We start from the raw sequence: 72089 nt of genomic DNA on the forward strand, positions 1-72089 counted from the left end.
ATTTGTTACAAGAAATTAAAACATTCCTTTCAGAATAAGTGATTCCACATTTGTCTTTAAGAATGATACAATCGTCTTGTGACATTACAAGTTCACGCTCCAATGATTCTATTTTAAGTTTCCTATCCTCGAAACGTAACTTAAGATGACTCAATTCACTTTCCATCTTCTCACTCGCTTCTATGCAGACTCATTGGATTTATAGACGATGTTCATACCTGATTGGATCTGGATTAGATATGGTTCACAAAGAGGTAAATCAAAATTATTATCAATAATCATACATTTTACCTATTGAACGATGCTTCGACCTGGTGGGTCATTTTTTATCATGTAGCAGAAATTTGGCGCAACATCTTCATCATCTCCTTCTGAACCAGCTGCCCAGTACCCTTCATCGCCTTTGATTTTTTGTCTAGCCATAAGACACATGTTTCTTCCATATTCATCTCCAGATGACTAATATCCTTCCACATCTATTGACACAGTGATGACAAATGTTTTTTTTCACTTGTAGTCATTTCTTGGGCTCGGCAGGTATAGTAAGTAGAGTCCTTGATCTTTGGTTTACGTATGGCTTTAGCCATATAATTTTTGTTAAAGTGATTTCCTTGACCACACTTGCAATAAACAACCTTTGGCTTGTATGACTTCGGAATCTCATGAGATTCCAAGGAGTGACTTAGTGGTGAGATGTTTGGTTTGTAGGCAGGTGGATATTCTGAGGGTTTGAAAAATAGTTGGGGATTACTTTGATGAGGAGCTTGGAAATGGTTTTGGTATGGTTTGTGAGTAGGGTTCCATGGTCGCTTGTATTTCATGGATATTAAGGCAAACTCTTGTTGAAAGTGAAGTTTCGAGTCCATTGTTTCAGGATCGAGATCTCCATCAATCTAATAGTTGGAGTTAGCAAGAACATGTAAAGTTGGTGGAGAGGGTTGAATTGATGGAATAAGTGGGATAATAGTTTTGAAAGGGTCTGAAATAGAGGCGTTCGATACTTCAGGATCAAAGGAACTAACAAGAGCTAATGGACCTCCTGACAGTTCTCTCAATGTTTGAGCAACATTTGATTCATATCCTTGAAGCTCATCAGACATTTGGTAAAGCTTCGGCTTCTTCAGAGATCCATTACTCTGAAGACAAGATTTCATGTTTCCCCATCCTTTACCACGACTATTGCTAAACTTGAGATTGTATTCAAGCGGAGTTCGAACAATCCCATGAGTTGTCATGTTGTTGACGATGATTCAGTATCTGTTGGAAGCCGATGCAACTGATTCACCAAGAGTTGTGGTGAAGGTATCGAACTCGTTGACAACCGAGGTTAGACGCTTATCCTTCATGTTTTCTGATCCCTCGAAGAGGTCTTGGAGAGTGTCCCAAATCTCTTTAGCAGATTTGCACAACTTAATGTGCTCAAAGAGAGAAGGAGAAACATTGAACACCATCTCGGAAAATGCAACTTGATCTGCATGCAGTTTCTCTATGTCGGCAATAGTGATAGGTGCTTGACACTGTTCATCTTGGCCGAAGAGAATTGTAGTAACATCTCTTATGGTTTGTCTAACCAGAACATGTGGACCATCTTTCACAGATCTCCATATTTCTTCACCTTTTTCCTTACCAAGTAATAACATTTCCATTATGAATTTCCAGTGATCATACACTTCAACAACTAAAAGTGGGGCACGAGAAGGACAACCCACACTATTTTCTATTTGCATTGAATACATTTGTTGAGAATTAGGCCATTGAAGTTAATACATGAGAGCAGAAGTGGTATATAGAAGAACTTTTATCCTGAACACAAAAATCACTGAAATACCAAAGTAACTTCAAATCAACTATAATTTGTTCTTAGTGATTCAAATGAAAACCACTCAAGCTCTGATACCAATTTTGAGAACTAATAATCAATGTGCAAGTACAAGGTTTGAAAACTCAAACCTTGAGTTGATCTTTAAGATCAACGTCTGCTCTTAACGAAGGTTCCAGTCGAATCTGGTAATACGAGTTAGGACTTGAAGAAGATATTCAACAAAGTATTCAAGATAATAAATGAAGAAAACATAGAGTATAATCAATGAAAAGGTATTTAAAGAAGAATAAGAGTGTTGTGAAAGAACTTTGAATTGAAGGAAAAGTGAAAATGATGTGAAGAGAATATTTACTATTCTTAGTGTAAAACTTGAATTGTTTACCTCCACATTAATGCTGAAAACTTTCACCCCTTAAATAGTGAAGGAGGAACATAATACAAACCAAGAAACATTCCTAGAACTGAATATTACTCAGTGTTTGACAAACTGATATCCATAAGATACATAAAGAAATGTCCTATGAACTGTTACATCTCTAATAAAGACAAAATACATTAAAAGCTAGAACAGATAACAAATCTCGGAATTGCCCTTCATCTTGGAATGATTTTCATCATGGAACATCTGCTCATCTCGGACTTAGCTGACTTCGGAACTTGAGTGATTGCTAGAGCTTAACTTTTCATGATTCAACATTAACCTAATACAAACTAAATGTGTAATGCGAATACATGCTATGAATCTTCAAATCTCTAATCTCTAATCATCTTCTCCTTCCAAGGGTTGTTTTTCACACTTCTCTGGCTGTAAAATCAACTTAGAACTCTAGAATATTGTTCCAATCCCCCTCTTGTCGATCTAGTAAACGATATAAATATTTTCCCTAAAAACACACCTCACGTTGTGAGCTATAGGGTTCACGATGTGAGATCGATAGATATTCTTCCTCAACAAGGAAACTTGCTCTTTGTGTAGTAATCCCATGCGCCATGTCGTGGGAAGTGTATTTTCATGATTTTTGTTCTTTTTAAGCTTTATTAAGATCCCAGCTTCAGCTTCATTCCTTCTAGGTTCCAGCTTTTGTCATTTTTGGTCATTTTTCTTCACGAGTGTCCATTTTGGCTACAAAATTTAATTTAACTTAATAAGTATAAAATATATATGCATTTAAACAAAATATACCTTAAAATGTACTAAAATAATGCCTAAATATTTTTATAAATATGGAAATATCAAAGTACCCCACACTTGTCTTTAGCTTTCCCTCAATCAACACTTATCTTTTAATACATCACATAACACCTTTCCCACCAATCTCATACAAAACAATCTGATTTGAACCCACAAATTACACCTTACCTCAATGCATGTATTTGTGTCTAGATCCTAATTACCTCCCAGCCTAAATACTTACGATCCTCATAAACTCTTCCCCTTACTTTGGACAACATTCATTTTATGCATCGCTCCGAATCCATCCCCATAAATCTTTCTTAATCTCAAGGTATTTTTGGTTAATCTCCCAAGCATACATATGGAAAAATAACCAAGAAAGAAAAATTACAATAATAATAACTTTAACTTTTGGCAATTTTGCTTTATTCTTGAACTTTCTTTAACTTGAGTCTTCAATAATTTTGAACTTTTTGAACTTTTTCTTCATAATATTTCTTGATCTTCATAGCTTTGTAGAGTCTTATACTTAAATTTTGCAACTTTTTTTCTTTTCTATTTTTTTTCACAACTTGCTTTTTTCACTCAAAACTAAAAATACTAAAAAGAAAAACACATGCTTAAGCAAGGCAACTTAATGTCAACCCTTATTGGTTAAAGGTATTAGTCTAAAGTGCAATGACTGCATAAGCTCTCCTGGATACATTTCTGGTACAAGATGTTAAACATATTATGTCCATCAAACTAAACAGGGTTGTGTTTTTGTCCTCTAATTTCACTAAGACTGGGAAGCCACAAATACATTATAACATATTGGCTTAACTAAATTGACTATATCTTTTAAACTATTTTACAAGCCTAATAATTTTTTAAATTTCTATCATTTTTTTACTTTTATGCTTGATTATCCTTTTTCGACCCTCTACCCTACACTTATTTCATACAATGCCCTCATTGTATGCTTAAAAATATTAATGCAATAAAAAGCACTAAAAGGGAGAAAAAAGAACCAGAGTCCCCTAGGGTAGTAATGGTGAGATCGAAATCTGATTTGTTATTGGGAAAGCTTGAACGTCTTGAATATGTAGTTGGAACTGGAAATTTTATTGCTACTTGTGAATGTGTCAAATAAAATGTGAATCGGAAACTTGCATCTTCAAAAAGTATGGTGCAAGCGACTTCAAATTAGGACTTTGTGCTTCAGTTATAACGTGTGAAAGCATACACCTTGCTGTCAAGTCGAAATAAAGACTGAATATGCTATTGTATGGATCCTCACTACGTGAGAATAGATAGATCACATCGTGAATATAGATAAATTGAATTTCAATTCGTGATGAAATACCCCTCACAACATGAATGGTAATAGCTTATGTTGTGAGAACGGGGCGATGACATGTTGCAATTGGTCAATCATTCTTCTATGCTTATGAACTTCAATTGGCCTCTTAACTAATTAAGATTTATTTTAAGACCTTTATTTTTCTCCAACTCTCTTTTCTCTAATCTCTCTTCCTTTGCATATGAATTTTTTTCTGCAACTCTTTCTTTTCTCTAGTCTCTCTTCCTTTGCACACGAATGTCACCCCACACTTATCAAAAAGTATGGTCTTTGATTCTTAACTCTTACACTCACGACTTTCTTTCTCCATTATTTCAACAATTTTGCGAACAAAACAAACCCTTGGTTGCAACAAGAAAACTAACATACTAACATCCGATTATATATTTTAAACAATCCAAACAAATAAAAACACAAATTAAACACACCAAAATAACCAAATGAAAATAAAAAGGATAAGTGATCATTCATCATTCTCATCTACTATTGCTCCATTCAATCCAGCCCCAAAGTTGTGTGATGTCCATATCTTTTCCCAAGTTGGAATGTAGGGAGCTCGTGTTGGCATGCTGGGTTGGCGATCAATATGAAAATGCAAATAAATTCCGTCAATGGCTTGGTTTTGGTAATGTACGACACCTTGAATGTTTTCTAAATAATACCCAACCCGACTTTGGAATGGGTCGGTTGGTACTCCTCCAATTGGCATGTCCTGGTGTTGTGGCTATCCTCTTTGACCTCTTTCACTCACATTCCTGCCTCCCCTTTGTTTCAGTGGCTCCTCCACATTTTCTAGTGATCTCACCCCATCATCGGCTGGTATCCACCAATATCCTCCCATGTTTACTATAACATTCATGGACTCCATGAAACTCAAAGATAGATCATTCCCCTCGAATCAAGTCAAAGTATGAGTCAACCTTGGAATAAACACACCATAAGATTTTTCCAATCGGGTATAAAATTATCCACTTGCGATTGGACTCCCCGTTCTTCAACTAACTGCCTTACCCCTAAATATTGAGCAAGGAAATAAGAGATGTTGTAGCAAACTTTTGGTGCTATAATATTCCATATGAGAAAAATTGAGACTCGTTACTTTGTCCCCATGTTTCTTATGATTGATTGAGAATGTAACTAGGCAATGAAGGAGGCGGTGGATCGGAGATCGGATATGACTTTATTGAGACATTCCTGAATTAAATGCTCCTTTTGATATCGTTTTCCAAAACCTATATCCATTTACCCCCGGTGAGTTATCTTGTGCATCCAACCTCAAACCTACGTCAAAAGGAGGAAGCATCCCTTCCTTTTCCTCGTATAATCCCATCCTCCATGCTAACTCGGCTAGACTACACTCTCAATATTGGCCACCAAGACGGAATACAAGTGCTCCCGAGAAATGTGCGTCCACCATATTTGATTCAAATGACACAGTTGAGAAAAATCCAACACATAATTCCTTGTATACGTGCTCCTTAATTGAGAAAAAATTCCTCCAACCGTCCCATGTTATCGAAACACCATTTTCTTCAAATGTTTTTGTAAGATATGGGCTCAACCTTTCCAAGATTCCAATTTCATTTAATTTGGCCCAGTTAATAGTCAGTGAGACTACAACTTCATGGTTATGAAGCCACCCCAATTTGTTTGTGTGATTCTTCAAAATCTCTTGTGGAAGGTCGTTCGAGAACTCATAAAATGGGTGAAGGTTTGACACATCACCTTGGGACTATGTAGTAGCCTTTCTAGGACCCATTATACCTGCAAAATAATCAACAAACAAAACCAAAATAGAAACCACATCAATCTACTCTAATAAAAGAAGGTCTTTTCTGTCACATGTCACACTCTCATTCAATTTGTCAAATGTCATTTTGTGATTATTTTGAATTAATTTTTTTCCACATGTCATTTTATGGGTTTTTCTATTTTAATAAATTCCACATAATACTCTAATGTAATAATTACAATAAATGTAGTAATAAATGAATATCAATTTCATTAATGGACTTACCTTCTTATTTCAAAATTTCCAAATTAAAGCTCATTAGTTTATTTTGTTTATTTATTTAAATTTAAATGATAAAAAAAATCAATTTTAACAATTTATTATTTTTCTTATGTTCTTATAAATCTAATGTTCTTAAATATTTAGACTTTTATATTTAAATTTTTTAATTAACCCATGTAATATATATGTCTTACACCTAGTTAATATTTAATAGAAAATGATATTGCCTCTCGTCGTGAGAGAGGAATCTCACGTCGTGGGTTTGGTTCGGTGGAAGTCATGAAAATCGGTCACTAAACAGGTGAAATTGGTCCAAATAAATGGAAAGGATTTACCCTAGCATTGATTCTAAGGCTTTTAATCATACATGCAACATCAATTTCATAGTAAATCGCTTCAATTTTGACATAAGAAAGCTAAAACAGAACCCTAACTTCTAAATGCAAAAAATCAGTAAATTAAAGGGTTTAAACAGGTAAATCTTACCTTTTGATTACTGAAGAACACGAAATCGAGAAGCAGAGGGAAAAGTACAACCAAAAGTTTCAAGTATGGGACCAAGGTATGCTTTTCATTCGAACTCACGTCGTAAGTGGGTTTCGAAATATTATTCAAAATGGTGTTATTTGGGAATAAAAAGAATCTGGTCCTCGTCGAAACTCATGTCATGATTTATACTGCTCACTTCGTGAGCATTAAACAGTTGATATAGTCGTGATGCTTTTGATGCCCCACACTGTAAGCTTTTATGCCCACGTCATGGGCTTTGGATTTTGACAAAACCCCATATTTTTTTCTTTTAAAACTTTAAACCACTCATAACTTAAATCCCACACTTGGTTTTGAGAAAAGAAGATAAATAAATGACTTATCCTAAAAATCTACTAATGTAAAACTAACTACACTAAAAAGAAAGGGAAAAAATGCAAACCGAGCTCAGGTTGCCTCCCGACAAACGCTACTTTTTATGAAGTCCTGAGCAGGACTCCTTTTCGCTCTACGTTGTTGTGGGTAAGAGCATAATCTCACTTTTCTCCTTCTGCTCCTTCCACATTCTTTTTTAAGCCAGAATTCACTTTATGTAGTATTTCTTTGAATTTTCTTTCTTCGTTTGGTTGTCGCAAGCATCGTGTTTTCTTTTAACTACTTGGGATTTTTAATCATTCAAGCTCTTCTCTTTATCTTCAGCGGCTTCTTTTTTATTTACAACTCCATATCAACGAGTTTGGTTTCTTTACTTACCTCATCCTCATCTTTATCACCTGAACTTCAATCTTCTACTTCGTTTTTCTTCATCACTTGGTAAGCTTGACTTCTTCTTTTACCTTGAACTTTTCCCTTGTTTGTACTTCTTCTACAATTAACTTTTCCTACTCTTCTAGCTCATTATCCTCATCCATGAATAATACTTAATCTTGTGACTTAGAATTATTGAATCCTTCATCAACCCCGGATGTCATTTCTTCTTTTCCCACGCGTAAAGCGAGCTTATATTCTTGAATATTAGCCAAGGCTCTTGCATTACTTATTAGTGGGCGTCCAAGAATAATGTGTACATCTTCATCCTCTTTCATATCTATGACCACGAAATCAATTGGAAAAACAACTTTTCCAATTTTAACCAATAATTCTTCTACTATGCCTTGAGGATAAGTTACTGAACTATTTTCCATATGGATTGACATCCTTGTGGTATTCAACTATGTAAGTTCAAGCTTTTGATAAAAATAAATAAAGCATTAAATTAATGCTAGCTCTAGAATCAGCTAAAGCGAATGTTTTTGTGGCGTTTCCAAATTTGCATGGCAATGTACGGCGTCCTTAATCTCCTATATTTGGTGGTATCCCTTCCATTATAACCATTGAAAATTGTTCACTAAGAACAACCTGGGATGTCTTGTCTAGTTGTTGGTGTGTTTCAAGAAGATTTTGAAGGAATTTCGTGTATTCGGGAATTTTAGCTAATGATTCAACAAATGGGGTATTAATTGGAATACCCTTGACTTGATTGATGAACCTTTTATGCTCTTGTTACAATGGATCTAACCTTGATCTAGAAGGAAAAGGTAACAGAGGATGATAAGGTTTAATAAAAGAAGCATTTTTTGAATCAAACTGACCCCACGACATGAGAGGTAGTAGCTCAGATCATGAATACTAGGCACCAGATTGCTCTTTTTCTTCGATTTTCATCTTCTTTAGTTGTGACTCGGGCTACTTAGAGGATTCATTATGGATCACTAGAGCCTTTGAATGAGGGTTTTCTTCATTGTTTATTGCCATGACGTGAGGTTGTGGTTTTGGATCAGGAATTTTAGGTAGTAACCTTTCGTTAACGAGTTAGTCAATTGTCTGAGCTGAGTCTCAATGTTCTTAATGGAAGCTTGTTGGTTTCTAATGCTAACATCAGTAGCATCATTTTGTTTTTTCATAGGCTTCCATAAACCTATTGAACATTGACTCAAATTCGGGTTTCTTCTCCAGTGGTGGTTGTTCCTTCTGGTAGAAGTCTCTTAAGGTTTGTATCAATTGGATACACTTCAAGTATAATAAACACGAACACACTAACTAAGCAAATAAAGAACAAAAAAAAGAACATGAAGCATTCACCAAATTGTCTTTCACCAAGAAAATGGGTTCTCACAAAGATAGTCACCAAGACGTACACATTAAAGATTCACCCTATTGTTGAATATATACTAAACTATACAATTATATCCCTTAACTGAAGGGATTGTATCTAATCTATACTAAGAACTGATCCTTATCACAAAGATATCAGATCTACTATCTATTCCATACATATCTGTATATTTGCCTAATATACAAAGATTACATAACATAACTATCTACACGCGGACGCTGATAAGGCTTGAGGCGTTGACATTGATGTTGACGTTAGCATTGGTGTTGGAAATCAGTGTATAAAGTGTTTGATTCATCGGATCATAAGGTGTGACCTTACAATCTCCTCTTATCTAATGATGTCAAAACTAATCTTCTTCTTCAGAGGAGTCATCAAAAGAACCATTGTATAACTTGTCAGCTTCTTTCAATATTTCAGGCTTTACCCATCTGAATTCATTAACTTTAAGGTCTTCCAAAATTTTACTAAGCACCATAGAGATCAACACACGATATCCTCTTTCCAGTTCTATATGACTAAGTCCTACCGTGTGAAGATGAAATAAATGCATAGTAGCTGTAGTGGGAAGATCATTAGTACTTTGAAGAACATGTGATTTTGACTATCAAGATAGAAAATTCCATGCTCGGGTTCTCGAATGAACATGTATTGAACTAGTTCAACACCCACTGACAATTTGTTTTTGATGTAGCAGGCTCCATATGGAAGGAGAAACTTAGTATTCTTGGACATTTTGGGAGCACCTATTCTTCCTGGGGTGGATGGTCTAGAAGGACCAGCTTATGGCACAAGATTCAGCTTCTTTACTTTGTTAAGCAGCTACTATATTGCTAATTTCACCTCTTGAGCATTAATACCTTTATTTTTGTCACTAAATTCTTGAATTTGTATCCACTCATTGTAGCCAAATTTTACTAGCTTATGAGAAAATACAACCTCAATGTATTCATACTCAATCTTCTTCCTGACCAAGTGAAGCTTTAGTCACTCGTTCCTTGGTTTAGTGCACCTTAGCCTGATAATGGAATCGGGCTTTGTTCTATGAGTTAGAACATCTTCAAACTTCTTTTTGTTGATCCTGTCATTCATTTTCAAGACCCTTTGTTATTTTTCCACACTATTATTGAATAGCTAAATTTTCTTGATTTTATCATTAGTGCTTTGAACATTAGCACTTTCATCAGCGAAAGCAAGAGCTTGAGCAAGTTTAAACGACAGATATTCTCCTTTTCTATCTTCGTTTCTTTCTCTAATAGCGGAATTATTCTCTATCATGATTTCTCTTACTTCCTCAACGGTTATATCCCATTTTTCAGCCAAGGCATTCAGATCAACAATAAGCTTACATTTCTTCGAAGGAGGAGGTGTTGAAGGATCACCAACAGCAAAAGAGCTTCCAGCTTCAGCGTCATGGGCTCCCCTTAAGAAGGAAGCCTTCCTCTTTTGAGGATTGAGTTGATCATCATCAAATTCTATGTTGTTGTTAGTTCCTTGAGGAATCTCCCCCACAAAGTGTGGATAGGTGTATATGAAACACAAAGGAACAACGGGAACAACAGCTTGTGGCATGAATCCTAGATCAAGAAAACCTTTATAGTTATCTGTCTCTGATTGATCACCAACATCTAGAATGGGATGATGATTTGATGTTGCATTAGTGTCTGGAATGTTTCTCTCTTGTCCAGCAATAACAATTTGAGTAAATTACATGAATGGTCCCTATGGTTTTGGCTAATTTGCACGTTTGGTCCCTAACTTAGTTTTTTAAGTTGGAAGATTCGTACTATTTGTTTTGGGTATGCACTTGGTCCCTTTCTTACCTAAAAAGACTATTTTTCCCTTCATTTTTTAATTTATTTAAATAAACACACCCCAAACCCCACTTCCACCTCACCTTAATTTACCTTAGCTACCCCACCTTATATAAATAAATTAAAAAATCAAGGGAAAATAGCCTTTTTTTGGTAAGATAGGGACCAAGCGCGTAACAAAAACAAGATTTAGGGACCTTCCGAGTTAAAAAAATAAGTTAGGGATCAAACATGCAAATTACCCAAAACAATAGGGACCATTCATGTAATTTACTCTAACAATTTCCTTTTAACAGTCAGCTTCAACCCTTCCAGCTTCAGACATCTCAGGCTGAGATGGAGTGGATGCAATCACCACCATTTGAATTTGTTGATCTGGACGCTTTTGACTATTCTACCCCTTTTTGGAAGCATCAAATTAGGGGGAGAGCCAGGAGGTGGTAAAAGAAGTACAAGGAGGAGGATGAGATGGCAGAGGAGGATTTCATGATGGAGGTGGAGGTGGATGAGGATTATCACCTTGAGAGTTTGGTGCGGTGTCATCAATAATCATGACATCATCACCCAAGGTCATAATGCGTTTCATATCAACCACATCCTTTTCCACTCTAGTCAGCCTTTCTCCCAAGGACTGAGTTATCTACACCAATAGAGAAAGTTGAGAAACATAGTTATTTCAAAATTAGACTTGGATTCCCCTTGATAAAAAGCAAAAGTATGAATAGGTGTTGGAATAGGAGGAACAATCTCATCTTAAGGAGAAGGAGACGATGATCTTGGATAAATCACATCTTGGATCAGTAGCTCAGTAGTTTTCACTAGAGGTGGGTTTGATCCACGTTGTATTTGTGTGGATCACGAGAGGTTCCCTAAAGAGAAAAGTTATACCCTAATCCTTCAAGAACGAACTAGCATTTTTCTTCCGAACGAGTTTTAAAATAATTTTCTAATCGAGGAAGACGAATAGCAGTTCGAAAAGATTCCACATGAATAGTAACCGTTTATTGACCATCTTCAAGGGTTCTAGTAATGGTTTGAGCATCAGAATCAACAGAGAAGGAATAGTAGAACTCAGGGTAGGATGGCTTTGGGAAGTTTCAGAAGGCATATCAAAGAGGGAAGTTTTTGACATAGTCCACGAAGTCTTCGATTCCTGAGTTCACGAACTGTTTTGAGATGTCATGAGAGAACATCACATTGTTTTCTTGAATGATGATCGGAGAATCACGGGCATGAGGACCTTTGAATACATTAGCATTAAGGGAAAAATCGTATAGAGGTTGTAACATGATGAGAGCTTGAGGAAGATAATGGTTGAGAGAGCCTTTTTCGAGAGAGAACCAATTGCTTGAATGACTTATGAGAATGGCCTAGGAGAGAATTTTCCTAATTTATCTGTAAATGTTCTTCCCTTTTATGTAACCACTGATTGAAGAGATCAGCACCGTAAAAATCTCAGATCCAAAGATATCGATAGATCTTTTAATTGTTATCCAAAAGTTACCATTGAGATAAGGAAGGTACATTAGTGAGATATAGCATCAGCAGAAATGGTCAGCAGCGAAAGCAATCAGAGTATCAGAGTTGCAGCTTGTAATAAGTTTGTGATATCTCATGATAGTATAGGTTTGAACTACCATTTACTGACATAATATTTCGATATTTCGTCAGCATGCGGTTTCATATGCTGACACATAAATCAATTGTATTAGAAGAAAAGGGCAAGAGTGATATGATGCGTGTAATACATTTTGGTATGAAATGTACCGATCGACAAATATTTTTCAAATTCTCATCAATGTTTGGCTTCATATGTTGAATCATAAAATTATAAAGAAGAATATATTGAGAGAATGGATTGATGTGTGGGATAAGCTATGGTGTTTTAGCTTAACCATCGGCATAGATTTTTCAAGCTCTCATCAGCATATGGTACATTATGCTGAATCATAAAGCTTTAAAGAAGAAAATATGGAGAGAATGGATTGTTTCAGTTACGCTGATGTGGAATCAGCATGAATCATTAACAATGATAACCCATCAGCAAAAAGTGGTATAACCCTTGCATCATAGAGTTAGTTGTAGTCTAGAATCATAAAATCTTCCATCAATTCGAAGTGGCACCATGTCATACCTCAGACTAGGAGGTCAAGGACGTGAATAACCATTTGTCATTGAAGGACCAGACAAGTAACTTTTACGTTTATGACTATGAAATTAGGGTAAGCCATTAGGTTATGTTCAATGTTTCAACAGAACATGAGACTTTATCCATACCACAAGCACACTTCCAGGGACAGGGTTAGGCAAGATAGTTAACTAAGAATAAACACCCAACCCTTTCTATAAATTTTTATTTGGACCATGCAATCTCACTAAGAAAGTTTAGACAATTCTAGATCATTGGCATGATGGAGTGACTCAATATCATATCAGGAGATGGTGTCACTGATAGAGATGCACAAACCCAGGATCCGATCCGATCCGATCCGGTCAACAATCCGATCCGGTCGAATCCGATCCGGTCAATAATCCGATCCGGTAAAATCCGATCCGAATCCGGTCAAAATCCGATCCGAATCTGGTCAACAATCCGAATCCGATTTGAAACCGGTTTGATCCGGATTTTTTAAGCTTTTACCAGATTTTTCGACGGTTTAAGAACCGGTTTTTGTAGAATTCGATTTGTGATCCGGGGGTAAATCCGATTTTGAGTCCGTAAAGTCAAACCGGTTTGAATCCGGTCACCAGTTTAATCCGATACGGTTTGGTCAAAATCGGTTTTGACCGAAACCGGTTTTCGGATCGGATCGGTTTCATTTCGTGGATCCGGTTTTTGTGTGCACCTCTAGTCACTAATGAGATACTTAGGGAGATTTAGGCATACACAACAGCATACTTCTAAGGACGATTATTTGTCAAAAGTTACATACATGGCTTATGTAATACCACCATCAAATCTTTTAAAATGGTACAAGGACAAAATAATGAATAATATACAAACAGAAGAGTTAGTTAAACAAGGAAATATTCTAAATGCGATATTTGTGCAAATTTCTTAGAATCATGATAAAGACTCGATCCATCAAATGTTTTGAACTGAAGGGCAATAAATGTACTTACATTTTCCGAGATATCTACCCCTCAACATATTCTATAAAATAGTAAACAATCAAGATCAAATATATCAAACACAAAAAAAATTCATAGAAATCAAGGAGAGAGAATGCCTTTAATCGTTGTGGTTTTGTGGATTGATTCCAAGCTTCATGTTCACCATGAAAAAGAGAAGAACATGAACTAGTCCTTGTAATCAACGAGTTAAGAGGATCCAATATTTGTAACCTTCTAGTTATGTGAATCACCAAGAAAAAATTTGAAGGTTCCACTCATTGTGATTCGTAAAAGAAGAGGAGGTGGGACCAATGTCTTGTTGAAAACGCCTTTGGATTTCTGAAGGGAGGTGGTGTTGTAGTGATAGCATTAATGGAAATTAGACGTCCTATGTTACCTAAATTCACTTCATCCCATTGCAATAGAAATAGGTTGTTCAAGATGGAAGAGATACGTGCCTAAAAGAACACATTTTGGCACAATTATCTCCAATGTGGTATCATCAACAAGATGCAACATGAGAATCAGTGTGAGCATTAGCATCTTGGAGAGAGCAACTGGTGTTACAAAAAAGATGTAGAGTCAGCTTCAACTAGCACTACTTAGAAGATGTTGCACCAAAGTAATGATACACTAATCTTTTCCAAAGGAACAAATCAGATAAGGTCATTATCGATAGAGAAGAACATGCATAAACAAATGATAGTAAAATAATGTATAGTTTATACTTCTTCGGTAAAATAAAAGTTAAAAAGATTTTTTGACGCAAAATGTCATAGTAAACTAAAATTCTAGCAACTTATGTTCAGAAGTTTTAAGGTAGTGAAGCATAAAGTCAAAAATATAAAGTAGCATTGTCTAAACAAATAAAATCAAAGCATGTAAATGTTGTTGTCCCTGAGTGCAGTGAGCATAATTTTGTTCTTAGAGTCAAAAAAACTTTCCTTCATGTCAATCAAAGAGAATCGTATAACCAGCATCACAAAGTTGATTGATGGTGATAAGATTTCTCTTTAGACCCTTTACATAGAACACATCCTTCAATTTGAATGCCCTGCACTCAAATCTTCCAACTCCCATGAAAGCTTCTTCATTGTTGTCGCCAAAAACAACAATAGGACCATCTTTCTCCATAAAGTTTGTTAAGTGGGGCTTGAGACCGCTCATGTTTCTAGAGCACCCACTATCAAGGAACCAAGTATGTTCCAGATTTTGACACGATCCTTAGACAACTTGAGAGGTATCAGCGTCACACATTTTGATATTATCATCAGGGAAATCATTGATAAGAGCCATTAGACCCTTAACATTTAGTCCCTCATCTATAGATTTCTCATCTTCTTCTACCCATTCTTCATGATCCTATTGTTTTGTAATGAAAGCTTTTGGTAGAGATATGTTCTCCTTCTTCAAGTGGGCTAACAGCTTCTTGTACAAGACTTCATAATTTTCTAGACCTTAAGCTTCTTTCTTTTCTTTACATTCCATGGAAAATGGTCAGTGCTTCCATAATTAAAACAATTACCTAATTCTTTCTTCTCTAGGGTGGATCTCCTTGCTGAACTGCCTCCCTTATATAGATCTCTTCGAGCCCATTTGATCTGCTTTCTTCATAATGTTTGACATTAATTGCAGCACTGGCAATAAGTTCATTAGTGATATCTTCACCACTCTCTTCACCCTGATCTAATTCATCCGAGTCACGGATGTGCTTCATTGCTTCCTTTCGAGAAACCAAGGCTATATAATTTTACTTGCTTGAGTCCTTCATGATGTCTCTACGAAGAGCTTTCTTCTCTTTGTAATTTTGTAGATTTCTAAACAAGGATTTCAGATCCATGGCATTGATCATTCACTATTCTTAAGGACATTAGTGTGATGCTCCTAGCATTTCCCGAGAGAGTCAAGGAAATTTAGAACCAACTGAGAAGAATGATTGACGATTCCCACCCTGCACATATCATTAACCAAAAATTTATACCTATTAAAGGTTTGTGTCAGATATTCACCTTGTTGAGAAAATAAATGCTCATATCTCCGATAGAGGTTGTTAATGGTTGTCTCGTCAATGTCCATAATGCCTTCATAAGCCACCGTCAGCATATCCGTCAACTCTTGAGCTGATTCACAATTATTTACAAGATGATACACGTGATAAAAAATAGATATTCCTATCACTGATCTAGCTTTCACTTCAAGACTAATCAGCTTCTTGTCATCGTCGTAATAACTAGTCTTTTGTTTTTGCTTGAAGGGACCAATAGGATCATTTTTGAACATAGGTTGATACATAGGAATGTGAGGACCTTTTTCAATAATTTTAAGCTTCTCACAGTCCATGGTTTCAAGAACAACCATGGCGTTAGTTTTCCATATGGTGAAATTGTGCTCATCGAAAGGAGGAATTTTGTTAAGACCAAAAGATTTAGGATTATACGAAGTCGACATGATTACTTGAGTGTATCAAAAACCTACTTTGATACCAATTGAAGGTTTTTATCGATTGGATACACTTCAAGTATAATAAACAAGAACAAACTAAACTAAACAAATAAAGAACAGAAATGGTTTGTTTTCACCAAGAAAGGGTTTGTTTTCACCAAGAAAACAAGTTTTCACCAAGAAAGGGTTTGTTTTCACCAAGAAAGGGTTTTTATCGATTGGATACACTTCAAAAAGAAAGGTTTTGTTTTCACCAAGAAAACAGGTTGTCACAAAGATGGCCACATTCACCCCATCATAGAATATGGAAACTTCTTATTGCACGTTTAAATCATGTTGAGGACAATTTCTTAAAATACCTTTATATCTTTCCCAAGCCACATATAAGGACTAGCCATCGTCTTGTTGAAAATTAGCAATCTCTTTCTTGAGTTTTGCTATCTTTGAAGGAGGACTAAATTGCTCGATGAATGTTTCACGAAGGTTTTGCCAAGTTCTTATAGTCCTAGGTGCTAATGACTTCAACCATATTTTTGCATCTCCAGTAAGTGTCACAAGAATCATCCTTAGTAAAACTGCATCTCTAAAAACATTTGGAACATTGAAATAGTTTGCAATGTTAAATACTTCATTAATGTTCTTGAAATCATCTTCATAATCTTTCCTGGAAAATAGTATGTCTTTTAGCATTGCAAGAATGTAGCCCTTAAGCTCAATGTTCGTGGCAGTTGGTATTGCAGGTGGCACAAGACCTGAACCGTTATCATTTCGTACTCTCCTTTTCTATTATTCTATCATCATGGTGGTAATTTACCCCATATCTTCGGCCTTGCTTTTGACCTCTTCTTCTGGTTCACTTTATGTTCCTGGCTCGTATCTGGTTCCTTTCTTGTTTGGAGTTCTTTCAAAGCTTTAAAACTTGTTGGATTGGAAGGTACTACTCGATTCGTCAACCTTTTTATCCTTCTTCTTATGGAATGCGGATTTTGGATCTTCAAGTGGTGGTATAATGGGAAGTTGTCATCCCCTAGTCATAAATCACTAAAACAAAATAAACAAAAAGAACTAAAAAGCAAAATAAATAAAAAAATGAAAAAGCAGAAATCACATCGTGAGAGGTAAAGCTCACATCATGAGAACTGGAAAAACAGAAAAAAAAAATAGAAAATTAACTTTTTTTGTTTCTAACACAGCAAAAATGATCGATTAACCAAAATAATTAAATGAACAACTGAAATTCTTGTTCCTTGGCAACGGCGCCAAAAGCTTGATGTGTGCATAAATATACCAATCAACTTTTCAATTTATAAACCTAACTAACATCTCTACAAATGCACTTATGGGCATTGTACCTAGTAAGTTTATAGTATAGTAAAGTAAGTTAGGTATCGAACACAGGGAACGAAATTTGGCTTATAAAATAACTACTAAAAATTAATCTAAAACCAATAACTAAAAGGGGCTTTATCAGATTTTGCAAGTTCAAATTAAATTCAATTAACTAAAAACTAAGCAAACACTTAACTAAGAACGATTGTTATCAAGATTATGGAGAGATTTCCATTTAGCTTTGAATCCCCCTTTTTCTTATGGTTAGTATCTAAATATGGATTAATTCAGTTGGTTACCAATATAAATACAATTAGCATTCTTGATCCGATCTTCTAATATTTTCACAAATTCATGAACTACTATGTAATGATCATACACAAGTAAACACAAAATTGATAGTTTAAGATAATTGTTCTATTGTGAAATATCTAAGATTATTATATATGATCAAGACAAATAACCAAACACAATTATGATCAAATTATGTTCTTAACACAAATAAAGTGATTAACTTTATTACCTAATCTAAGATTTCGCAAATTCTAGCTCTATCAATTTAATGATGATAAACTACCAAGTAATCAAGTTTATGCAATCAAAATGGTCATTCAACTACACATAACTTCAATCAAAGCAATAAAGATTAGAACTTTAACATGCTAGGTGTGATAAATCAAACACAAGCTAAGACAACTACATAAAATCCACGAATAGCAAGAAACTAACACATATTATTAGGGTTTATCTACACTAAATGAAAACCTTACGATTTAGCTACTCATGGTAGAAAATAAACACACAAACACATAATAATTTAAGCTAGACATGTTCAATGTAATGCAAACCGAATGTGTAATGCAAATTCTTGCTACGAATCTTCAAATCTCTAATCTCTAATTCTTGCTACGAATGTGCAATGCAAATTCTTGCTACAAATCTTCAAATCTCTAATCTCTAATTAACTTCTCCTTCCAACGGTTGTTTTTCGCACTTCTCTAGCTCTAAAATCGACTTAGAACTCCAAAATATTTTTCCAATCCCCCTATTTTCGATCTAATAAACAATATAAATAGCTTCCCTAAAAACATTCCTCACATCGTGAGTTATAGGGTCTCACGACCTGAGATCAGTAGATATCCTTCTTCAACAAGGAAACTTGCTCTTTGCATAGTCATATTCTGGAACAATCATTCTCATGACGTGAATGGTCATGGCTCACGTCATGAGCTTCTAATTTATGTTCATAGTCGGTATTTTTCCAAGCATCACGCCATGGTACTCTAAAGCCATATCGCAGAAAGTATATTTTTCATGATTTTTCTTCCTTTTAAGCTCCATTAAGCTCCCAGCTTCAGGTCAAGTCCTTCCATGTTCCAGATTTTGTCGTTTTGGGTCCTTTTTCTTCAAGGGTGTCCTTTTCGGTAGTAAAATGTAATTTAGCTTACTAAGTATCAAATATATATGCATTTAATCAAAATGTTGTTGAATTAGGTGTCTAAGCCCATAACAATTTTGGTATGTACTTTACCCGATTGTGAGCATGGTCCTTTTGGGTTGCCTTCATCATAGCAACTGATAGGATGAACTAAGGAGAAATATGATTAATTATGATTTATTAATATATTATATGAATAACATATTATAAGAGAAATCATATTGTTTAATTAATATTAGTCAAGAATTAATAAGAATTAATTGTGTGGCTAAAAGAGATTAATTAAGTAAAGGGGACTAATTGTGTAATTATAAGATAGTTGCATAAATGGGCTAATGGACTCCATAGAAGTTGGAGTAGACGAAATCTATGGGGAAACCCATAAGAATTCGTCCAAGGCCTCTAAGAAGGGAGACTTTGGGCTGCTTAGGACCTAAGCAGTCAAATTAGGGTTTCCTAGTTGAAAACGCTAATAGCCTACCTATATAAGGAACCCCTAAGCCTCAAAAACGTGGTGAAGTAATCCCTAAGGGTTCTTGGACGTTTTTGGTGCTCCTCCTCCTTCTCCTAAGTCATCTTGTTGCTCATGGTGTTTGTGACTCCATTAAAGGTGCAACATTTGAGGCACTAAGCTTTCAAAGTTCAAGATCAAAAGGAATTGAGATTGTGACTGCTACAATCAAGGTAAGATCTAAACCCTAATTCATATGTTAATTCGATTATTGTATGCTAGATCTAGGGTTTATGAGCTTTAGATGATTATTGCATGTTCATTAGACAAACTAGATCCAACGCTTTAGGGTTTGCATGTACACCATAGGACTGATGTAGTGCTCAAAACCCATCAGTGGTATCAGAGACTAGGCTGTTTGTTTGATGTATTTGATGTTTTACATGATCATTTATTGCTGAAAGTCGAAAATTTTGCCTTCTGGAGCCTAGACTCTCCGAGCCCATAGGTGCACTCGTCGAGTCCACTGGGAACTCAATGAGTTAGATGGTCAGAAGGAAGAATTTTCGAGATTTTGCCATATTTTGTTGTGGGATAATTACCAAAAACGTTTTTAATTGATAAAATCTGATTTTTATTGATTTGGATAGATTATCCTAACCCAAAATAGAAGATAATTGTCAAATTTATTAGATAATCATGCATTATGTGATAAACTTGATTTATTTGAATTATTTGATGAATTATCTTGCAAGTAATTGAATTATGTCAAATTTGGATAATCACTAATTATTTGATTAATTAAAATTATTTGTAATTTGATCTAGGAAGTTTTGAAAAGCTTCAAAACTTTCCCTCAAGTTTTGGAATTTATATTTTTTAATTAAAAGTTATAAAAGAGTCGGTCTTACCGATAGTAGGCCTCATTCACGAAGCTGGTCTATAAGGGTGTTTAAGGAAATTGCCTACAAAATGGCGATTGAATGGGTATCCACTCTTACCCACCGCACTCTTGACTAGTGGAGGGTCGTTAGCCGAACGGGTAAGATAGGACACAACCTTCCATTATAAGTATAATGAAGTACAAAGTAACTAAACACCTTTTATTAATTCCCAAATCTTACTTGCTTTAGGAAAAATGTGGAGTTGGTGCTATTCCATGAAATTACACTTTGTACCCTTGATAAGACGTTAGTGGAGCATGTGTGGTTTACCGTCACACTAATTGGGCTCTAAGCAAGGGTGGTAAAGGGTGACTCGAAGTTTGTCATAGATCGATGGAGCGTGTGTGGTTAACCGGCATGTCGATTAGGTGACTGTAACATTGGGGGCACCATGTATATTTGCATGGTTATCCACAACTTGTTTATGATCCTCGGCATCCCAATCACAAACGAAGGGCACACTCGAGATTTAAACATGCCGTTGAAAAGTTCACTGAGTCTCAAAAGATCTAGGAGTTTCAATTCATTTAAAACTTAATTTTCAATTTTCGTTTTTCATGGTGGAAATTGGTAAATCGTCATTTACCTACCTTCAAATATTCTGCAATTTGGATTATGGCATCCCTCTTCCATATTGTAGGATATTATGTTGGATCCTAGCCTTGATATTTCATTTGGGTGTTATTTCAAGGATTCCAATCAACTAACTTGAATTTCTCCTGTTTTGTAGATGTCAAAGTCTGACAACTATGGTCTTCCTGAATTCGTTGGAAAAAGTTTTCCACATGAAGATGATATTCCACGATTGGATTGTGGAAATGGAAATCATGCTTCACTTCCTCCACCTCCCCCATTAATTCTCCCTGGCCCATGTGTTCGAACACTTGAAAAGTTTAAAGTCACTCGAGCCCTATTGGCAAAAAGATATAAAGATGGAAAGTCTATATGTGCTCACGTCTTGGATATGAAGTTGCATATTGATAAATTGGGAATGTTGGGTGTCGATGTCTCAAGGAAGTTGGTTCTTGACTTGGTTCTTCAGTCACTTCCCGAATCATATAGTGAGTTCATTAGAGAATACTATATGATAGACCACGAAATAACCCTCATTGATTTGACTTATTTGCTTATTGTTGCTGAATCAGCGATGATTTGGCGCACTGGTCAAGCAAATTTGTCTCGTAAATCAATGTCCCGTCCTTTTATGGGAAATGGCAACATTTGAAGTCTAGAAAAGTTTTCTCTACGCAAAAGAAAGGTCGAGTCTGAGATAGTCTCATGTACCATTCCAGAAGAATCCATATGTTTCTATTGCCAAAAGAGGGGGCATTGGTTACGAAGCTGCCCTAACTACCTGAGAGATCTAATAGATGGGAGAGTCAAGATGTATGACTCTGCTTCAGGTCAAATCCACTATCTAACTCTATTTTAGATTCTTAATACATGATATGATAAGATTGCATTTTGATGTGTTGTAAGATCAAAGAAAAGAGAGGAAGCTTAAAGGAAGAAGTGAGCTGAGTCTGACCGCGAAGAAATGGATTCCGATCGCATGATTTGAAGATTGGATTTGTAGCCGCTACTTAGAGAGTTATGATAGATTGCTTAGAAATATGTAATATCATAGTTTTCATTTGATTTTGCATTGTAAGGACAAGTTTTTCTGCCTTTTTATAAATAAAATAAAATAAATTTTGAGTTTTGTCTTACTTATATATCCTTGCAATGTTATTTATGAAAAATTGATGCCTGCGTGTTTCTATTGTAAGCAATATTAAGTGGATGTGATTATTAGTTATGTTATTTATGGTAGTGTCATAATTTTTCTAAGTAAGGAAATATTTCCATCTCCCAAGTATCAATTGGACTGAAGCTTGGAATCATATGATTTGAATCATGTGATGTATGGAAATCTTGGTACTTAGGATATTAAGACTAATTCCTTGATCACACAAGTATGTGAGTCAAGTGAAGGACTAAAGGACTAGAACACAATGTTGTGCACTGGTCAAGTGCACCACAAATAACACTAAGACTATTCATCATGATTTACTAAAAGTCTAGTAAATATGGTTATGCTTACAAGATTAAGCATAATTCTAAATTACTGAAAAGTTTCAATAATAGCATACCGAATAAGAAGAATCAATTAGGCAGAAAGATAAAAGTTTCTCCAATCTGAAAAGATGGGAGAGTACTTTAGTATCATGTTTTATGATCGTCTTATTGACTGTGAAACCATATCACATTTGATCCTCTAGGTAAACCTTAGTACATTGGTATGGCTAAGAAGAGGAATCAAAAATTGTTGAAATGGTTAAATCAATAAGTGAATCATACTTCGTTCCAAAATCAAGTCTTAGAGTCATACTCCAAGATTGTGACTTGAGTGACACATCTTAAGAAGTTTTAACACACTCATCAAATGTAGAGTAGAAAATTGTTTTTCTTACTCTTGTACATTTAAAATTGGTAAGTTTTGATGTCTTGGATAAGACAAAGACTGACTAAGACCAATTGTGTGTAGTAGTTTGTCTTGATAAGAATCCGCACTAACTCTTGAATATTTGTTTGTCATGAAATGTTTCTTGACAAAAGAATCTTAGATGTCAAGAGGACAGTGGTAATCTAAATGATCTTGAAAAGGTTCAAGAACTAATCACGAGTAAATCTATTATTAAACATTAGCACACGACTTAAGGTTTGCAACCTATCTTGTTGACAAATTTTATTTCTATGTCATTCCAGTAAAGTTACTTATGCATATGCGTTCTACGAGTTCTCAAATTGACTGCATAAGGGCAAGCACCCTGTTCAATTAAAGTACGTTGACTAGTATAGGTGAGCTGCTAAATAACTTGGAAGCAATGGTGGGACCCTTGATGGAAAGAAATTAAGAATAAACAAGTTCTGTCCATAAGAGTTTGGATTTGTCACAAACATTATCTTATGATTATGGTCATGACAAGTTCACATGGATAGAAACAAGTACACCATAAAATCTAAGTGTCATAAGCTTTCTCTCCTTCATGAAAATGATTGTGAGGAAACGCTTTCACTAAGAGAGATTTTAAGGAGATAGTGATTGTGTAAATTACATTCTCAAATTTGATTATGATTACAACATCCCTCTTCATAGTTTGAATTGTGAGATTTGGCAATTAGTTTAAACATTTAACACTTATTGCTATAAGTGCTTAAATTGTTTATACACACATATGAGCTTCCTAAGGAAAGGTGTATGAGGTTGAGAAGCTTAGATAAAGGCTTTTTGAAGCATGTCATATTAGAAATATGAACTTTGGAAGTCAATAAGTATTGATTTCTAGAAGTCCAAATGTTTTCTGAATACGTGTCAAAGCTAGTGGGGGCATAAATGTTATGTTGGTATGGATATAATTATCATGTTAGTCGGAGCATGATTATTATTTTAAGTGTTGCAAGTTAGCAGTATTAATTAAAGAAAACAAAGTTTCAATTTGCAAAGTTACAAAGGTTGAATAGTTGTTTTGCTATAATTAAGGGAGAGAATATTATACTTCATCTCAAATCTAAAAGGCTTAGATGGAGAAATTTTAATTGGATTTAGTCAAAAAAACATATATGAATGTTATGTTGAAAAGGTTTAACATAGGGGCATTCTATATATGGCATTATTATAGCAAGAAACTGGTAAAGTATCACATTTTTCATTGTGAATCGTGTCCCGTACGCTTTAGGTACATGATCGATTGCATATGCTATAATATTCGACTGTTCTAAAAATTTTCCAAATGCCTAGGGCAGTAAAAGGGAAAAGGGACTAGAACCAGATTTGACTAAAATAATTAAACAACTGTCAAGTACAATCTAAGGTTCGCCAAGGATTGGTCACTTATGGGCAGTTGAAAGTATTGTAACGAATGGACCATAATTATTATGATTAGATATGATTCTATTAATAATGAGTTGTCGTATGGAAAATATGGAAATGTTTCCATATTTGGGAGTTGGATATCGAGAATCTATGTCTAGATTAGAAACTTTTATGCAAGAAGGATGTTCAAAGGATTGTGCTTTGAATGTAAGACTTCACATCTATGGAATTGTCTTGTAACAATCGCCAATAGAGTACTTTGTAATTTCTTTGGAAAAGTCGTGGTGACTTTTGTGCAATAATATTACAAAAGGATCATTGCATAAAAATGTTAGAATCTAACATGTTCTAGTAGTGGCGAGAATTATGTGTTCTTACACTAACGATAAGGATTAGGGATTGTGAAATGAGCATCATTGGAAATGTTTTCAATTGATCTATTTCATAAAGTATGGACCATAGGTAAACAGAGTGTGCATGCTTAGTGCATGGGACAACTGTTGTTATGATTCAAGTAATAAGTTGATTATCCGAACATTATACAATGAATAATGTGTAATCAATATGGTGACTAAATAAAAGGAGTTTTATTTATAATCAAAAGTTTGGGTCCATATTGGATTCGATTATTCTTGTGTTTCACTTTGCATGTTTTCACTTCCCGAATAATAAGATTATAAACCATCAACAGTCGATCATACTTTGGAAGTAGGTATCAAAGAAGACTGTCATGAATCTGATTGTAGATTGTCTAAAGTGTTTTAGACATAGAAAAAGTTTGTTGCAGGGTTCATGAGTGCTCCTATAAGATTAGAGTATTGGATTAAACTCACGCTCACTTGGATCGCTTCATGGATTTTATCACGAGTGATTGGTGAGATGATAATATCTTATATTCTTGAAACCAAGACGTGTGAGTTGTATTCTGCAAGTTGGTTGCACATTGATAATATGTAAACGCACCAGTAACTTTGTGTTATAAAACATATTGTTGTGTGTGATTTGATGAGTAGGTACAAGTGATCATTGAGTCAAACTTTATCCGTTCCTTTTACCCAAAGTGGATTAAAAGCGATATATGTGGGCCCCTTGATGATTTATTAATGACACCCTAAGTGCTTGGCCAAGCCGAGACTAAGTTGATGTGTTCAATTGTAGTCTGTTGTCAGTCGTCATAAATCGGAAATCGTAAAAGAACACATAGACTGAGAGAATGATTATAATCCATGTCTCATGTCTATACGATATCTAGAATGGAGGAATATATGATCCTTTATCTAAAGGACATGTTTCTGATATATAATCAGAGTTCGACAGCGACTTTTGAAAGCTAAGATTGTTGATCAGGTTCCAAAGTCATATGCAATATAGTTATTAGACTTATCCAAGTGGGAGACAGTTGGATTAGGTGTCTAAGCCCATAACTATTTTGGTATGTACTTGACCCGATTGTGAGCATGGTCCTTTTGCGTTGCCTTCACCATAGCAACTGATAGGATGAACTAAGGAGAAAGGGATTAATTATGATTTATTAATATATTATACGAATAATATATTAAAAAAGAAATCGTATTGTTTAATTAATATTAGTCAAGAATTAATTTTGTGGCTAAAAGAGATTAATTAAAAAAAGGGGACTGATTGTGTAATTATAAGAAAGTTGCATAAATGGTCTAATGGACTCCATAGAAGTTGGAGTGGACGAAATCTATGGGAAACCCGTAAGAATTCGTCCAAGGCCTCTAAGGAGGGAGTCTATGGGTTGCTTAGGGCCTAAGCAGTCAAATTAGGGTTACCTAGTTGAAAACCCTAATACCCTACGTATATAAGGAACCCCTAAGCCCCCAAAAACGTGGTGAAGTAATCCCAAAGGGTTCTTGGACGTTTTTGGTGCTCCTCCTCTTTCTCCTAAGTCATCTTGTTGATCATGGTGTTTGTGACTCCATTAGAGGTGCAACATTTGAGGCACTAAGCTTTCAAAGGTCAATATCAAAAGGAATTGAGATTGTCATTGCTACAATCAAGGTAAGATCTAAACCCTAATTCATATGGTAATTTGATTATTGTATGCTAGATCTAGGGTTTATGAGCTTTGGATGATTATTGCATGTTCATTAGACAAACTAGATCCAAAGCTTTAGGGTTTGCATGTACACCATAGGATTGATGTAGTGCTCAAAACCCATCAAATATAGCTTAAAATGTATTAAAATAATGCCTAAATATATTTATAAATATGGCAATATCAATAGTATATGTAGTATTGATTACCACTAAGGAGAGATAAATTGGAATTAATAGTTGCTTGCTTCGCTATAAGTCTATTATGAATAATAGATGGCAAACTTGGTGTCCGTGATGTCATACTTATGTATTGAATGATTGGAAGCTAGATTAGGATTATATGGTTGAGAATAATAGGATATATTTATTTGTGTAACTAATTTATATCTTTTTGATATGGTTACTCATTAACCTCGTTGTAGCTTACATTTTTGTTGTGTGTGTCTTCCAGTTCAAGTAAATTTAGTAGCATGAAGTGGAGTTAGTAGCACCTGGATTGGATTCTTACATAAGGTTATTGTAAGATCCTCTTGATAACTACTTGTACTGATTTGCGATACATATGTACACTAAAATTATTATGATTCATGTAATACAAATGAAAATTTTTGGTTGTACTTTGTATTAAACAATCAGGTGTTACAAGATCAAATAGACATCGACGATCGCTGACCTCTATGCCGTTAAACGCCTCTCCACCCTCCATTAGTGTACCTCCAACATTCCTAATTTAAGCTTCTAAGGTTTCAAAATTTATTAATTTTAGTTTCTTAGTTTTAATTTTTTCATGATTTCATGTTTCCCGATATCAGCCTCTAAGATTCCATATATGATTGTAAATTCCTTGTTTCCATGTTTTTTAATTTCATTGATTGTAACTTTCATGTTTCCTATAACATATAATTTCATGTTTCCATTTTTCTTGATATCCGGTGAATCTATGGTTCCTAATTTCATTATAAATTCCGTGTTTCCTTCTATCCTTGTAAATACTCAGGTTCCTGAGTTTATGTTTCTTACTTTCCCATTTTTCTAAATTGGGTTTTATAATTAAAGGTAATGAATAGTTTTATTTTTATAGTGATAGATGAAATATGTAATGTCATATCATACATGATTCAAAATGAGGATTTCTACAAAATCACTCAAGTTGTTGTTGTGAGGAGTACAATAATGAATGACAATGAAGTTGATGTAAATGATTTGTCAAAAGAAGATGGAATTGGAGAAGAAGATGAAGAAGAATCGTTTGAGAACTTTCAAGTACATTCAACTTATATTTGTATGGAGGAAACAAATATGACTAGTGACAACAGTTGGATTGTGTTACAGTTAGTGAGCAAGAAATGATTTTACACGAGAGCTGGGAAAAGACTCTTTCAAGGATAAAGAAGAATTTATTAGAGATATCAAGCTACATAACATTAGGATACATAAACAAGTTAGTTCGTCGAGACACGTCCAACTCTATGGACCTCCAAATATTTCTGAAAACCAATCAAACCTTGATGCAAGTTAGATCACTCGGAAACTAGAAACCTTATAAAAGAGTAACCTTCAATTACCATTCCTACTTTGATAGTTGAGGTAGTTGATAAATTAGGCTATATTCCTTCATAGAAAATGTTTGTGAACATGTGTTTGACAATTGAGAAGAATCTTATGTTGCTTTACCAAAATTTCTAGGCACGCTTCAAAAGTTCAATCTGAGCACTATAGTTGAGTGGTGTATTTCAAGATCAACCAATACGGAACATATAGAACTTATATGTGTTTTTTTGGCTTTTGCTTATTCTATCAAGGGGTTTGTGCATTGTCTACCGGTGATTACCATTGATGGCACAAATTTGTAGGGTAAGTACAAAGGACGATGATGATTGTTATGGTAGTCAACGAGCATGGATCTCCATGGTTAAGGCCATGAAGTTTCATAAGTATTGCTACAACTCACATTGTGAAATTTTATACAATTTTTACGTAGTTATTATTTGCAATTCACATTATTTTGTTTATTTTATAGATATTGTTTATGACATTTCTACCATCAACTTTTATAACAAGGTTAGTAATTTAGAATTAAAAGTTTAGCTTATCGTATCGTGAGCCAAAACAACGGTCGAAAATTCAACTCCAACGTGGAAGATTCATATAATTGTTTGATGGTTTTTGTAAGAAACGACTGATGGTTTAGATTCAAAAAGTTATTGGTTATAATGAAATGAGATAATAAAAAGGTAAAAATGATTTGTAAAAGAATTTGGTAAATATTAATAGAAAAAAAGGTTTTAAAAAAATGTAAAAATTAGGTTAAAAACTTTAAAAATCGTTTAAGAAAAACTAAAACTTTTAGAAAAATATAAAAAATTTAGACTATATATATTTAGTAAATATTACATGCGTCAAAATCTCTATGACTGGGTTGGAAGGAAACTTAAGGGGACAAAAATAACAATATATTAGTCAAACTTTATTAATGTTTGCATGTTATTAGCAGCTAAAACTTTCCCTGTATTAAAAAATAACAATTTTGACCAATCACGCCGAAATAAATTGTTTTTCTATTATCAAATCAGTATTGTAAGGTCCCATTCATAAAAGTGGCTATTCATCATAAAATTAAGTTGTATTGTACTTGACAATTATTTTTGTCACTTACTAATCTTAACTCTTAAGGCTTAACTAAAGTAAGGTAGCTTTAAGTGTTGTATTGTTTTTTCGAAGCGAAAATGTCTTAAGTTTGCGGACCACCTCTGCAATCCTCTGTAGCAGAAGACGTGGAACAAAAGGCTGTAGCATTTAATAAAAAGTTTGTTTTTTAACGTCTGCAGACTGCTGCAGTAAGTTAAAGTAAGGCACGAAGAGGTTTGAAACAATTGCTTTAGTGCTGCGCCACGCAGCACATGCGTAGCAGTTTTTAAGTCAGAAGTCTTCAGGAAAATAAACAGTTGCGAAAAGCCAAGTGTTGCGCGTGTGCTGCGCGGCGCAGCAATAAATGGTCTGAAGTGGTTTTTTTAAAAAAAAAACAAACAGCACCTTATTTAAGTTATAGTAAGTTGACTTTTAATTTGTTGAAGGGAAAGAAATTACGTAAGGACGTGTCACTACAAGAAAATTTCAATTTAGCTACCGAAGAATTTCATAGCAAAAACATGAAATTCCGTAGCTAAAGCCAAATAACTATGGAATTTGCTACGTAAAATTTCAATTAGACTCTGTAACTTTATTTGTTGTAGCAAACTGTTTAGCTACAAAATTATAATTCGGTAGCAATTTCGCTATGATAGTTTCTACAACATCAATTCATTGCAATTTGAGTTCCATAGCATTTTCGTAGCAAATTGTGTAGCAATTTTTTCGTAACCAATTTTGTAGCAATGTTTCCGTAGATTATTCCATAGCAAATTTTCCGTAGCTACCACCGTAGCGATTTTTCCATAGCCAATGCCGTAACAACTTTTCCGTAGCAATTTCCATAGTAATTTTTCCGTAGCAATTTTTTCGTAGCTAATTCTTTAGCAATTGTTCTGTAGCTAATTCTGTAGAAATTTGTTCTGTAGCCAATTCCGTAGCAATTGTTTTGTACCATTATTTGATAAAAGTCGGTTATTTAATTCGACTATTTAAATCAATTTATAAAAATATGATTAATATAAAACCAAAAATAGTATTTCTATAGAAACTAAAATAAATATACAATACATCAAAAGGATACAAATTAAACATAAAATATTCTCTAATACATAATATTCTATCATTCATTAAAAAAGTTTCGAACTGTCAAAAAACTTAGGTATCACAAGCTAATGTCGTCTAAAAGCTTGTTCCCGTAGACATCCTTGTTGTTGGTGGCTCTTAAGCTCTCAGCCACAAATTCTTGTCCTGCAACCAGTTTTCTTTTATTCTTTTCACTATATATTCAAAAAAGACCACCATGCCCTTCAAGATAGAAAAGTGACCTAGCCATTTAGGGATCAAACAATAATCAACATCTGCGGCTTGCAAGAGTCGCATACATTGAAACAAAAATAAACCTTGTATAAATATTTTCAAATGTAAACCACAAACACTAACTTTTATTTAATTTTGTTTTACAAAACTTATCACTATTACGTCCCATTAACTTAACAAGTCCTATACAATTCTCGTTGCTCTCTTCCTCAATATGTGTTGCGTTAATCGCGCGTTGAGCATCTTCAATAGCAATATCAAATCCAAATGATTTATCAATAATCTAGAAATACAAGATCATAGTAATGAATTTTATTTTAATCATAGGATACGAAGAACTAAAACCGACAACGCTTCAATATAAAGTACTGGAATGTCATAATCGATAGTTTTTTCTATCCTGATAACCGTAACTTTAAGACCCCGACTTCTAACTTCCTATATAAATACAAAAAGTTTACACTTTTCTTCATTAAAAGTAACTAATTTTGTTTCAATCTTGAATATCATAAGAAAATTAGAAAACAAACCTCATAGATAGTACCTCTTTTTTGTTCATCTCCACCTATTATATAAACGTAAATATAAACATGTGTTTGACGGCTTTAAGATTATTTAACTGCTTACTAGGTAAGAGTACAATTAGTTAATTAACCTAACGAGGTTAGATTTTATTTAAATAATTGTTGTAATTTTATGGAACACAAATGTTCACGGTTTCCAGTGAACAAGTGCAACACAGTTGAACACACAACTAAACGAAAAAAAAATACGAAACCGAATCGATCGAATTCATCAATTAAAAATTTAAAATGATTGATAAAATCAACCACACAAAAGCAAAAGGATTCAAAGTGATCCCACTATTGGTGGAATAGTGTAAAAATTAAAAAATTGAAGAGGATGAGGAGATTGTATTGATTGAAGAACCGAAAACCCATAACAATGATGTGCTACCGCAAAAAGAATAAAAAAAGCACAGCCTAGTACCTAATTGATCGCTGAAAGTAACTTGAATAAAAAAAGCACAGCCTAGTACCTAATTGATCGCTGAAAGTAACTTGAAGATCTCTTTAGTTGCTCTATATATTTTTCATCGAAATCCTCAAGGTAGTATAGGATAATTGTAGAAAATCATAAGAAAAAACTAACCATATGAAAACAAGCCCGACATGTAGAGATGCAAATCTCACCCACGGATTTGGGTACCCACAGGTATCCGACCCTAACGGGGTAGGACAGATATTCTCCGTCTTAACGGGTAAAGGGACGGGGATGGGGGCTTAGATTTTATACCCGAAATGGAGACGAGACTATGATAGGTATGACACTATATGTCTCGTTAAATACCCGATATATATATATATATATATATATATATATATATATATATATATATATATATATATATATATATATATATATATATATATATATATATATATACTAGGTTATAACTTATGGTAAGAAATTTATGAATAATTTTAATTAAGTTATAACTTAATTATTGAGCAATCATAATAAAAATTTAATAATAATAAATATATATGTCTCGTTAGTAATTTCATGTTAGTAATTTCATGTTGATATAATGATTGGTTTATATTATGAAAGCATATTTGTTTGGATAATCCAATCGGCAATTTGTATTTGTAGATATGTTAGAAAGTTATCGTTTTGTATATTGCATTATAAATTTAAATAAAACAAAAACAAAAATTGATATAAATAATAATATTGTATAGAGTTTTATAAATTTCTAAAAACTTCTTTATATATAGCATTGGATGTTTTATCTGTTAGTCTATCATTCTTATCTAAAATGAACAATTTTAATCATTATCTACTTTGAACTCTCGATAAAACAACATATAATTGTTCATGTGTAAAAACAGGATCTTTGAGAAACAAACCAACATTCGATAAAAGACCGTCTTTCACTCTTATTATTTATCATTGTAAAACATACATCCAATGCAAAATTAAAATTTATTTGGATGAAGTGTTATAATTTGTTTTTTAATAGGAAGAAATAAAAAAATGTTGATATAAGATACAAATCAACAAAAGTACGTTGTCATTTTCTTGTCAATTATATAATATCCTAACGAGGAAAATAATAATAATAGAATGCTGTAACTAGGTAATTTTTTTTTCAAAATAATATGCTTCAATAATAAACTAAAAATAAAATAACTTAATAGAAAGAAACAAAATCATCATGCTATAAAAAAAACACCAAAAACATGTAATGTTCGTGCTAAGCATTACTCATGGTTGACATAACATTTTACTTATTGAAAGTAAATTGCTACTATAGGTATTTCATTATATTGAAATATAAACTCATGCAAGCATTCCAGCAACGTAAAATAACATAAAAAGTAATCTATAAGTTTACAAAGCAAAAAAAAATTAACAAATCAGGAAAAATAATTTGATCATTTAAGCATTGAAATTCAAAACCGTTAATAATCATTTTATATGAACTTTTATACTATATTGAAATTATTGTACTATAAAGAAATGTAAAATACCTCTTTTGAGTATCTTTCTCCTATCTTCCTATATTTCCTTTCTTATTTGAGAGTCAGATGCTTTGAAAATATTATAATTTTTTCTTGTAATTATTTTTTTTATTTTGAAATACGATGTTACAATAAGTATATAAAATAATAAAATCATATCAATTACTTATCAGATGAATATATGCATACAAAAACTTGTGTTCGTTGTACCAATTTAACGTTACCAAATACACCAAGAGTTTTAACACAGATTGTGATATATATATATATATATATATATATATATATATATATATATATATATATATATATATATATATATATGCTACATAAAGTAAATATGTTGATGTTATGTATCATTGAGAAAATACGAAAAATAGTGAAAATACTAATAAATACAAAGCTTATATAGTGCTAAATTTTAGGCTGGTTTATGTCACCAATTACCTTCATTAGAGTTTTCGCAATTCCCTGCAAAAGAACAAATATGTTAAATCGTGAGCAGCAGTAAACCGCTCAACCCCGAAGCTAGACAGTTTGTTAGCATATGTTCTATAAATGTGAGTATGAGGTAGACCATGACGCAAAAACATCAACTTCATACAATAGAACTTTGAAAACCAAGAAGACATGTTTATATAAACTAATATGTTTATATATGTTAAAACCATGACGTAATAAACTTTCCAAGTCAACAAAAGTCAACTGTTATAACAACAATAAAAAAGTTAAGATTTAATAATAAATTATACCCCACTTTTGTGTTTTCGGTTTTTGGAATCAAAAACCACTTAGGCCGAAATCATTTTTGTAGAACACTTAGGACCGAAAACTCATCTTGACCGAGATCACTTTGCGAGAACGAGAACTCCCACTAAGAACCCCCACCAAAAACCCTCTTAGACCGAGATCTCTTTGATGGGTTTTAGCCATAAGAACATCCTATGTGCTCATGTAAATCCTAATGCTTCGATCTAGGTTTCTCTATTGTACATGCAATTCATCCAAGACTTTAAACCCTAGATCTAGCATACTATTAATCATATTAACATAAGAATGGGGTTTAGATCTTACCTTGATTGTTATGTAGCAATAATAATCTCAAATCCTCCTTGTAATGGCTTTAGAAAGCTTAGAGTCACAAGTGTCACTCCTCTAATGGCTCACAAACACCAAGAGCAAGAGGATGAAGAATGAGAAGAGAGGAGGCACCTAAAAACATGTGGAAACCCTAAGGAATTAGTTGGCCTCGTTTTTGATGCCCTAGGGGTCCTTAAATAGTGAGGCTATTAGGGTTCTCTAACAAGGAAACCCTAATTTGACTGCTTAGGCCTTAAGCAACCCATAGACTCCCTCCTTAGAGGCCTTGGACGATTTCTAATGGGTTTCCCCATAGAATTCGTCCACTCCATCCTCTATGGAGTCCATTAGCCTAGTATTCAACTGTCACACAATTGACAGTTCTAGTCCCCTTTATTTAATTAATGTCTTTTAGCCACCAAGTTAATTCTTATTAATTCTTGACTAATATTAATTAAACAATATGATTTCTCTTTTAATATATTATTCTCATAATATATTAATAAATCATAATTAATCCTCTCTCTCTCTCCATAATTCATCCTATCAAGTTTCTTTGGTGAAGGCAACCCAAAAGGACGATGCACCATCGGGTCAAGTACATACCAAAATAGTTATGGACTTAGACACTAATCCAACAGCCTCCCACTTGGATAAGTCTAATAACTATTCTGCGTATGACTTTAGATCCCGATCTGTAATAGTAGCTTTCAAAAGCTGCTGTTAACTCTGATTCTATCAGAAGCATGTCCTTTAGATAAGGGATCATATATTACTCCATTCTAGATATCGTATAGATTGAGACATGGATTTAAATCATTCTCTCTATACTCTTTCCCGAATTCCGATTTATGACGACTGACAACAGACTACAATTGAACACATCAACTTAGTCTCGGCTTGGCCAAGCGCTTAGGTGTCATCACTAAATCATCGAGGGCCCAAAGATATCGCTTTTATCCTACTTTGGATAAAAGGAACGGATAAACTTTGATTCAATGCTTTCTTGCACTCACTCACCGAATCACACACAACAATATGTTTTATAACACCAAGTTACTGGTGCGTTTACATATTATCAATGTGTAACCGACTCGCAAGATACAACTCACACATCTCGGTTTCAAGAATATAAGATATTATCGTCTCACCAATCACTCATGATAAAATCCATGAAGTGATTCAAGTGAGCGTGGGTTTAATCCAATGCTCAAATCATATTCATAAGCACTCATGAACGCTGCAACAAACATTTGCTTATGTCTAATACACTTTAGACAATCTACACATCAATTCACGACAGTCTTCATTCATACCTACTTCCAACATATGAACGACTGTGGTTCGTTCGAATAATTTGATTGTTCTGAACCAATTTAATTATTCAGGAAGTCAAAACATGCAAAGTGAAACACAAGAATAATACTAATCCCATATGGCCCCAAACTCTAGGTATAAATAAAACATTTTATTTAATCACCATATTGATTACTCATTATTTGTTGTTTCGGGTAATCAACTTCTTACTTGAATTATAACTACACTTGTCCCATGCTCTCAGCATGCACACAATGTTTATCTACGGTCCTTACTTTGTGAAATAGATCAAATGAACACATTTCCAATCATACTCATTTCACAACTCCTAATCCTTATCATAAGTATAAGAATATCAAATTCTTGTTACTTATGCTAGATTCTAACACTTTATGCAATGATTCTTTCGTAAAGTCATAGCTCAAAATCATTAACACTTGGTCAATCTCTATCAGAAACAATTCTATAGATATGATGTCTCTCACTCAAATTACATTCCTTTGAACATCCTTCTTGCATAAAAGTTTCTAATCTAGACATAGATTCTCAATATCCAACTCCCAATACGGAAACATTTCCATATTTTTCCATTCGACAACGTATTCTTAATAGAATCTTATCTATTCATAATAATGTCGATATGGTCCATCCAATACCATACTTCCAACTACTCACAAGCGACCAATCCTCAACGAGCTTTGGATCGTCCTTTGATAGTTGTTTAATTATTTTAGTCAAAACCGATTCTAGTCCTTTTTCCCTCTAAATGCTCTAGACATTTGGAAAATTTTTGAATGGTCAAATATTATAGCATTTGCAATCGATCCTATACCAGAAGTGTATGGAACGCAATGCATAATGTATTACATAAAGATCTGATACTTTATCATTCTTCTGCCATAATATTTTATGTGCCATGTTCTCACAATTCGAGCTATGAAGAGGGATGCCATAATCATAATCGAAATTTGAGAACACACTATGTATCCTTGACTAAATTTATTAACATTCCACAACCCAAGCCTTTAGCTTTGAAATGAAGCATAATATTCTCTCCCTTAATTATAGCAAAACAATTATTCAACCCTTACGACTTTGCAAAGTATAACTCTTGTTTTCTATAATTAATATTGCTAACTTGCAATACTTGTCTTAATAATCATACAAGCACAACTTTTATGCTCCCACTATCATGATGATTATTATCCTATAAGCATAACACTTATGCTCCCACTAGCTTTGACATGTACTCAGAAAACAACTAAACTTCTAGAAAACAATACCTATTGAATATCTTAAGTTCATATTTCTAATACCTAATGCTTGGATAATCTTTTATCTAAGCTTCTTAATCTTATACACTTTTGCCTTAGATAGCTCATATGTGTGTCTAAACAATTCAGACTAATTGCCAAATCTCACAATTCGGATTATGGAAAGGGATACCATAAGCATAATTGAATTTGAGAATACAATTTCACAATCACTATCTTCTTAAAATCTCTCTTAGTGAAAGCATTTCCTCATAATCATCTTCATGAAGGAGGGAATCTTATGACACTTAGATTTTAATGGTGTATGTGTTCCTATCCATGCGAATTTGTCAAAACCAAAGTTTACGACAAATCCAAACTCATATGGACCGAACCTTCTCAATCTTGATCTCTTGCCTTATGGTAACACGGCTGCCCACCATGTCTTCCAAGTAGTTAAGTAGCTCACCCTTTCCTATTAATGTACTTTTGATTGATCAAAGTTCTTGCCTTTTATGCGTTCAAATGAGAACTCATAGAACTCACATGCATAATTAACTCAATTGGAACCGCACAAAAACAAGATAGTGTCAACACGATAGGTTGTAAACCTGAAGTCGTGTGCTAGTGATGATCGATAACGTTTATTCTTGATTAGTTCTTGAAACTTTTCAAGACCATTAAGACTCCCATTGGCTCCTTGACATATAAGATTCTTTTTTCAATAAACATTTATCGACAAACAAATATTCAAGAGTTAGTGTAGCTTTTATCAAGACAAAACACTTCACAAAATTCGTCCTAGTTGGTCTTTGTCTTATCCTAGACATCACAACTTTCCAATTTCAAATGTGCAAGAATAAGAAAACCTTTTCAAATTCTACATTTGATGAATGTTATAAACTTTCTTAAGACTTGTCACTCAATGTTACAATCTTAACTCTAAGACTTGTTTTTGGAACGAAGAATGATTGCCTTCTTGATTTAACTATTTCTTCAATTCTCGATTCCTCTTCTTAGACATACAATTGCACTAAGACTCACTTAGAGGATCAATTGAGATATGGTTCTTAATCATTAAGACCTATCATAAAACATAATAAAAGGTACTCTCCCTTCTTCTTAGAATAGAGAAACTTTTATCTTTCTGCCTACTTGATTCTTCTTATTCGTTCTGCTATTGATTGAAACTCTTTCAATCAATTCAGAATTACACTTAATCTCATAAGTATAATCATATTTATTTAACCTTAGTAAATCATGACGAATATCTTTGTTACTCTTATGGTGGATTTGATGAACACACAACTTTGTGTACTCGATCTCCTAGTCCTTCACTTGACACTTTGTCAAAGAATTTGTCTAAATTTCCAAATATGAAATTTCTCATTCATCATGCAACCAAGTTGTATAATTCCAAGTTTATGTCCAATTGAAACTTGGGTGATGAGAAACTTTCCCTATTTGGTAAATTCTTGACATTTCCACAAATAACATAATTAAGAATCTAATCCATTATTTCTAATAATAGAAACTTTCAAACATCAATTTTTCATACATGCCATTGTAAGGATAAATAAATAATATAAAATCAAATTTTATTTTATTGCGGAAAAATTTGTTCTTACAATGCAATTCAATTGAAAAACTATGTTAATACATATTTCTTAGCAATCTATTCTAACTCCAAGTAGTAGCTCAAAATTTAATCTTCAAACAATGGGATCGAAAACCATTTCTTCACGATTAGATTCCGCTCACTTCTTCCCTTAAGCTTCCTCTCTTTTCTATGATCCTACAAAACACCAAATGTAATCTTATCACATCATGTATTAAGAATCTAGAATAGGAACTTAACAGAGTTAGTTAATGGATTTTACCTAAAGTAGAGCCATACGTTTTGACTCTCCCATCTCTTAGATCTCTTAGGTAAATAGGGCAGCTTCGTCTCCATTGCCCTTTCTCTTGGCAATAAAAGCAAATTGACTCTTTTGGAACAGCACATGGAACTACTTCAGACTTTTCCTTTCTCTTATGATCAAACTTTATGATCATGGCATGCCTTTCGTTGCTATTGCCTATATCCATAGAGATCTAGAAGGCGGATTCATCTATCAACTTTGCTTTTCCAGTGCGCCAAACCATTGTTGATTCAGCAGCAATAAGCATATAGGTGAGATCGATGAGGGTCACATCGTGGTTCATCATATAGTACTCTCTTACGAACTTACTATATGAGTCAGTAAGCGACTGAAGAACCCAGTCAACAGCCAGCTCCTCACAGACAATGGATCCCAACATTCTTAACCACTACTAGAATATAGGCCTTTAATGACGCGCAAACCACGACACGTAGTGATCTACAATACACATAAGCGTGCGTCTTTAAAATAATGTCATCTCTTCTAAAATTTAAAGGATAGTGGACATGCATTTTTGCGTGCCCTTAAAATTAGTGCCAGAACAAAAAAAAATAAAAGCACGGAGGGCATTCAGCATAAAAGTCATGTCGTGTAAGTGTGTCGTTTTATAAAGTTTTCATCAAACGCGCGTTCTCCATAAGGGGAAATCAAATCCAAAAAAATTAGAAAACCCCGCCTAGGCGATTTAGGGTTCATTCCATCCTTCTGGTTGTTTCCATCTCCGCTCTTCATCTCCCAACTATGATTTATCTAATCTGAAAAATAGAGAAATCCTATAGCAAATTCCACCCTCCCCTTCTCTCAAATTTTCTTCATAAGTATGATAATCACCAATTTTGTGCAACCCCTTCTTGGTCGCCTTATTTCCACACCACTGGAACAAGTGAAGCAAGGTCATCCATCAATAACGCCAAAGCAAACTCCACCCTCCCCTTCTTTCAATTTCTCTCCGATTAGGGTTCATGAAATCTCTTGAATGCTCCTAAAAGACTGCAAAGTGATTTAGGGTTCGTTTCATCCTCTCATATCTCTATTACGCTTGAACCCTAATTTCAAACATCAGTGTCTCTTTTTTTTTTTCTTGGGACTTCATTCTCATTCCTTCTTGCCTAATCGAGAAATTTCTTCCAGGAATATAAGAGACAAAGAAGATGGTTATAAACCTCCAACCTGATGACTGGTAAATAAAAACTTTTTTCCATTAATGGTTCCTAGTTTTCTACGTCAATGATTATCCATGTATACGATTCCATATGTTACTCAAGTTCCTTACTTTCACTTTTGCATTGACATTTGGATATTTCTTTTTTGGTTTTTTCCTTTATCAATGATTATCCTTGTCTACGATTTCTTTTTTGATTATCCATGTCTACGATTCCATATTGACATTTGGATATTTCTCTTTTGTTTTTTTCCTTTATTATCTGTTAATTTGGAAATGAGTTTTTAATAAAATGATTGACCTGGTTTTGTTTTCAACCAGTACGGATATAAATCAGATTATTGTAGTTTCAGTGAATATCTTTTCATCTCATTCCTTGATGGCATCTCATAAATTGCTTTTTCACGTGGAGGTCATCTACTAAGGGTTCTACTAATTCGATTCAAACAAATTGTGCAAATTACATGTGCCCAGGTAGATAGATACTTTTTACTTTTTACTAGTTCTTGTCTTCGTCTTAGTTTGGTTAATTCTTGTTGATGATTTGCTTATTTTTGTTATGATTGTTTGAGTAGGCTGACATTGTGGCAAGTAGTTCGGGAGTTATGTTTGATAGTGTTTTAAAGACAAGATGTGAGATAATTGAATATGGATGGACTAAAGATCGGGCTCCTGTGGATACATTTTTCATGGGATTAGCTACAAGAATTCGTGAACACAATGATTATGAGGAAAAGGTTTGGTTTTTATGTATTCTGTCTTCAAAGTTTTATAAATTGGTCATTGGAATAGCTGTTGTAGGAAACAAACTTTGTGAATTCCTTGTTATGAACAACCCAGAAAACAGAAACCAAAGGAAAATGGCAGAATAAGAAGAAAATAGAAAACAGGAGAACAATACAGGAAGAAAAACGACTCTGACAGAAACACTACATGTATTTATAGGGAAACAAAGAAAAGAGTCTTAAACCTTACGTACTACTTGTTGAACAAGTAAACAACTAACTAGCTTCCTAAACTAATTCAAAATCTAAAAGATAGATAGGTATTTCCCAAAATACCCCTGGATATAATTTGTCCCATATTTCTGGATTAACCCAACAGCAGCATTATGTGTAATTGTTACCACTTGTGTCTATTACTTTAGGATGTTAAAGATAAGATGGTTGTTCCTATGGGTGTCAAAAAAACCCAAACCTGACTAACCCGACCCTAACCGAACCCGAATAAGACTAATAGGGTCGGGTTTATTAGGGTCTGAATGTTGAAAGCGGTTTATTCGGGTTAACCCGATTAACCCATACCTTAATAGGTTCGGGTTTCGGGTTGGATAGATTTTGTTTATTCGGGTTCGGGTCAACTCGATTAACCCGCTCTAGCCCATCAGCTTTAAATTAATTAAACATTTTCACATTTATGTTGTACTACTAGCCTAGTTTGTACCTCATGAACTCAAGTAATCAAACAAGTTATTTCTTATCTGCGTGATATGTGTTTATCGTGAGTCTCATAGCTAATTTCATGCATATATAGTCCTCAAGTAAGTTACTTTTTAAACCTTGTGGTATGTCTGCTGTTATTAGCAAAATGCAAGAATATATACTTATCGGAAAAATGATTTTTTTTAGTTTATGAAACTTGATACAGGAACATATATTTAATAACAATTTTTTAGTTTTTGAAATTTGGTCGGCATTTGAGTATATGTGTCTTTGTTTTGCATAATATGAAATTGATTTTGAAATGATTGAACTTTACATAAAGTGGCTTCATATATAACATAAAATAGATTTTTCCTTCCATTATACATTTTCAACGCTACATAAGTATCTAATAGACTAAATGGCACAATATTAAACTATCTTACATTTAAAATTCTTAGACAACATTATACCCGATTAACCCGACAAACCCGACCCTTTTAACATGACACCCGATTAACCCGACCCCGACCCGTACCTTAATAGGGTCGGGTTTAGGGTCAAAAATTCTTTTTGAAAAACCCGACTAACCCGACCCGACTAACCCGAAACCCGATCGGGTTGACCCGATTAACACCCCTAATTGTTCCTACCATACAACTAAATGTCATCCACTTGCTTGCATAGCTAAATGTACAAGTTAATAAAATTGAAGTGATTGACACAATATTACCATTATTCATTGAAAAACTAGAGAAGGGTGATGCTTCAACACCTGGCTTGTCGCGCCTCAGGGTATTATTCCTTGAACTATTTGTTTATTTTCATCACAAAGATTATATTTTGTTTGAATTTTTGTTTATATTGTTTTTTGTCAGAAGAGGCTAATACAGAACGTCTTGAGGTATGCATTTTCATTTTCAATTTCATTCTCATTCTCATTCTCATCCAATGGAGGATCCATGACCTCACCATCTGTTTTGTATCAACAATGATATTTTTTATGGCATCAGCTTTCTGTTGATGAGCAGTTGCATTTCTTGTTGTGATTTCTTGCTCCTTTTTATCCGCATGAGAGAAGATGGAAGCAAACAAGTACAGATAGTGGGCTTGCAAGAATACAGAGTCTCAAATATGGAAACAATCAAGGAGTTAATTGATAGAGGGAATTCAACAAGGATCACAGGGACAACAGATGCAAATGAGGAATCTTCACGATCACATGCCATTCTTCATTTATAGATCTTGTAGGAAATGAAAGAGGTGCAGATACAACTGATAATGATAAGAAAACAAGGTAAAGGTTTGAATATAGAATGGAATGGAATGGAATGAGTCATTCCATTCCCTTTCTTCCCTCTCTATTTTTTTCTCTCTTTTTTTTTTCTAATGATCAAAGTTCTTGTTTTTAATATCAGTTTCCCTGTTCTCTTTTATACTTGATGCACCTTTTATTTGCAGGCTTGGCCTGTGCGTACTCCAAGGCCTGTTGCTTCCAAGCTTGTTGCTGATACCCCTCTTCTTACTAGACTGGTAAGTTTCAAATCTTTTGTCAATCACTCATTCTACATATTATATGCTGAAACTATTATTATTATTATTATTATTATTATTATTATTATTATTATTATTATTATTATCATTATTATTATTATATTCACTCCCACCATTAATTGTTATGCAGTAGTCAAATGCGGACACTGTTGTTATACGTTGGTTGTGGATAAAGAGGAAATGAAATGGAAGAAGTATGATTTCCTTTATTATTATTATTTTTCTTTTTTAGTGTTTTATATATATAGTGCTTCGTACTTCAAAAACAATGATATTACCATGAGCAAAGATTTTCCATGTCATGTGCTTTGAGGAGTATCTGATAATCTTAATCTTAAGTTGGTTGCAATCTGACAGGTATCCAGTTGTCATTGTAGATGGAATGGATGGTGCTTTTCTTGTAGTCGAAAGTATTAAAAAGGGTTTGAATGCGGAGTGTAGGATCACAACCAATCACTCAAACGAGGAAGAAATTGATCTCCAAAAAGTGCTTGTTAAATTGATTGAGTAAGTATAAATTTGTTTCTGTTAACTATTTATCTTTACCATCATCATTATTAAAAACTCTTTTGGCAAAATTTTATTGGATCTTTCAATCTTTTTGTTGTGGATTTCTTATAGTTTCTTTTTGTTGTGGATTTCTTATAGTTTACTTAGCTTCTTAAATCAAAGAGTATAAAGCTTTCCTAACGTGTTCTAATAATTAAGAAAATGGTGTTTTTTTTTGAAAAATGCTTCTCAATTTATCTTATTAGGAAGAATGGAGAACAGGCCTCAAATCATATGTTTTTTTTCCAGTAACTTCCACTTCCTTCATGGGTTTGTAACAATACTGATGGACTCTGCTATTTTGTTGTATGGTGTATTACCTTGGTTATGGAAGGTGGGCAGTTTAGTCTTTCCCATAAAGTTCAATTATGTAACAAGTTTTTAGTTGTACTCATAACTTTTTGAATGACAACAGAAATCAAGTGATACTTTGGAATCAATTGGCTTTGATTCAAATAATGAAATATATCATACACTTGCATTCTTAGCTGGTGTTATGATTTGGTCTCAGGTACATACGTGGGCTCTTTAGTCTTTTTCACTGCCTTTTAATTTAATCTTACTGTTGATTTACATTTTTATCTAAGATACTTTTTGCAGTTGGCAGACTTACCATTTTCTCTTTACTCGACTTTTGTAATTGAAGAGAAACATAGTTTTAACAAGGTTTTATAGAACATGACTCCATTTGTTTTTATAGTTTTCTCTTTTTATTTAATTTAAATTTGGATATAAGTTTGTAACACATGGGATTTATGATTGCAGCAAACAATCTTGCTTTTCTTTCGAGACATGATTAAAGGCATGTTTTTGGCTGTAGTTATTGGACCACCTGTTGTGGTTGCCATCATTTTAATAGTACAGGTATTATTCTATCTCTGAGAAATTTCATTTGCCATCATTTTAATAGTACAGGTATTATCTTTCATGTCTGAGTTGGTTCTCAACTTGTAGAAGAATAACATAAAATATTTTGGCATCTGAGTGTAAAAAATAATATTTGAAATCAAAAGTTCCTTAATAATACTTTATTGTGTTACATGTACTTTATTACTTACTCATAATATATACTTCAATCTGATTATTGATTACGTTTGGTGAGATCATGTTCTCTGTTCTTGATGCTGCATCTGATAGGGAACCAAAAGTGAGGGGTCAGGAGTGAGCAGATGCTTTTACAAGCAATGCTTTACAATATTGAAGGAAATTTGGATAAATTGCAACATGACATGCAGAAGGCAAAATTAATGCTTAATGAAACATTTACGACTTTTCCACTTGAACCTGCACTTTCAACAGTTCCTTTGGATTACAAAAATAACACCATTCCGTTAAAGAGGTACTGTTTAGAATCTTGCATGTATATATGACTATATGTACTTCATACAAGTTTACATGATACTCTTCAATAAATATAGTTACTTTCTACGACTTTGTGACTTTTTTTCCCCTGACACCTAAAATAACAGGGCAAGGAGAGCATTCTAAACATTCTGGAAACTTTAAAAGAAGAGGGATATGGGTACACAGAAGATTTTGGAAGTTTTAGTCATGTTTCTTGTAGATGACTTGGTCGTTCACTTTGCAACAAAGCCTCCATCACTTGGAGATTAGACTTTGAAAAGCATTTGAGGGTATATTTTTTATATTTCTTGTAACTAATTAGTTTGTAAATTTTTGTTACAACTATTGATTTGTTTTATCTTTCCATGGAACGATAATTTGTATGACATTAAATTTTATGCAATGGATTGTATTTTTTTGTATATGATATTTTATTTTCTATTATGAGACATTAAATACAAATTTAATTTTAAAATTAGTAAGGCTATAAAAAAAATATTTTTTTAACATTTAAAATTATGATACGCAAAAATATATGTCATCTTCATTTATGATATGGCCTTTCTTGACAGGGGCTTTCTCGATACGCATTGCTTGTCATTAACACGCGCGTCGTAAGGTTACGACATGCGAATGCGTGTCGTCTTCCTTTATGACAGGGCCTTTCTTGATACTCATTGCGTGTCGTAAACGCGCGTCGTAAATGAGCGTCGTCTCTCTTTATGACAGGGCCTTCCTTGACGCGCATTTGCGCGTCGTCTGAGCCTTTTACAACGTGCAATGAGCGTCGTAAAAGGCTGTTTTTCTAGTAGTGAACCTATCAATGTGTGACTTCATCTCTAGGACGTGTGCACACACTGACTTTCGTTCTTCATGTTTACTTGCCAAAAGGGCTTGAGTGAGCTTGAACTTTTCAATCCTTCGAACTTGTGGGTTAGGGAGAATAATTGGAGGAGGTGTAGGAAGTGAAGCATGATGTCTTTTTCCTCGATCGAATCGTAGAATATCATCTTCATGTGGAAGGCTTGTTCCACCGGATTTGGGAAGACCATAGTTGTCATACTTTGACATCTACAAAACGGGAGAAAAAAATTCAAGATAGTTGATTAGAATCCTTGATGTGACACCCAAATGAAATATTGAGGCTAGGATCCAACACAATACTCTACAACCTAGAAGAGGGATGTCGTAATCTAGTTGCAGAATATTTGAAGGTAGGTAAATGACGATTTACCAATTTCCACCATGAAAAACGAAAAATTAATTTAAGTTTTAAATCTATTGAAAATTCCTAGATCTATTGAGATTCATTGAACTTTTCAATGGCATGTTTAAATCTCGATATGCCCCTCATTTTGTGACTGGGATGCCGGGGATCACAAAACAAGGTGTGAATAACCATGCAAACTTACATGATGCCCCCAAATGTTACAGTCACCTATTCGATGTGCCAGTTAACCACACACGCTCCACCGAACTATGACAAACAATGAGTCACCCTTTGCTACCTTTGCTTAGAACCATTTAGTGTGCCGGTTAACCACACACGCTCCACTAACGTCTTCGCAAGGGCACAAAGTGTAATTTCATGGAATTGCATCAATTCACTTTTGCCTAAAGTAACTAAGATTGGGAATTTTGTAAGAGCATTTAGTTAATTTATAGTTCATTATACTTTTAATGTAAAGGGGCTTGTCCTATCCTACCCGTTCGGCTAACGACCCTCTACTAGTCAAGAGTGCGGAGGGTAAGAGTGGATACCCATTCAATCGCCTTTTTATAGGCAATTTCCTTAAACACCCCTTATAGACCAACTTTGTGAATGAGGCCTACTAACGGTAAGACTGACTGTTTACTCATACATATATATAATACTAGACTTTTAATGTTATATATAGTATAGGGTGTATTTAACACTTTTAAAATACTAGGCGGTGTAATTTAATAAATTATACTTTTAATTTAACTAAATGTGAAGCAAAAATTTATGGATTTATTAAATCTCTTTTAATTATACACCTTAATTAATTAATAAAACCATAAGGGTGTGATTTGCACTTTTCAAAACAATACTAGGGTTTTAGAATTTAACATTTCTAAATTAAACTTTTAATTAACTTTTAAATTCCAAAACTTGAGGGCAAGTTTTGAAACATTTCAAAACATTAAGGATCAAATAGCAAATAATTTAAATTCAACAATTAATTTAATGATTATCTAAATTTGACCTAGTCACTATTACTTGCAAGGCAATTTACCAATTTAATTTAAATAATCAATTATTATCATATAAGGAAATTATCATTCAATCAAATGGTAATTATCTTTTTTTTGGTCAAGGATATACTTAAATATATATCAAAATTCGAATATTAATGACCCAAAACAATTAAGGCAAGTATCCTCAAGCAAAACAGTAAGAAATCCCGAAATCTGCCCTAACTGACGCTCGAACACGCCGAGTTCATCAGTCAGGGGCACAAAAAACGATTTTTAAAGCTTGAACAAATAAACAAGGCATCAATACAATAGAAACCAATCAATGCTCTGATACCACTGATGGGTTTTAGCCATAAGAACATCTTATGTGCTCATGCAAACCCTAATGCTTGGATCTAGGTTTCTCTATTGTACATGCAATTCATCCAAGACTTTAAACACTAGATCTAGCATACTATTAATCATATTAACATAAGAATGGGGTTTAGATCTTACCTTGATTGTTATGTAGCAATAACAATCTCAAATCCTCCTTGTAATGGCTTTAGAAAGCTTAGAGTCACAAGTGTCACTCCTCTAATGGCTCACAAACACCAAGAGCAAGAGGATGAAGAATGAGAAGAGAGGAAGCACCCAAAAACGTGTGGAAACCCTAAGGAATCAGTTGGCCTCGTTTTTGGTGCCCTAGGGGTCCTTAAATAGTGAGGCTATTAGGGTTATCTAATAAGGAAACCCTAATTTGACTGCTTAGGCCCTAAGCAACCCATGAACTCCCTCCTTAGAGGCCTTGGACGATTTCTAATGGGTTTCCCCATAGAATTCGTCCACTCCATCTTCTATGGAGTCCATTAGCCTAATATTCAACTATCACACAATTGACAGTTCTAGTCCCCTTTATTTAATTAATGTCTTTTAGCCACAAAGTGTATTCTTATTAATTCTTGACTAATATTAATTAAACAATATGATTTCTCCTTTAATATATTATTCTCATAATATATTAATAAGTCATTATTAATCCTCTCTCTCTCTCTCCATAATTCATCCTATCAAGTTGCTTTGGTGAAGGCAACCCAAAAGGACCATGCACCATCGGGTCAAGTACATACCAAAATAGTTATGGACTTAGACACTAATCCAACACTCTCTTGGACTGAAAACCTTCTAGACTGATAACCCTTAGTTCTCGGTTGGACTTTTGACTGAATCATGGATTTTGGTTTGTAGGATAAGCTGAAATCTCTAATTTTAAGAGGTGACACACATTCCAATTAGATAATTTCACTTCCCTATGCACATGTCACATAAATTTATCCTAATATGTATATGCTCAGTGTTGTAAAACTCTTTGAGTTGGCCGATTACTCCTCCGAGTACTCGCTACTCGGCCCCTTACCGAGGCAAGTTACAAAATCCTGAGTACTCCCTGATTAGCCCTTTACTTAACTGAGCAGTGCTATAAAACACAGTTAACTCGGTGATTAATATGTACAATATACTTAATGATTTATTATTTAGCACACACATGTGATTATTACTATATATATATATATATATATATATATATATATATATATATATATATATATCTTAAATTTTCAGTAATTATTCACGAGGTGAGACCATTATGTGTTTTTTAGCTTTTATGTATTCTCATGTATCTAATTTTGTTATATGTTTCAATCAACTTATGATTTTGACATATATAATTCCCCTAAAAATATTTCTACATGAATTACTAAATCCGAGTACACTCGAGTACTCCCGGGTACTCGCTACTCGGTAGTCGGCCGAACAAGTACCGAGTAACGAGTTCTACAACCTTGTATATGCTAAACTGAAAAGACACTTCACAAATCACATTTACATCCAAAATCCTTCACGTTTTTCTCTCAAAAATCATAAGGAAGCCTTCATATCTTCATATCATTCTCAAGAACATCTCCATATATTCATCCAAATTCCCAGAAAACTAAGTTCACTCCAAGGATATATTGTAAGTATCCTTACAAAATATAGTTTTGTTGAACACTTTAAATTGTTATTTCGCTAATTTATATACAATACCGTGTATAAATATTATTAGGATACGGCTATACACATGAGTTCTAACCCGAGGATCATCATGATCACCTCGTATTCAACCAAAAACGCACACTCTTTGTGAGTTCATACCCCTACGTTTTCATGATTTTTACATGTTTTTTTTTTTTTTTTTTGGGGGGGGGGGGGGGGGTGAATACAAGTAAAACACAAGATATATTGTGTTAATATACAAATCATTACATTTATATTTTTAGAGAATATAAATATACATATGGATATACATTTGATTTCAATAAAACTTTGACCCTTTTGTAACAGAGAATTCACTATTTCAAACGAAACATTTTATATAAACTATAATAGGTATAGTTTATGGAACATTCACACTATTTTACCCTATTGGGAACAAAGGTATAATTATTTAAAATAAATAATTATTTTCATTTCCGTACACACTATAAAAGGGGAATACATACTAATGCAAGAACAAGAAATTTTTACTACACGATACGTAATAAGTTTATATAGCTGTGTGAGACACGTCTTCAAGTACCTACCTAAGTACCAACAAAAATCTTGTTTTAATAACCAAAGTATCGTGGAGGGAGAGCGTGACAATTATGTATAGATCTATACGGGGCTGACAATCCCGCACCTAAATTGTAGCTATAGTTATACCGGCAGGTCTGGGATGACAAATGTCGTATCATTCCAACACCTGAAGAACGTCGTAACATGCCAACAGTCATTAAGTATGATTATAATAACTCACAGTTTTGTATTAACAATACGTTTGGTTTACGTACATATCTTCAAATAGTTTTATTTATATAAAACTATGCTACTCTATTTTCCAGTGCAATACAGATTACATTTCTGGAAACCTGCATTCGAAAGATCTTATCTAGATAACACTGCACTACACTATATTACAGTACAGCTGGTAGTTCCAGATAAATACACTCAAAGGGTTTTACACAGTTACACTACAATAAACTTAATGTACAATACAATACAACTTACATATTAGGAAAGACATACATTTAAATAGTTTTATAAAGATATAAATCTACATTATACTATTCCCAAGTACAACGGTATTCATACATTTTGGTCTTGGAACATTCAAAGACAACATTACAACACAAAGAAAATATTCGATTTTCAGGTAAGTCACACTAGCATTTACAAGGAACAAAGACACATATTTTTATACAAAGTACTTATGAACTCACCAACTTAATTGTTGATACTCTTTTCAAAACTACTTGTATTCTCAAGAAATCACTAAGACAGGTATCGGCAAGCTTTTGAAGACGAGACGCTAAGATGTCATTTAGTCTTATATCATCATATTATAATTGATTTTTGAAACATGTAACACATACAAACCATGTAACGTTATCAATTATATTTATGATGGTTATGTTTGCTTTGATCTATATTATACAATTGTTATGATACTATACAAGACGTCATCCGCCCTTGGACGTTTCCGCCGTTTCATCGGTACGGGGGTGCAACAGATTGGTATCAAAGCATTTTTTATAGTGAACTAAGTATATCAAACCACATAAGATATACAACTATAAATACAATGGGGGCTGAAACGCTCTAACTAAAAGTATACTTTTAAAATACAAGTATTTTTGTAAAAGTATACATACATGCATACATACCAAAAACAATATCATAGTAAGAACCACATAAAAGTATTTAAATAAGTTGGGCGTTGCGGTTAAGCCTAGACAATTATGTAATCATATCTAGAATAAATATAGCCTGATCAACTATATTTATTTGAGATATGACCAAAATGTGTTTCGGAATAGTCGTGGTGAACAACGAGTCTAAAACTTACCAACACTATATACCAAGAAACACTAGAACATAACCTAAAGTTAAAATACTATAGGAGTATTTTATGACACTATAGAATTATACAACTAGACTCTTCGTGTGTCTTTTACTGCTATTCTTACGCAGTTAGCATAACTGAATAGTTAAGACACTCTATTTTGATAATGCTCGATTCATAGCCATTATCAAAGACTTATCAATATTTCACTCTTAAACACTTATGGCAGAAAGATGCCACCACGTATGTCCAACAGACGTGTCAACAACACTCCACCAACTCCGCCACCACCATCGCCTCAACAGATGGACACTGCTATTTTTCAAGCTGCCATAACAGCCTCGGTGGCAGATGTCGTGGCACAAAGTAGCACAAATGGCGGCAGTGGTTCAGGAGGCGGTATCAAAAACGCTAGCCAAGGAGACAGTCAGGGACATCCAAGGGAATGTTCCTACAAAGACTTCACAAATTGCAAACCTAAGTCTTTTGATGGCACCGGAGGTGTCATTGCCCTAACTCGCTGGTTCGAAAAGATAGAATTAGTGTTTGAAATCTGTGCGTTACCCGAGGCAAGCAAAATCAAATTTGCAGCTTACACTTTCTTTGACAGGTCCCCTACCTGGTGGAATGGTTATGTCAAATCACTGACTCTCCCAGTAGCCAACGTCATGAGTTGGGAAGACTTAAAGGTCATGTTGCTAGCAGAATACTACCCAAGGGGCGAGGTACAAAAGCTAGAGTAAGAGCTCTGGAACTTGAAGATGAAGGACTCTGATATCACAGCTTACACTGCTAGATTTAGCGATCTAGCAGTGCTATGTCCCGGGATGGTTACCCGGAAAGTAAGAAAGTAGAACGGTACATGTAGGGACTATCTTCCCAGATCCAAGGAAATGTGATAGCTGCAAACCCACTTACTTTTGACAATGCCAAGCGTCTGGCACAAACAATAGTATATCATGGAGTCCGCCAAGGCTTTATGACAGCTACTCCCGAGCAAACTAAAGGAAGTGATAACAAGAAGAAATTCCGGAACAAGAGAAAGGGCCAGTCGACACAGGAACCCGCAAAGAAACAACAAATTGTGGTAGTCCATGTTGCCACTGTTCCTGTCGCTCCATCACCAGCCAAACCATATGCAGACACTCTTCCAAAATGTAATAAATTTAACTTTCATCACACCGGAGCCTGTCGGGAAATGTATTGTAAAAATTGAAACAGGAAGGGGGATACTGACCGTTTCTGTAGGACTCCAACACAACCAATCACTAAAAGACACCTTCACCGTAGAAATGTCAAACGGAAAGGTAGAGAACACTAACAATATATACATAGAATGTACCCTCACTCTAAACAACTACTCTTTCCAAATCGACCTGATGTCGGTCACAATAAAAAGTTTCGATGTCATCATTGGCAATGATTGGTTAAGTCCTCACCATGTCGATATCTTGTGTTATGAAAAAGCCGTTCGCCTTAATCTGCCAAATAGTGAAACCCTCATCATTTATGGCGACAAACCAGGAACGAACCTTCAGATCATCTCTTGAAAGCCCAAAAGTATCTATGCAAGGAATATCATGCCTTCCCAGCTCACATGGTGGATGAGAAACAAAAAGTGAAAGACATCAAAGATGTTCCTGAACTCTGTAACTTCCCTGACATATTTCCTGATGACCTCCTAGGAGTACCTCCCACACGCCAAGTAAATTTCCGAATCGAATTGATCCCCGAAGCTACCCCCGTAGCCAAATCCCCATATTGTTTAGCAACGGCCGAAATGCAGGAACTATCTAGTCAACTGAACGAACTACTAAGCAAAGGATTTATCAGACCGAGCTTCTTGCCTTGGGGAGCACCGGTCATTTTCGTGAATAATAAGGATGGATCGTTCCGCATGTGAATCGATTATCGAGAATTAAATAAACTCACCATCAAAAACTGATACCCTTTACCTTGAATCGACGACCTCTTCGACCAACTACAAGGAGCAAGTTATTTCTCAAAGATCGACCTAAGATCCGGATACCATCAGTTCCGAGTCCAGGAGGAAGATATTCCTAAGACTGCTTTCAGAACTCGCTACGGTCACTATGAATTCATAGTAATGCCCTTCATATTAACAAATGCACCCGCAGTGTTCATGGACCTAATGAACCGTGTGTGTCGACCTTACTTAGAAAATTCATGATAGTTTTCAACGATGACATTCTAGTCTACTCCCGAAGTAAGGAAGAACACAACCAACACTTACGACAAGTCTTAGAAACATAAAGGGCTGTGAATTTGTATGTGAAGTTCTTGAAATGCGAATTCTGGATTCAAAAAGTGGAACTCTTAGGGCACGTGGTTAGCAAGGAAAGGATTCATGTGGACCCCTCCAAAATCACGACAATTGAAAACTGGGAGACTCCAAGAACGCTAACCAAAATTCGTCAATTCTTAGGTCTCGCCGGCTACTACAGGTGGTTCATTCAAAACTTCTCAAGAATCGCAAACCCACTCACCACCTTAACCCAGAAGGGTCTAACCTTCAACTAGGAAGAGAAGCAAGAGACTGCTTTCCGGACACTAAAGCGAGCTCTATGCAGCCTGTAACGCTCGCGTTTTTGGGCTAAGCATTAGTATAGTGATGTAATAGTCAAGGTCAACCATTGTAACCTATTTTGAAGTAATAAAGATGAATTATTTGTGTATTATGTGAATTTATGTGTTTTATATTTGTTTATAGCGACGTAATAAATAAAGGGTAAAAATAAGCGTCAAAAATAAAATGCTAGATAAACCTGATATCGATGAATAAATTTATAGTGGTCATGACAAGGATTCCAGACGTATAAAAAACACCGAAATCCGAATTATGACGAAGAAGTTATGGCATGTCGAAGTTTTGTGATAAAACCGTCACAACGTTGTGTGACGTAAAAAGTGAATTTTTGATAAAAATAGTTTTTATCCTTAGAGATATAAAAAAATGTATTATATGTTAAACCGAGAGTGTGCATAAAAAGAACGTCCAAATCTGACTTCGTATGAGGAAGTTACGATTTTTCTAAGATTTAGCATAGCAGTACACAGCCGGGAATTTGAATTTTAGATCGGTCGATTTTTAGCCAAAATAATCTAAACAAGAAATGAACATATCCTTAACAGGAGTTCAACGATAAAAAAACCGTCGAAAACGGAGCTCGTATGCGAAAGATATGGACGAAACTTATTCCCTACTCTTCGAGCGTTGCGAATTCGATACAGTTTTGTAAATCTGAGATATAATGAGAATTAGATGACGGGATCTAAATGAAAGTTGTAGTACTCGTAAATAACAATGTGTGGATACAAATAACGTCAATAATAGAGCTTATATGTTCAATATATGGATGAAACTTACTCCCTACTCTTCGAGTGCGATAAATTTGATACAATTTTGCAAATCAGAGATAGAATGAGAATTAGCCGATGGGGTCTAAATGAAAGTTGTAGTACTCATAAATACCAACGTGTGGATATAAAGAATGTAGAAAATGGAGCTCATACGCGGAAGATACGAACGAAACGTAGGGCCTACTCTACGATAAAACCCCTATAAATAAAGGGTGAATCCTTCATATTTTCTTCACACCATGAGCCTTTCTTTCTCTCTCTAACTTCTCTCTAGACTCCCCAAACCCCTCTAAATACCTAGTAACCTCAAAGTGCTAGAGGAAAGCCTCGGAGCGCCCGAAGGCTCCGAGAAAAAGAGCTTTTCGGCTCAGAAGCTCTGCTCCAGCGAAACTTGATTTTTAGCAAAACCTGCTGTAAGTGAGATACGCCTACCCTACTTTAAATATAGCTTGTATTTAGATATAATGTCATTATTATGTACCTATAAATAAGATTTATCAATGATTCAAAGTCATTATACTGATTGATCTACTTACGGGGATGATGTCTAAGCTGTGATTTAGTGAGGTGTTTAAAGTGGGATTTCCAAACAGTATATTTCATATATCAAACGGACCCTACCTCCGACATGAACCTACCTGGTTGTTCCTTACTTGATAAATCATGAAGTAGACTCTGAGTTAATGACGAATCTAGACTAATAATTAGTCGCAATAAATATTAGACTAAAATCTAGTGGTAATAGTATTAGGTTTCGTCGAAGGAAATCACATTGTTATGAAGCGAAGCACAGCTCGAATTTTGAGTCGTCACTTTAACAAGTGAGTGCATAGTCACTTTCATCTTACTCATAGATATGAAGTATTTTATATTAATTACGTGCTATGTGTGTATATTGTCTTAATACTTACTGTCTATGATGGATGAAAGATTTTATACATGTTTTAAATGATTTAAATTGTATATGTATTTTATATCTACAAAATGTGTTGGGTAAAACATGGGTAGATGTAATAGTTGGTGTGTGATGAAATAAATGATGATAGTCCTCGATGTCGATGTTGATTATGTTTCCAGTCATCTAGCGGAGTATAAATGACAACCACAGGCTTTTCTAGACAGTCTAGTGGAACTTTAGCAGGCTCGTAACCTGTAGGTGTCTGTGAACGATGTGTTCATCGGTGTACTCCATCCCCCTCATGGTTGCATTTAGGACATTTATTGTTGTGGAACCCCCTTAGCAGTAGTGTCCATCCCGATCATGATCCTTAGGCTAGGTCCCTTATGATTGGTGTTTAGGGACGTAAAGTGAAGACAACGGGAATGGGTAACCAGGTTATTGTTGTTCGATGAACTTAATAAACTTATTTATTGTGGGTTGAAAACCCTATGTGCTCACCAGCTCCCAAGCCTGACCCATTTAGTTTCTTGTATTCCAAATAGTGGCACACGAGCATAGATGTGATATTTGGATGAGGGATTACAGCTTATAGGCGTGTAGATATGAATAAATGTTTTAAGGCTTATATTGTATTGTTTATGCTTTTGATCTGTATCGAACATGACATCCCGAGGTTTGTTAATGAAATACATTTCTTCATAAATGCTTTGTAACGCCTGTAGATAAGGACTAGTGAATTTAGAGATGATAAGCATCAAAAATGACTTTTTATGGACGATTATTTAGAAGGATTAATCTTAACTAAGTTGTAGTGTATGTTACAAGGATTCCGTACATATAAAGAACGCCGAAATCCGAGTTATAACGAAGAAGTTATGACTTGTCGAAGTTTCGCGACAGAACCGGCACGACACATCGTGACGTAAATAGTGAATTTACATTAGAGCGGTATTTGGCCTTAGAGATCCAAATGAAAGTCGTATAATACATTAAACTGAGAGCGTGCATAAAAAGAAAGCCCAAATATGACTTCGTATGAGGAAGTTATGATTTTTCGAAGTTTCGGCTTAGCAGTGTACAACCCGGAGTTCGAATGTGAGATCGAGCGATATTTAGCCGAAACAATCTAAATGAGAATTGAAGATCTCATCAATAGTAGTGCAACGGCAGAAAGACAGACGAAAATGGACGTCAGACGAAGGAGTTATGATTTTCTAACGGAGTTTTCCTGTCCCGGCCTACTAAAAATAATAGAATAAAATAAATTCAAAATTAGCTGACGGAGCCTAAACAAAAGTTGTAGATCTTGTTTTTACCTACGCATCGATATAAAGAACGTAGAAAACGGACTTCTTATGCGAAAGTTATGAATTTTTGAAGTTCGGGACGCGAAACCCCAAGACTGTCAGAGACCACGACGTGAAATCAGTGGTCACGACGTGGCATGTCTTCTGACACTTTCTGGAGCCTAACAGAGCAAGTGGACGATGACGCATGTAATGACGTTCAAGCCCATGACGTTAAAACACTGTTCACGATGTGAAAATCGAAAAATCAGCCCTATAAATAGATTCGAAGGGCAGTCGGGTTTTGGTTGCTAATTCCTTCACTCTTCCACTCCTGATACCTTCTCTAGATGTCTTGAAGTACCCCGGAAGCCCCGGTATCATCCCGAGACATGAAGCCCAAAGGTCCCGAGAAGAAAAGAGTTTCCGAGCTGAAGCTCTGTCCGCGAGAAACCCGATGTGTGAAGATATCCCGGTTTCACCGAAGAGTTACTACTTGGAGAGCCGTAGTGTTGTCCGGTAATCGTAGTATCAAGTGAGTGTGTAGTTACTTTCTTCTAACACATAGATATGAGGTATTTTCTATGAAATATGTGCTATGTGTTTATACATTGTTTGTTTACTTGAGATGGATGCTGAATGAATGTTTTATATGAGATTTTAAATAGTTTTAAACTGTATATGTAATTTATATCTACAAATATGTTGGGTAGAACATGGGTAGATGAAATAATTGGTGTGTGATGAAATAATGTGATAAGAGATAGGTGAGTATATAATGGTGATGATAATTAGGTGATGATAGATAGGTGATGAATTATGAGTCCAGGCGATGGTGTGGCTACGTATTCTTGCGATGATAGTCTAACCCTTATTATGAATTATGAGTCCAGGCGATGTTGTGGTTGCGTATTCATGCGATGATAGTCTAACCCTTATTATGATTTACGAGTCCAGGCGATGTTGTAGCTGCGTAATCATGCGATGATACCCTAATCCTTACTAGACACATATTGAGGGAGTGATCCCCGGATTAGTATTGTCTATGCGATGTAGGCGATGATCTTTAGGAAAGTTCTTAGGAACAAACATATAAGGAAATAAGATGTAAGGAGATGAGAGGTAAACATGATATAGGAGATGACCCTTAGGATAATATTCTTAGGGAAGATTAAATGAAGATAATGGGGATGGGTAATTGGGTTGATTGTTTAATGATTAAATATAATAATTATATTATTGTGGGTTGAAAACCTATATGCTCACCAGACTCTCAAGCCTGACCCACTCAGTTTTCTTTGCAATACAGATAATGGCACAAGAATATAAGTTGGTGGACTTGACGAGAGATTTTGGATTATAGGCCAGTAGTTATAAATAACTATTGTAAGGTCTATTTTATATAGTTTATGCTTTTGGTCTGTATCGGAACATGACATCCCGAGATTTTGTTATTTAATAAAAATACATTTCTTTAAATAAATGCTTTGATAAATTCTTATCATATTTTGTTTTGGGAACAAATTCCGCAACTGTTTTCTATAAAAGATTACTCTGATTTTAAAAACAAAGCATAAACAAATCGGTGTTTTCTGGCCATGAAATTGGGGATGTCACAAGCTTTGATAAAACTTGATCATATTTTCTTTTGGGAACAAATTCCGCAACATTTTTCTTTAAAATGCTACTCTGATTTTTAAATAAGCATAAACAAAATCGGTCTTTTCTAGCCGTAAAAATGGGGATGTCACAGTTGGTATCAGAGCATTAGTTTAAGTGAACTAGGAATTTGTAGGATTTCTAGACTTAAACTTAGAATGCTAAGCGATGATTATGAGATGAGTATCTACTATATTTTAGACACAAGCAGTAGTTTAGTTTAGGAAAGATGCCTAAAATGCTTTTATGTGCTATATGCTATTATTTGTTCGGATCTATGGTATGTTGCCGACCAGATCTGGAAACCTTATGTGTTCAAGATTCTAACGTACGACTACGATATTAGAACTAACATGTAAACGTTTTGGAGAGATAAGGATGATTTAAACGTCTATCCTAAATAAAGATCTAGATTCACCTTATTCGGTGTATAGATCAAGATGGAAAGAACCCGAAGTGGAAACGCGAATGGAAATAGAAATCAACAACCTCAACCCCAAGTGATTGAGCAAGTGCCTGTAACAGGAGCTGCACCTGATCCGATCACAATGGCCGGAGTACAAGCCATGATATGGGCTATGTTGGCTTAACAAGGGGAAGAGATGTTGCATGAAAATAGGGACGAACCTACAATGCATGTCGAACAGCCCAAATTGAATGATGGGCACTCAAAGGAGGAAAACTATAGCATGACCATTGGTCAACATGATCCGCCGGTGATTAGGAGGAACAACCAAGATGACGGAGTCGAGAGGAATGGATGCAAGTATAAAGATTTTCTAACTTGCAAGTCATCAACTTTCACTAGGAAAGAAGACCCGATTGGAGTTATGGATTCGATCTAGGAAATGGAGTTGGCCTTCATGACATGTGGTTGCAAGGGCAAGTTACAAACCACATTTGCAGTGCGTCGGTTCAGAGGAGGCGTTGTTCGCTGGTAGAACACCCTAGGGAAGACTCTAAACCCCAATGAGCCCTTGTAACTGATATGGGCAAAGTTTTTGGTGCAATTTAAGCGCAAGTACAGCTCAGCCCAAAACTTGCTTGAGCTAGAGAACCAATTCCTGAGTTTGAAGAAAGGAAGCATGACCATTGATAAATTCTCCAACAACTTCACAGACAAAATGGAGTTTGCTTTGCGCCTGGTTCCAAACGAGCTGACGAAAATTGACAAGTATGCAAAGGGACTTTCGTGGCAATATGTGGTACCAGTACGTCAGACAACTATCTGGGCTGCCAAGTCTGTTGAAGGTATGATTAAGGGAAGAGCCTCCAGCAAGATTGAGGTTGGCGAGAAGAGGAAATTCAAAGGGTCTACAAGACGCAATAATAAAATCAAGTCCGGTTCAAAGAATTTTTGGAGGAGGAGGAGCCTAAGCGAAGTGGTGCGACAAGTGTAAGAAGAAGCACTCTTGGAAATATGATGGACAAGTCACTTGTTTTAAGTGTCGAAATCCAGGGCACTATGCCAATGAGTGCACGTTCAATAGGCAGGTATGTTACGGGTGCAACGAGGAAGGGCACATATCGAGGGACTGCCCAAAGAAGAAAGAAGCGGCAAGACCCAATGTTCCACCAAAGCCGAAGGCAAGAGCCTTACAGAACACGCTAGAAGTTGTGAAGGAGACAATAGATGTCGTTTCAGGTACCTTTCTTGTAAATGGATTACCTGCCAATATACTATTTGATTCGGGAGCAAACTACTCCTTTGTATCACATAAACTTGGTGGGAAACTAGCATTGCCTATAGAAAAACATGATAATGCCCTAGTTGTGGAAGTTGCCAGTGGCAAGTTCGTACCTGTTAGTGACCATATTAAGAACATCATCATCGACTTAAATGGAAACGAATTCCAAAAAGAGTTGTTACCCATAGAGTTGAAAGGTGTCGACATCGTTCTGGGATGGATTGGCTTAGCGCCAACGATGTCGAGATACTTTTCAGGAAGAAGATAGTAACAGTAAACCCACCCAGAAAAGAGTCATTTATGGTGTATGGGGACAAACAGAAAATAAACTCCGGAATCATTTCCCTAATGAAAGTTAGAATATGTTTGTCTAAAGGATGCACATCATACTTGATATTCGTGATCGATGCTAAAAAGGAAAATAAGGAAATGCAAAGTATACCAGTGGTGTGTGATTATCCGGAAGTCTTTCCCGAAGATCTTCCCAGATTACCGCCTGATAGACAAGTCAAGTTCTGAATAGACTTGTTACCAGGAATGACACTAATAGCAAAAGCACCGTACCGATTAGCACCAACGGAGATGAAGGAGCTTATGACGCAACTTCAGGAGTTGTTGGACAACATTTTCATTCGACCTAGTTCATCACCCTTGGGAGCTCTGGTGTTATTCGTGAAAAAGAAGGACGGAAGCATGAGAATGTGTATAGACTACCGAGAGCTGAAAAAGGCAACGGTGAAGAACAAGTATCCATTGCCAAGGATTGATGACCTATTCGATCAGCTATAAGGAGAGAGAACAGGATATTGAGAAGACTGCATTTAGAAGAAGATATGGACACTACGAGTTCTTGGTTATGTCATTTGGACTAACCAATGCTCTAGCAGCGTTCATGGATTTGATGAATAGGGTTTGTAAACCATTCCTCAATAAATCCGTGATCGTGTTCATATATGACATTCTGATTTACTCAAAAAGCCAGGAGGAGCATGGCAATCATCTACGAGAAGTGTTGGAAGTGTTAAAGAGGGAGAAGTTATATGCAAAGTTCTCCAAATGCGCTTTTTGGATCCGAGAAGTCCAATTCTTGGGTCATGTGGTTAACCAAGAAGGGATAATGGTTGACCCAGCAAAGATCGAAGCTATGATGAAGTGGGAACAACCAAAAAGTCCCACGAAGATTCGAAGCTTTCTGGGATTAGCTAGATATTACCGAAGGTTTATCCAAGGCTTTTCTTCGATAGCTGCTCCATTGACAGCTTTGGCCCACGAAGGAGCTACATATACGTGGAGCGAGAAGCACGAAGAAGCATTCGAGAAGCTAAAGAAGAACTTATGTGAAGCACCAATTCTTTCTTTGCCCGATGGAATTGAAGACTTCACAGTATATAGCGATGCGTCGGGAGTCGGGTTAGGATGTGTTCTAACTCAAAGAGAAAAGGTGATAGCATATGCATCTCGACAATTGAAAGAACATGAGAACTACCCCACTCATTATTTGGAGTTGGCAGCGGTAGTATTTGCCCTAAAGATATGGAGGCATTATCTCTATGGCACAAAGTGCAAACTTTTCACGGATCATAAGAGTCTGCAGTATCTCTTTAATCAGAAGGAATTGAATATGAGGCAATAAAGTTGGCTAGAGTTACTCAAGGACTACGACTGTGAGATACTTTACCACCCCGGTAAAGCAAATGTTGTCGTTGATGCTCTAAGTCGAAAAGTCAACCTTGAAAGAAAAAGGCCAAGAAGGTTGAGAATAAAAGTTGTCTCGTCTATTGTGCAAAGTATCAAGAAAGCTTAGGAGGAAGCTTCAGAGAAAAATGACCAAAAAGAAGAACGTTTAGGCAAAACGTTAGTGTTAGGTACAAACAGTCAAGGATTAAAGGTATTCCAAGATAGGATTTGGGTACCTAAGATAGGAGTAAGAGATCTTCTGATGGAAGAATCCCACAAGACCATGTAATCGATTCATCCCGGTAGCACTAAAATGTATAGGGATCTAAAACCCTACTACTGGTGGCTGACGATGAAGCTCGATGTTGCAAAGTATGTGGCCGAGTGTGTAACTTGTGCAAGGGTTAAGGCACCACATTAGAAACCGTATGGGAGTTTAGAACCTTTACCTGTACCCATGGGTAAATGGGAAGACATCACCATGGATTTTTTGACTAAATTTCTCAGGATGAAGAACGGTCACGACATGATTTGGGTGGTCGTGGATCGTTTCACTAAGAGTTCACACTTCATAGAATCCAATGAGAGATGGTCTATGGATAAGTACGCAAACGCTTACATGAAGGAGGTAGTAAGACTTCACAGTATTCCTCTAACGATTATATCAGATCGTGATAGTCATTTCACGTGAAGGTTTTGGAGAAGTCTACAAGAGGAATTGGGTACGAAATTGTGTTTAAGTACAGCTTACCATCCTCAAACTGATGTTCGGAGTGAAAGAGCGATTCAAACACTTGAAGATATGCTAAGAGCATGTACCCTATAGTTCCAAGGTAATTGGGATGAACACTTACCTCTGGTAGATTTTTCCTACAATAATAGTTTCCACTCGAGCATCAAGATGGCACCTTATCAAGCTTTGTTCGGACAGTAGTGTCGTATGCCGTCTTGTTGGCTTGAAGCTGGAGAAAAGCAGTTTATGGGCCCCGAGATAGTCCACCAGACCGTTGAAAAGTTGAAGGTGATTAAGGAAAGAATGTTAGCAACTCAGGATCGTCAAAAGAGCTATGCTGACAAGAAAAGACGACCGATGACATCCGAAGTTGGAGATTCGGTTTTGCTTAAAGTCTCACCATGTAAGGGACTTATAAGATTTGGGAAACGAGGAAAGTTGAGTCCAAGGTTTATTGGACCATTCAAAGTTCTTCAGAGGATTAGGAACCAAACTTACAAGCTCGAATTACCAGAAGAACTAGATGGTATTCATAACACATTCCACGTGTGTTATTTGAGGAAATTCACAGGAGAAATTCCCGACATAATTCCAATCTCAGAGTTAAGGATGAATGAAAATAAGGGGCTAATCGAAGAGCCCGAGGCAATCGTTGACCGTAAGACTAAGAAGTTGCGATGCAAAAAGGTCGATTTAGTGCTTGTCCGTTGGAAACATACGAATGGGTTGGATCTCACCTGGGAAACAAAGAGTGACATGACGAGTCGCTATCTACATCTGTTTGCTGATGCATGATTCTTGGACGGAATCCTCCTAAGGGGGAGAGAATTGTAACGCCCGTGTTTCTGGGCTAAGCATTAGTATAGTGATGTAATACTCAGGTTCAACCATTGTAATTTATATTGAATTAATAAAGGTAAATTATTTGTGTGTTATGTGAATTTATGTGTTTTATACTTGTTTATAACGACATAATAAATAAAGGAAAAAATAAGCGTCAAAAATAAAATGTTAGATAAACCCGATATCGATGAAGAAAGTTATAGTGGTCATGACAAGGATTCCGGACATATAAAGAACGTCGAAATCCGAATAATAACGAAAAAGTTATCGTCTGTCGAAGTTTCGCGACAAAACCGGCACAACGTTGTATGACGTAAAAAGTGAATTTTTGATAAAATAATTTATAGCCTTAGCGATCTAAACAAAAGTTTTAGTATACGTTTAACCGAGAGTGTGCATAAAAAGAACATCCAAATCTAACTTTGTATAAGGAAGTAACGATTTTTCTAAGATTTAGCATAACAGTACACAGCCCGGAATTTGAATTTTAGAATGGTCGATTTTATCCAAAATAATCTAAACAAGAAATGAACATATCATTAATAGGAGTTTAACGATAAAAAGACAATCGAAAACGGAGCTCGTATGCGAAAGATATGGACAAAACTTAGTCCCTACTCTTCGAGCGCGGCAAATTCAATACAGTTTTGTAAATCTGAGATAGAATGAGAATTAGCTGACGGGATCTAAATGAATGTTATGGTACTCGTAAATACCAACGTGTGGGGATAAATAATGTCGATAATAGAGCACGAATGTTAAAATATGGACGAAACTTAGTCCCTACTCTTCGAGCGCGATAAATTTGATACAGTTTTGCAACTTAGATATAGAATGAGAATTAGCCAACGGGGTCTAAATGAAAGTTGTAGTAATTGTAAGTACCAATGTGTGGATATAAAGAACGGAGAAAACGGAGCTCGTACGCAGAAGATACGAATGAAACTTAGGGCCTACTCTACGATAAAACCCCTATAAATAAAGGGTGAATCCTTCATATTTTCTTCACACCATAAGCCTTTATTTCTCTTTCTAACTTCTCTCTAGACTCCCCAAACCCCTCTAAATCCTTAGTGCTAGAGGAAAGCCTCGAAGCGCCCGAAGGCTCCAAGCAAAAGAGCTTTTCGAATCAGAAGCTCTGCTCCAGCGGAACCCAGTTTTTAGCAAAACCCGTTGTAAGTGAGATACGCCTACCCTTCTTTAAATATAGCTTATATTTAAATATAATATCATTATTATGGACCTATAAATAAGATTTATCAGTGATTCGATGATGTCTAGGCTGTGATTTAGTGAGGTGTTTAAAGTGGGATTTCCAAACAGTATACTTTGTATACCAAGTGGACCCTACCTCCGATATGATCCTACCTGGTTGTTCCTTACTTTATAGATCATGAAGTAGAGTCTGAGTTAATGACAAATCTAGACTAATAATTAGTCGCAATAAATATTAGACTAAAATCTAGTGGTAATGATAATAGGTTTCGTCAAAGGAAATCATATTGTTAAGAAGCGAAGCGCTGCTCAAATTTCGTGTCGTCACTTTAACAAGTGAGTGCATAGTCACTTTCATCTTACACATAGATATGAAGTATTTTATATTAATTACGTGATATGTATGCATATTGTCTGAATACTTGTTGTCTATGCTGGATGAAAGATTTTATACATGTTTTAAATGATTTAAACTGTATATGTATTTGATATCTACAAAATGTGCTGGGTAGAACATGGGTAGATGTAATAGTTGGTGTGTGATGAAATAAAGGATAATTGATCATTCATCATCTTCTTCTCCTTGTGCTCCACTCGATCCGTCTAACATCCCAAAATATTAGGCCAAAAGTTTCATTTTTAAATAAGTTATTACATAAAACCATTAATATAAAAACATTCATTATAATATCTCGTGACAAACCAAAGTGTCGGTAATCAAAACATATTATCATAAAACCATATCAAAGTGTAATCCCGAAGATCTCGTGTGCAGAAAGCATAGTGTGATGCGCTGCGATCGAGCCGACTCCTTTCCTTGAAAACAAAATACCTGAAACCAAAACTAAAAACCGTAAGCATGAAGCTTAGTGAGTACCCCAGATACCACATACCATACAACCCAACTGATCCATACATGCCATACATAGCCAAGGGCCATACATAACCAACATATCCATAATCAAGTAAGGTGTTATGTGCCAAACATAGTCTTGCTAAGGTGCTATGTACCAAAAATAGTCTTACTAAGGTGCTATGTGCCAAACCTAGTCTTGTGGTTATGCCACGGGCCGCACATGGTCTTCCTGGTCAAGCCTGGGGCCACTCCCTGGGTCTTACAGACAGGTTCCAAGGGCCACCCCCTAGTCTTTCATGCAAGTATCACAAAGACAACTATACATACTACTCTACTAGGCTACTCCGCATATAGTGTGCCAGGAGCCACTTCCTGGTCTTTCATACACAATGGCATACAGTGCGCCAGGAGCCACCTCCTAGTCTTTCATACATATGCCTAGGGCTAACCCCCGGGTCTTCCTATTATACATAATAACATACAGTGTGCCACGAGCCGCCTTCTGGTCTTTCATGCATAATGCCTAGGGCTAACCCTCGGGTCTTCTTAGCATACATAAACTAAATGGGCCAGCATTGGTTCCTTAGACCCATACAAATAGTGAGGAGACTCACCTCACACTGCTGAACTTTGCTGATGATCCTCTGGCTGCTGACCGACAACTCTCTGAGCCGCTGCTCCACTAGCTCCACCAGCTACTAATATCAACATACACTTAGTTCCAAACTGAACCCTAGAAGCCAAAATAAGTCAACTTTGGTCAAAGTCAAAGTCCTGGTCAAAGTTAACCTTCCAGGTTAACCCTACTCGCCGAGTCTGCCTACTGACTCACCGAGTTCATAAGCTCAAAATCCTTTCATTCGTGACTCGACTTGCCAAGTTAGCCCCTGACTCGCCGAGTCTACTGATTGCGAGTCCTACACTGTCCAACTCACTGAGTCCCCACTCAACTCACTAATCCGAGTCTTAACTCGAAGGGTTTGGGGCTTTGCGACTTGACTCGCCGAGTCCAAGGCCATCTTCAACAGACCCGCCGAGTTGTTCATCCAACTCGTCGAGTTCATCCCCATCTTCATACTACTCACCCAGTCCACTCGAAGTACTCACCGAGTCACTTCAGTTCTTAATCCATACAGTGGCTTTTCGAGCCATGTTGGGGCTCCAAAGTGTACATCCACTCTTCCCAAGCCTATTCCTCACGTAAAGTTGCAAACTTTATGTGAAACCAAAGAGATATGGGCTTGGGGAAAAGTTGCTTTACCAACACACCAAAAACTGATACTTTATGGGTCTCTAGGCCAAGACACACCTAGAGCTGAAGGGATCCATCTTGAGGACGTCCAAATCCCGAAATGCATCATACTTGGTCCAAAATCTCATAAAGAGGGACATGAGGAGATCTAACAATAACAAGACAAGGAGGAAACTTTGTTACCGAAATGAGCAGCAAAAGAGACGAATCTTCTGGATCCACAACCTTCCTCTTGAACCCTCAACTCCTTCTTCTCCTTCTAGGCTTTAAGAACACTCAAAATCCTTCAATATTGGCTCACACACTCAAAGAGAGCACTAGGGTTTCGTGGGATAACTTCTGGACAATGGGGGATACAAATGATGCTGATAGAAGAGGAATGAGATGCTTAAATAGGGTACAAGTCCTGGAACTAGGGTTTTCCTAACCCACACCAGACTCGCCGAGTCAGTCTCCCCAACTCGCCGAGTCCGTCACTTAAGCCGCGACACGGATCACGCTCCGACTCGTCGAGTTCCTCCTTGGACTCGACGAGTTAACCCCCTTGACTTAGGGTTTTCCTTCCGTTCTTGGTCTTTCTGATTATGGGTGTTACAATCTATCCCCAAAGTTGTGTGATGCTCATATCTCTTCCCAAGTCGGAATGTAGGGAGCTTGTGGGGGCATGTTGGGTTGGCGATCAATATGAAAATACGAACATATTCCATCAATGGCTTGGTTTTGGTAATGTACAGCACCTCGAATGTTGTCCAAATAATATCTAACCCGACTTTGGAATGGGTCAGTTGGTACTCCTCCAATTGGTATGTCCTGGTGTTTTGGCTATCCTCTCTCAAATCTTCCTCTCACATTCCTGTGTCCCCTCTGTCTCGGTGGCTCCTCCATATTTTCTAGTGGTCTCACCTCATCATCGGCGGGTATCCCCTAATATCCTCCCATGTTTACTATAACACCCGTTGACTCTAAATAACTTGAAGGAAGTTAATTCCCATTGATGCAAGTCAAAGTACGATTCAACCCTGAAGTGAATACTCCATATGAGTTTGCCAACCGGGTAACAAAATGTCCACTTGCGATTGGACTCCCTGCTCTCGAACTAATTGTCTTACTCCTAAAATATTGACAAAGGAAATAGGGGGTGATGCAGCAAACTTTGGGTGCTATAATACTACATATGAAAAAAAAATTGAAACTCATTACTTTTTCCTCGTGTTTCTTGTGATTAATTGAGAATGTAACGAGGCGGTGAGTGAGGCAATGGATAAGAGACCGAATATGACTTTTTTGGGATACTCCCGAGTTAAATCCTCCATTATCTATCGTCGTCCAAAACCCATATCCATTTTCCCCCAGTGAGTAATCTCATGCAACCAACCTCAAAAATATGTCAAAGGTATGAGACATCGCTTTGTGTTCCTCATACAACCCCATCCACCATGCGAACTCAACTAGACTACAATCTCGATACTTGCCGCCAAGACAAAATATGAGTGCTCCCATGAAATGTGGGTGTACCATATTTTCTTTGAAAGAGACAGTGGAGAAAAATATCAACACATAATTCCTTGTATATGGGCTCCTTAATTGAGAATAAATTCTTCCAAGCGTTGCGTGTTATCGAAACACCATTTTCTTCAAAAGTCTTTGTAAGATACGGGCTCAACCTTTCCAATATATATATTTCATTTAATTTAGCCCAGTCAGTTGTTGGTGAGGCTGAAAATTTGCAGTTATGAAGCCATCCCAATTTGTTGGTGTAATCATTTAAAATTTCTCATGAAAGGTGGTTATGGAACTTGTAAAATGGGTGATGATCTGACATGTCACCTTGGTACTGTGTAGTAGCCTTTCTAGGCACCATTAGACCTGAAAAATAATCAACTAAAAAAACCAAAACAAAAACAAAACAATTAATATTAAACATAACATGATATATGTTGTTAACTCGGTATTCACGTCATGAGTCACGTTTGGCAGTGAGAGTAAGATCGGTCCTTTTTCCGTTTAAATTGGTCCAAATAAATGCAAAGGGTTTACTTTATCAGTGATTCTAAGGCCATCAAACAAACATGCAACACTAACTTCTAAGAAAATCTCATCAATTTCGACACGTGAACCTTAAGAACAAACCCTAACTTTTAAATGTATAAAATCATTAAATTAAAGGATTTTAAACAAATAAATCATACCTTTTTGAAGATGGAACACAAAATATAGGAGTAGTTGAGGGAAATCGGCTGAAAATTGAAGTGGGGGGGGGGGGGGGGGGGGAAGGTGATGTCCACTCAAAATCACGTCATAAGTGGGTTTAGAAAGTGAAAGTCAAACTGGTTTGGTTCGACTAAAAGCTAGTTTTCCCCTTTTAAAGTTCACGTCATGAGGGATATACCTCACGTCGTGCGTTTTTTAACTGACATATATAATTGGGGCTTTTCTTCATCCCCGCGACATGGTACCATATTCCCACGTTGTGGACTCAAATTTTTGAAAAAAACCATATAATTTTCTTTTAAAATTTTACCACTCACAATTTGAACACCACACTTGATATTTTAAATAGAAGATGAATAAATGATTTATCCTAAAAATTAAATAATGCAAAACTAACTAAACTAAAAAGAAAATTCAAATTGAGCTCAGGTTGCCTCCTAAGAAGCGCTTCTTTTGATGGAGTCGTGAGTTGAACTTCTTCCCGCTCTGCGTTGTTGTGGGTGGGAGTGGAATCTCCCTATTCTCCTTTGGCTCCCTCCACCTTCTCTTGTAATCCTGAAATCTCCTTTTATATATATATATATATATATATATATATATATATATATATATATATACTTTCTTTGAATTTTCTTTCTTCATTTGGTTGTCACAAGCATCGAGTTTTCTTTTGACTCCTTGGGATTTTTCATCATTCAAGCTCTTCTCTTTGTCTTCAACAACTTCCTTTTTGTCTACTTCCATATCATCGAGTTGGGTCTCCTTACTTACTTGATCCTCATCTTTATCACTTAAACTAAAATGTTCAACTTCACTTGTCTCATCAACTTGAACTTGTGGTGTATTAAAAGAAAATACTTCAAACATTATGGGAATCGATGCTCTTGGCTTGGTAAGCTTGACTTCTTCCTTTAGCTTAGGATTTTCCCTTGTTTGAACTTCTTTTTCCATTAATTTTTCCAACTCTTCTAAATCATTCATAGATGCCATTTTATGCATATTTTAGGGTAGTTTTTATTATCATTTAACATCATTTTTCTATATTTGCATGTCATTTGTTTAAATAATGTTCAGCTGATGTCTTTATCATAATTCCTGTACTGCTAGCATTTTTTGTGTCAATTTCAGATAGTTCAAGTGAAGCAGTACTTTTGGAGCAATTTTATGAATATTTGGAGCCTAAATGGAGTTAGATCTGAAGGAGGATGTTGAGGAATTCTTGGAAGATGTTTTGGCCAAGAAGCATTCGATCGAATTGATCATACGAAGATTGCTACAATTTGAAGCTAAAAGATGATGTTGGCAGCTGTGACCCGCTGTCAGTATTTTGACCATATCTCATGACTTGTAACTCCTATTGAAAAGATTTAAAATGTTTTGAAAAGTAGATAAAATTTCGGACGATTTTCATGTTTGTGAAAAAGGCAAACAATGCGATCACATAGGCCAAAAATGTGATCGCATGTTTTTTTCTGCGATCACATTTTTGCCACGAAGTTTCCTAGGGTCAAAATAAGTCATCTGAAGAAAAAACTCAAAACGTGTGATCGCATATAGTATACCTATGATCGCATAAATGTCCCAGAGTTCCAGAAACATCGAAAATAGCATCCTGCATCATTTAGGGGCAAATCTTGAAAATTTTGGAAAATATGTGATCGCATATAACTAACTTGCAATCGAATTTTCCAGTTTCTTTCTCTGGAAGTTTCCGTCTCACATATAAATACGACCCTCATTATCATACTCGGGGTTAGACGATTCCTGACAATAGAATACCCTTCTAATGACGGTTTCTGATGCCTTTATTGCAACTTTTGGAGATCTAAAGACTGTGAATCATCTCACACATTTAGTTCATCTAGATTATTCGGTTAATGTTACTTTTATCTAGTTTACTTTCATTTTTAGCCATGTCTGGCTAAACCTTAGTTTTTTATTCTGCATTTGAGTAGTACCTTTCATGTGATTAGTTTTCAGACCTGGTTTTCATTTTGTGTTTCTATCTAGATTTTTCCGTTTTGAGCTTAATGAATGTTTAGTTTTTAATTTTTGTTAGTTCGATCAACTAGCTAGGGTTTTATCATTCTAGTTAATCAGTTAATAGAAGCCTTAATTGTTCTTATCAACTAGTAAAAAGTAACAAGTATCAGATTGGTTCCGTGTTGGGATTTAACTCTGGTATAAACTGTAAAAATCATACATTTACGCTTTTGAGCTTGTGAGAAGTACTGGATATTGCTGGGAATTTTACATTAAACATAATGCAATTTTTATGATTTAATTAAGAGCCTACTTAATTGATCAGTAAAAAGTTGGGGTTAAGTCAACGAACTTGTTTTGATTAAATAATTTTAGGTAAAAAAAGATTATACTGGAGCTTGTTAGTTTTTCTCAGTACCAGTTTAGATAGAACGCATCTCAAATAACCAAATCTGAACTGATTACATTATTAGGAAAGTCGCATCAGAACTGAAATCATTTTTATTATTGATTTTCGTTTAATTTATTTTCAGTTCAATTTTAGTTTTTTATTTAATTTAATATCCCCTTGTATAATTTATGTTTTGACTAGAATGTGCCTGATGCAAAAAGGATTTGACTATTAGGTTGTGTCCCTGAGGATTCGACCTTGCTTCCCTGTGCTATATTATTAGTGCAACCAGCAGTGAAATATTTATTTGTTTAATACGCCCGCGACAGCATGTTAACTGTCACAACCCAAAATCGGAACGGCGGAAACGTTCGGGGGTGGAGGACGTCATGTTTAGTATCACGAGATATGTATATGGTAAGCAAGAAATGAACAACCATTTCATTTAGAAAGAAAGTTTTTACAATGTGTGTGTTCACAAAACATAGAAGTCATAAACAAAAAACAAAACAAGACTTGAAGCTATAATGCTCCATCTTCTGAAGTCCCAGCACGAGCACCTGTCTAATAGTCTCCTGAGAATACAAGTTATTTGAAAGAGTTGATCAGCAATTAAGCTGGTGAGTTCATAAGATTTTAGTGATGTGAGTAAGCTGTAAAATGTAGTTGAAAATGTATATGCACAGGTGATGTAAGCTGTAAGTTCTGTTTTGAAAAGTTCGCATGTTCCTCTAGAAAATCCTATATTTCCTACTTGAATTAAAGTTAAGTAAAATGACACTACAAGCCTTTCTATGCGTACTAAGTGGGTACAAGTTATATATACTCAGATTACATAAACAATCGATTGTGCGCATCTGCCCTAAGCTCACAACCCAACGGGGAATAGAAAGTAAGGCGGATAGCACACATTCCATTGGTTATTAGATCGTTGTCATATATAACCCTGGTGTAATCACTTGTTACTCATGGAATTATTTGTAATGGTTCCTTTATATTAAGAAAACCTATATTTCTTATAGTAAAATATTGACTACAGTGATTACTTTTATAATAGCTTTGTTTATACTACGATATATAATCTGATATCGGCTAGAAAGTTAATTGGGTGAATCTGCCCTAAGTCCACAACCCAACGAGGATAGGAAGTAAGGCGGAAAACACACATTTAACTATCTATTGGGTATTAGTTTTATATATAAACATGGTGTATAAACTAAGGTGTTATAGAGTTATTCACCTAAATTCCTTAAGTGTATACTGGCTTAATAAAATGGATTAAGCCCTTATCTGGGAAGTTTCTAGTTTTGTATACCAAAAGTAATGACTTTGAAAAGTATGTTTTGTACTAGAAAAGTTGTGC

At 35.3% G+C, this 72089-nt stretch overlaps 1 protein-coding gene and 1 non-coding gene across 3 annotated transcripts; both read left to right on the forward strand.

The window, feature by feature from the left end:
* The first annotated feature begins 16694 nt into the window (after window positions 1-16694).
* LOC145060749 (small nucleolar RNA R71) lies at window positions 16695-16801 on the forward strand. Its single transcript, XR_013686933.1, has one exon. It is a non-coding gene; the product is annotated as a small nucleolar RNA R71 (small nucleolar RNA).
* A 22356-nt stretch (window positions 16802-39157) lies between these two features.
* LOC145057036 (CAAX prenyl protease 1 homolog) lies at window positions 39158-44892 on the forward strand. Of its 2 annotated transcripts, none has more exons than XM_079004795.1 (12): window positions 39158-39503; window positions 39628-40132; window positions 40234-42376; window positions 42541-42612; window positions 42764-42827; window positions 42991-43140; window positions 43432-43516; window positions 43598-43693; window positions 43783-43848; window positions 43948-44046; window positions 44320-44521; window positions 44652-44892. In XM_079004795.1, the coding sequence occupies exons 5-11, from the start codon at window positions 42814-42816 to the stop codon at window positions 44428-44430; spliced, it is 621 nt and encodes a 206-aa protein (XP_078860921.1). In that variant the 5' UTR covers window positions 39158-39503; window positions 39628-40132; window positions 40234-42376; window positions 42541-42612; window positions 42764-42813; the 3' UTR covers window positions 44431-44521; window positions 44652-44892. The 2 variants fall into 2 exon arrangements, with proteins under 2 accessions (XP_078860921.1, XP_078860923.1); XM_079004797.1 differs by having other exon boundaries at window positions 39628-39676.
* Window positions 44893-72089: the final 27197 nt, after the last annotated feature.

The sequence above is a fragment of the Lactuca serriola genome, chromosome 6, assembly GCF_051521515.1.
Source record: "Lactuca serriola cultivar US96UC23 chromosome 6, Lser_US96UC23_V15, whole genome shotgun sequence".
NCBI lineage: Eukaryota > Viridiplantae > Streptophyta > Magnoliopsida > Asterales > Asteraceae > Lactuca > Lactuca serriola.

Coding starts and splice junctions, on each gene's coding strand:
- LOC145057036 (XM_079004795.1), top strand. Junction 43,141..43,431: donor GTGCTTGTTAAATTGATTGA/GTAAGTATAAAT, acceptor TTTTTTTTCCAG/TAACTTCCACTTCCTTCATG. Junction 43,517..43,597: donor TATTACCTTGGTTATGGAAG/GTGGGCAGTTTA, acceptor GAATGACAACAG/AAATCAAGTGATACTTTGGA.